Source organism: Vombatus ursinus, unplaced genomic scaffold (assembly GCF_900497805.2).
Source record: "Vombatus ursinus unplaced genomic scaffold, bare-nosed wombat genome assembly UNPS02014174.1, whole genome shotgun sequence".
Classification (NCBI taxonomy): domain Eukaryota; kingdom Metazoa; phylum Chordata; class Mammalia; order Diprotodontia; family Vombatidae; genus Vombatus; species Vombatus ursinus.
The window spans coordinates 64,715-123,707 of record NW_020953952.1 but is presented as its reverse complement, the minus strand read 5'-3'; the positions used below and the strand labels follow the sequence as shown (position 1 = coordinate 123,707).

Below are 58,993 nucleotides of genomic sequence, written 5' to 3'. Positions count from 1 at the left end.
AGGAAGGAAGGAAGGAAGGAAGGAAGGAAGGAAGGAAGGAAGGAAGGTTAAGGAGTGTCTTTCTCTAATGACATTTACCAAGGTAGGGTAGCAAGAACAGTAGGTACAAAACAGACAGAGAGGAGAGAGAGAGAGAGAGAGAGAGAGAGAGACAGAGAGAGAGAGACAGAGAGAGAGAGACAGAGAGAGAGAGACAGAGAGAAAGAGAGAGAGATGGCTATGGTACACTCTCCCAAAGATTTCAGGGGAAAATAGGTTCAAGTTTAAATAATGAATGTGACAAAGGGGAACTCACTGCTTCTGGTTACTGTAATTTCTGTTTTCTTCTCCCATTTGTGAGATGCAAAAGGATGTTCCTTTCATCACAGTGAATCTCTGTCTATTTGTCCTTGACTACTCATGCAGGCACTGTCATCAACGGATCCAGGAAATGCACCTAGAACACTAATGGGACGATAGTGGGTTCAACATCCTAGGAACATTTCAAACCTGCAAAGATCCTCTCCAGCCAAAGATGTGGTAGGAACAGAGAAAGAGACAGAGACCAAAACTGGAGATAAGGCTTTTCCTTTTTTTTTTCCAAAGCAGTTCATTCTCAGGGGATTTTGCCAAACTATACTTATTCCAATGTTTCAAATAACTCTGATTCTCTAGGTTGTTTATTTACAGATGATCCTGCACATGGCAGATTTCCTTGACCTATTCAAATATGATTCTTCTGCAATTTATCTCCAGTCCAAAAGATTTTTTGCCCTTAATCTAAAGACTATGATCTTACTTAGTTGAAGAACCAAGGCTAAAATGTTGTAGAGCAGGGTGGTTTTGGTCTCACTCTTACATTAGTATTTTTATTTACATTTCTTATTGTATGTCACATACACCCTGAAGAATGTAAGCTCATTGAAGGTAGGTACTTTTTTTTTCAATCTGTGTCCCCAGTACCCAACATTCTATCTCTGACTTGCACAAAGTACACAATAAGTGATTGTTGACTTAACTTACAGGTTATCAGTATATAATAAAGGTATTTGAATTTTTATTAGAGTGATGATGATCTTTTATACCAGATGGCATTCCCATACCAAGACAATACTTCATGAAGTGAAGTCTTACTGACATCCATTTCATTGATGGGAAATGAACCTAGAACTCTGCTCAATCTTAGGTAATCACTAACAAGAGTCAACGCAACCAGATTTGGGCTATACTATCTCTTTCCTTCCATCTCCAAGTCTCATATTCCCAGATAATCAGTCAGAAATCATCCACAGATAGAAAAGAGAAGCTCAACCCTTCCAATGTCTGCACAAGTCATGAGAATCCATCTTTCGAGATCCAGAAATTCCATTGAGTGCTAACTATGGGCCTTCTGTTTCAACACTAATCTATTTGCCCCTTCTCTTTCCAACACAATGTTCTTGTCTGCCATTACAATTAAATAGGCCATTAAATAGGGAAGATTTGCTCCCCTTAATAGCTTTTAAAGGTGCTTTGATGAATCTTGCAGAACTTGAAGGAAGAATGAGGCTGACAACAAGGATGAAACACCCAAATGGAGGAATAGAAATCATTGATTTTGATTTCCAAAGTACAAATCATTGATTCTCTCCCCGTCAGATGCACCAGGATGTAGAGACATGTGATTGCAAATCAGTTTCAGGAATACGGTGAGTATATATAACTGTGAGATATTCAAAGCTTGTTTTTATCTCCTCCAGATCTTTACTTTAACTTACCTTCCAAATCCTCCATCCCTAATGTTCTCACACCTTCTAGCTAGCTATCCAGTGGCCCCATATGAAAAAAAATTATATTGGGAAATCTTGATCTGGCCATACCCCATGCTCTGGGAACTTTCCCCTATACATCAAAAATGTTCTCCTCCATCCATAGAGTCCTAGCCTCTGCCAACTAATCTGATTCCATGGTACAGTTGGTAAGCATGAATGGACTCCTGTATTGCCCTTCTCAAGTCATTTTGTATCTTAACTTTGACTTCCTAAGATGTCAGTGATAGTCTATCACTGAGTTAAATGGGTTTTTTTATAGAGATGGACACTGAAGGACGTATTTCAAGACAGAAAAGGCCTTAGGCCATAGCTCAAATCTCACCATATGAACAGATTTGTACTTGCCAATTTGAAAGGGGCAAATCTAGTTGTGAAAACAAAAAGAAAAAATATATACCCAGTCCTGGTCACTGGAATAAAAACTTACCAACAATTGCAAAAATGCTATGATCACAACGGAACCTAAATTTGTAGATACCACAACCTTTATATATCTGTTGTCACATCCCCAGAGGACAACTAGAGTGTAATAAGAGGGGTTCAATTCCTAATGCCTCAGGGATCCATATCCTGGGAAGTCTCTAAAAAGGAAATTATACAAAATGATGTTTTGTAGTTGTTGTCAGAGAGATAGTGAAGCTCAGACTTAAACATCATGGAAGAAAACAGAAAGTTAGCCCTTTGAACATAGAAGACCAAAGCTGGATGTGATCTTAGAAAATAAAATATCAGTCATGGATGGGACCTTAGACAAAATCAGCACTGGAAAGGGCCTCAGAATATAGAATGCATATAGTGAAAATAGTCAACAGAACATAGAAAAACACATGTGGAAGAGATCTTTGAATGCAATGTCAGATTTGGAAGAATCTTCAGAACATAAAATGCAAAAGCTAGAAGGAACCTTAGGACATAGAATACCAAAGCTAGAAGGAAACTTGTAACGTAAATCAGAGAATTTCAAATTAGAAGAGACCTTTGAATATAGAACATCAGACCTGAAAGTGACCTCAGAAATCACTGAGTCCAACGTGTTCAATCTATTCAGGAGAGCAAAGTAACATGTTGGAGGTGTCCTTACTTCTTGATCTTATCTCCATATCAAAATATCCCAGGCTCTATTCTTATATGGATATATTGCCTTACATATGTTGAAGTGTAGAGAATTCAGGTAGTGAAAATCATCCCATAATATCATAGATGCTGATGTATACTGAGTGTCTAAATAGATAAAATTCACAAGATAGTCACTCATTCTTTCGACCCAATATTTGATTTCCCTGATGTTAGCATTAGAAAGGGCAAATGATTTATCCACCCCACAAGTGGCTTTATAAAATTTTATACTCCATAGGCTAGAAAATCAAAATAAATCCCTAATGTCTTGAATTAATATACATACAAAATTACTCAATTTTATTATGAATTTTTGATCCTGAATAAAGCAGGGTATGCATTTGACCAGTCCTAGCATAGTTGAAAAGAAGAAAGAAATCCTGGTATAATACACATAGAAATTGGCCTGGGGGTCAGGAGATTTCGGTTTACTTATTTAATAGCTGTGTAACCTTGGAGTGATAATTTACTTGCTTTATATAAGCTTTCTTTTTTAAATCTATAAAACGAGGATAGAGGCAACCCATTATCAAGTCAATCAATAATTTTTTTTAAACTTGCTATATCTCAGGTTGTACAAACACTGGAGTTATAAAGGCAAAATTGAAACGGTTCCTGTCATCAAGGACAAAATTGAAATGGTTCCTGTCATCAAGGAGTTAACATAATCAAGGAGATTATGATGTGTTGCATATAACTATATACATAATACATACAGAATTAATCCAAGGTCATTATGGGAAGGAGGGCAGCCCCAGCCAAAAGGGTCAATAAAGACCTCCTGCAGAAATGTACTATGTGAGCTAAATTTTTAAAGAAATAAGAGCTTCCAAGCCATGGAAGGAAGGAGGTGGACTATGGTGTTTGTAAAATAGTAAATAAGCCAGTATGATTCCCTCTATAATGTCATATACAAAACTGGTGGTCATCCTGCCAGAGTTTGTAGGCGTTTGTTGATGTGAACTCCCTGCATCTTAGAGCAGTCCATTGCACTTTGGGATAGTTTTATTTACTTAGCCATGCCCTGAGCTATTCTTCTCAGCCACAGTCTAGGTAGGTCACATCTTTGAAGGTACCATTTAAACAGTATAAAAGAATCCATCTTCAAGTCTTTAACTTCCCTCAGGAAAAAAAATGTTACTTTTTTTTGTTTTTGTTTTTATCATGATCAGGGACACTAATGTCCATTTTTACCCCAACATTTAATTCAGCAGTCCCATCTAAGATGGGGAGAACAAAATGGGATAAAACTAATAGACTAGAAGAGAAGTGATTGAAATGAAGTGGGAGAGAATCTAACGGAATTGAATGGAATAGATAGAATGGAATATGTTTCAGGGAAGACCTTTATATTTGACTTTGTAACACTAATGCCCACCATGATCTTGAATGGATGGATGAGAGTATAAAAATTTTGTAGATCATTTACTCCAACATAATTATTTTATAGATGGGGAAACTAATATCCATAAAGGGGCAATAATTTTCCCAACTCCACACATCTAGTTAATGACAGAATTGGGGCCAGAAGTCAGGGGTCAGAGCTAATAGTACAGTACTGTTCTGAGACAATTATTTAATGATGGCCAATCTCCCTCCAATGGAAAAATTAGTCAGACTAAATTTGGAAGAAATTACCAAATGCAGTAACGTCTGACCAGTCAATTCATTAAGCATGGTCTCACATAGAGCCTTATATAGTTACAGCCTAGAGATACTAGAATGAGAATCATTACATTCATATTCAGCCTATTATTTAGTAGAACAAATGTACCAAAAAATAAAAGATTTGTGATTTCATCATCATGGATTTCATTGGGTGTAGGAAATCCCCTCCACTAAAATAGTTTATTTCCATGGCTCAGTAGATGGCATCCTAGGGAGCTGCTTAAGGCTCTTGCAAGTCAGGTGAGTTGTTCAACATCAGTTAGTCAGTAAATGTGATTGGCAGGATTTAAATTCAGTGGTATCTAAGACCAATGGTCTTCACATTACACAGTGGTGTCACAATACAGCTAAATCATAGAGCATTGATCCAAACAAAAGACAGGCAACATAAGAAAGTGGAAAAAGTTTCTGATAGTATTGACCTAGGAGACAAAAGGCCTAGGTCAAGTTCTGGATCTACAACTGTGACCTTTGACAATCACTCAACCCCTTAAGGTTTCAGTTTCCTTATTTGGAGGCAGAGAGGTTTGAGATCTCTGTGATTTCAAAAAGCTCCAACAGTTTGTGATTGTGTCTCATCATTGTCTCTCTATGACCTTTTCAGAGGAATTATTGTACTACTTTTCCTATTTTTTCCAATAAAAATGCAGAATTTGTGGCTTTGTGGGGAAGACCTTTGGGTATAGTAAAAGTTTTCTGCTCTGTGCTTGAAATGCTTCAAATTCATGGAAGGCAGCATGACTTCATAGAAAACTAGATTTTAGTAGGTCCCAGCTCTGCCACTAGCTGGCAGTGTGACCTAGAAAAGAGCACAACTTTTCTGAGCCTCAACTTTATCTGTTAACATGAATAAGTAATTCTTGCACTACCTGCCCCATAAGTTAGTTGTGAGGAAAGTGCTTTGCAAAAGCGTAAGTTGCTATAGAAATGTGGCATGAAAAAAACATCTGTTCTTCACTTTCCTCGTGAATTGTTAAACGAATTATTGATCCAAAATTTGGAGGGAATTTATGCCTTTTCAGGGATTATTGCTGAAACCTAAATAACTACTTCAGTGGGGGAGGGAGAGAATCATGTGACTAATAAACTCAAGGCCAAATATAATTACCACAAATGGCCTCAAAATTGGGATGGTTTTTACTGTTCTTTTGCTTTCTAAGGTTTTATGCACAATTTTGAAAGTTGCACTAGGATTTAGAGGTTCTCATGTAATTATTCATTTTTTCATATTTTAAGCACACGTGAATTTTTGTTTCTGAAATCAGTTCCTTTCTGTCCTTTTTTTCTAATGTAGTAAAAGACCATTGAATTGTATATTAAAAATGCAGTTTTTAGTCCTTACTCTTTGGATTGCTAACTGTGTTACCCTGGATAAGTCATTTCTCTCCTCCCACCCTGAGTTTCTTCAGCTATAAAATGGGGATACACAAATTCATCCTACCTACAATACATGGTTGTGGTAAGGACTAAATGAAATGAAGTATATACTAAATGGATTTGGGATCACATAGATTCAGGAATTAACTCCAGTAACACAGATTGAAATCTATTCATGTCAGCCTGTAAAACATTCATTCATGTCTTCCCCACAAGAAAAATGTATTTTGTGTATGTATACATATGCACATATATATATATACATAGATACACACATACATTTGGGGGAGGATATGAATGTGTATATGTGCACATATATATATAATGTATATGGATAAACACATATAGGTGGGGGAGGACATGGATGAACAGATAGACAGATAGATAGATAGGTAGATAGATAGAGAGATAGGTAGGAAGAAAAGCACTTTGTAAGTCTTCAAGGATGTAGTCTAGGGCCTCATACACAATGAGAACTCCATATGTTAAATTATACAAATAACTGATGTCATTTTTCTATGTGCTATGCTTCTATACTCCTGTGGATAGTACTGTTTGACTACTCAGAAGAATTTGTAAATATATAAAGTACCATGTAAATGTAAGTTGAAATCATTACTATTCCTCCATTAAAGTCTTCCTTGAACATCTCCTCATGGATATGCTTTGTCCCTGTGTTTTCCAGAGCTATGCCAGTAGAGTTCATCCTGTGACAGGCCCTGCCAAGCCAGAAAGGCGTCTATGACAGCTCTGCTAATGGGCTGTACATCTGTCTCTTAAGAAACAGCAAAGCTAAATTCATGAACTTCACTAATCTGTGAATTATATGGACTATGCGAGAGCAGGTAGAGGGGTCAATTTTTTTATCTACTGAATACTTATCTTTGTGGGGTTAAGTCTCAACTTCAGGATAATAATAAAACTCTGGAGGGCATTATCTTTGGGGCATGTGAGGGTCACTGGAGGAATGGCCTTTTTCTTTCTCTGTCCAGAAGGTATGAGTAAGGGTACTTAGGGTAGTGATATATTGAGAAGAAGCATTGAAGAAAAAAAAATAAGACTCCCCAGAAGAGTGAAAGAGACTTTTTTGACTACTTATGGGATTGTGGTAGAAGTCTTTTGTTTTTTCTACCTGATGAAATAAATCTTTTCTCTAAGCTATTTTGTTAACCTGAATGTTTAAATAGCAAGGGTATACTTTTAGAAATACATCCTAATATTTGAGATAAATCACTCCCAAGAATATAGAACTATGACCAGTATGAGACAAAAAGATAATGTAGTACATTTTTATACTATAATTAGATTTTATTGAATGCCCATTTTGTTCAAGCCTCTGGGCTAGATCACTTTCCTTTTCTAAAGGGACTCAGAGGAAAATCAAATTTGGATGCCATAGCAGCAAGGGGTTCTTAGTCTTGGGTCTTTGAATCTGCTTTTTTATTATTACTATTATCATAACTATTATTAATACAAAAATACTATTTCAATATTATTAGTTTCCTTTGTAATATATTTTATTTCATGTATTTAAATACATTATTCTAAGATTGTTAAGGGTGCATAAGTTTCTCTAGTCTGCCAAAGGTGTCCCTAACAAAAAGAAAGTAAAGAGTCCCTGCTTTAGTGGAAACCATGGACAGAGCAAGTTCTGACTTCCCAGGGGAAATCTTCATTGACAACATATCCCAAACGATGTTATTGTGAAGTCCTGAAGACTAAACCCAAGGTTTGTAACTCCAGATATTTCTTTTTGGTCACAGGTTGCCCATAAAAACAAATTATATTTATTTAGTATCTAGAATATAAAAAGGGCACTATCTTGGGCACTGGAAGACCAACCAAGTGTTAAAAGCTAACACCTTACCTCTGTGAAACAATTTAATGGGAAAACAAAAAGCAAAATATGGAACAATAAAATACATCAGAAAGATTCTAAATATGTTGTGTATTTTAGGGACAAAGGTGACTACTGACTGGACAATCAGTGAAGGTTTCTTGGGAGAGGTGCTATTTGGGATGGGCTTTTAAAGGATAGGTATGAATTCAAAAGGCAGAGGGAGTCAGGTCTAGGCATAGAGAAAAGTTTGAATAAAGCCCAGAGGTAGGAGAGTATGTGACTAATTGGGGGCAGGAAGGGTGTAGGGTTTCCTCTATTGGCTGGAGAATAAAATGTCCAGAGGGAAGTAATGGAAGCCCACTGGGTTTGAAGCCTAAGTGACTAAGACTTAATTCTGTTGGACTCAGGAATATGAAAGGCTAAGGCTCTCCCTTGACCTCTTTCTCCTGGTGCGGGTTGCAGCTTCCAAGGCCCAGGAGTTGTTACTGATCCCAGTTCTAACAAGCTGCTCTGGGCACTATTAAGATTGATTGGGTGCTGAGAGACAGACTATTACCAAACTTGAAAGCAATTTCATTCCTCATTCCTAAACAAGTTGCAAAGGACCTAATTAAGTGAGATGGATTGTAAATAGGAAAACTTTCTGGGTGATAAGGAATTTCAGTCAGACTTTGAAAGTCAATTTCTATGGCCTGCCATGGTCAGGGAAGTTCTAATACAGATTGAAGGGCTGGTCTATTTCTTGGCCAAAGGATATGTGGTCCAGGTTGTAAAGTTTGCCTCTCATACCTATCAACACCTAAACACATTCGCTGGCTGCCTTCCTATCCTCCAGGTCTTAATCGTCTGTGAGAGAAATCGCTCCAACTCAGAGTCCCAAAGGTCAGGAGACCCAAATGGTTGATGAGATGCAAAAGAGTGAGAAATTCTATTGAGGAGTTAATGATGCCCACCAGGGTTCAACCTGCCATTCTGATCCCATATATCATTCTTTGCTCATCTGAATCCTGATCTGGAGCCAGGATGGGACAATATTTGTAAAGCTATTTGGGGAAATGCCCATGGTACTGGTCCACTAATTTTAAAGACCCATTTAAAGATACACTTGGTTTTCTCTGTCAATTTTTTTAAAATTAGAATTAGAAAAAAATAACTAAATTTATTTCAGAAAAAAAAACAAGCAGGCAAGAATATCTAAGGAAATAATGGGGGGAGGAATGTAATGGAAGGAGGTTTAGCAGTACCAAATGTTAAACTGTATTTTAAGGCAGTAATAATTAAAACTATCTGGTACTGGCTAAGAAATAGAAAAGCAAATGAATGGAATAGAGTAGACATACACTTTACAGCAAAAAATAAACATAACAACCTTGTATTTGACAAGTGAAAAGACTTAAGATGTTGGAAGAAGAATTCATTATTTGGAAAAAATTGTTGGAAAAATTGGAAAGCGGTATGAAAGAAACTGCATGGGCCAATATCTCACACCGTTTACCAAAATAAGGCCAAAATGGATACATGGCCTAAATTAAAAATTTTTAAGAACATGAAAAAAGTACTTATCAGATATATTCATATATGTGTGTCTGTATACATACCTATTTGTGTCTAATGGTAGTCGTCTCTAAGGCAAGGGAGGGAAGAAAAAAGGGGGAAAAATAAATTTTCATGATAATTTTGTGGTATATTTGAAAAGAATATCAAGTTGTAGATAGTAGATTTGCAGTTTCATGTATAATCATCTTTTTTATTGTACAGCTATGGAAATGCTTGTTTTATTCCATAAATTAAAATTAATTTTTAAAAAGATTTCTTCTAGGGTTAATTAGGACAAAGGGCAAATACCTTTGAACTCATCAACAGTTATTAATAAGCCCTTCTATTTGTGAGGACTTGTACTAGATACTATTTTTAAAAATATATTTTAGTTTATTATTTATCTTTAATATTATTTTCTTTTTAAATTTTGAGTTCAAAACTCTTTCCCTCTCTCTCACTCTCAACCCCACCTGCTGAGAAGACAAACAAAATGATATAAATTATACACCAGAAATCAAGCAAAAACATTTTCATATTAGCCATGTTTAAAAAAAAATAAGAAAAATAAAGAAAGTGAGAATATCATACTTCAATTTGCTCCTAGAGTTCATCAGTTCTCTGGAGGTGGATAGCATTTTTTCCATCATGACTCCTTTGGAATTTTCTTGGATCTTTGTATTGAGCAGAGTAGCTAAGTCTTTCACAGTTGGCCATCATTACAAAATTACTATCATTATGTACAATGATTTGCTGGTTCTTCTGACTTTGTTTTGTATCACTTTGTGAAATCAAACACTTTATCATTTCCCACAGCGTGATAATACTCCACCACAACTTGCCACTGTATCATATGTCTCAGTCATTTCCCAATTGCTGAATGTTCCCTTTATTTTCAATTCTTTTCTACCACAAAAATAACTGTCATAAATATTTTTGTATACATAGGTCCTTTTCCTTTTCCTTTGATCTCTTTGGATACAGGTCTATTAGTGATATTGCTGGGTCAAAGGGTGTGCACAGGTTTTTAGTCTTCTGAGCCTAGTTCAAAATTTTTCCTCCAGAATGGTTGGACTAGTTCACTACAGCACTAACAATTCATTAGTGTACCTATTTTTCCCTAGTCATCTCTAGCATTTGTCATTTCTGAAAGGTGTATGGCTGCACCTCAGAGTAGTTTTAATTTGCATTTCTTTAATCAAAGTAATTTACAGCATTACAATAATTAATAGTAAATTATGGTTTTAATTTGAATTTTAATAGTAATTTACAGCATTTTCATATGAATATGATATTCATATTAACTTTGATTTCTTCTTCAGAAAACTACCTGTTTATACCCTTTGGGCATTTATTAATAAATTTGACTTAGTTCTATACTCAATATACATTTGAGAAATGAGAACTTTAACATAGAAACTTGCAGCAAAAAATTTTATATTGCTTCATTGTCTATGATACCATTTAGCAACATGCTGTTTCCCTGATAATCCTTTTTAGTTAGGTCTATTTTGATTTTGCTTTGTCTGAGATCATGATTACTCCTCCTGCTTTATTTTTAGTTAAACTGAAGCATATTAGATTCTGCTCCAGGCTTTTATTTTAACTCTGTGCCTGTCTTTTTGTTTCAAATGTGTCATTTGTAAATGAATTTAATTTTTAATTTGTTCTCTTCTTTGCTTTCTTGTTTTATGGATGAGGTCATCCCATTCACATTCACAGTTATGATGATTAACTGTATATTTCTCTCTATTCCATTTTCTTTTGATTCTTCTTCCTTTTTTTATTCTACCCCTCCTCAAAGATCTATTTTTTTTCCCTAACCACTGTGTCCCTTAATCTGTCCTCCCTTTTATCATTCCCTTTTTCTTATCTCCATCCCCTCCTATTTCCCTACTGGGCAAGTTACATTGCTATACACAACTGAGTGTGTATACATATATTCTTCACTCTCTGAAATGATTCTAATAAGAATGAGGTTCAAGCATTGCCCACCACCGTCATCTCCATTTCCCCCTCCGCTATAAAAGCTCTTCCTTGTTCCTTTCTTTTTGTGAGAAATTTTTCCCCATTTTACCACTCCCTTCACCCTTTTCCCAGTGTATCCCTCTTTCTCACCCTTTCGTGTCCTTTGTACATCATTTCAACATAATTGACCCCCACCCATGCCTTCTGTCTATGCAAACTCCTTTTAATATGCCTAATAATGATTCTAATAAAGTTCTTCAGAGACACATCTATCATTTTCCCATATAGGAATGTAAATAGTTTAGTATTTTTGAGACCGTTACGGTGTCCTTTCATGTTAACCTTTTTATGCTTCTCTTGATTCTTGCATTTGAATGTCAGATATTTTTATTCAACTCTCTTATTTTTCATCAGGAATGCTTAAAATTCCTTTATTTCATTAAATATCCATTTTTTTCTCCTAAAGGATTATACTAAGTTTTACTGGATAGGTTATTCTTGGTTCTAATCCTAGCTGTTTTGCTTCTGGAACATCATATCCCAATTCCTTTAATATGGAAGCCACTACATCTTGTACAATCTTTTCTGTGTCTCCCAACTCTGGCTTCCTCACAACAACACTGTGAGATAGTTATTATTGTTGTGTTAGAACATGATCTCACCTCATAAGATGTAACTTCCTTATAAACCAGGACTAGTTCCTGTTTTAATTTTATGCCCAGTGCATAGAGCAATGGGAATGTAACAAATAAGCATTTATATAGCAATTGTATGTCAGGCAGTTTTAGAAAAATTATCTCATTCAATCCTCACAAATTTCTGTGAGGTAGGTGTTGTTATTAGCCACATTTTATAGTTGAGGAAACAAAGGCAAGCAGATTTTAAATGATTTGCCCAGGATTACATGCTAGTAAATGTCTGAAGCCAAATTTGAACTCAAGACTTCCTATTTCCTGGTCAGGAAATAGCTGATTTAAACTTAAAACATGAATTTTTACTGTTGTTATTGTTATTATTACATTTAAGTGAATTTATGGGAATATATAACAACTAAGGTCCTTCCTGCTTTGAAATAGTGAAGACCACAATAAATAAAAAGAAGGAAAATCAGCCTCCTTTTATCCTGCCATTAACAAATACTTTCAAAAAGACATGTTAATAAAATATACAGTTTTAAAACTGGAGATATAGAGTGATTTATCTACCCTAAAATTTTTATTTTTTTTTAATTTTTTGAAGAGAGCACTATAATAAAGAATACATACACAACTTTTCTTCCTTTCCTCAATTACAATTTCTGTTTAGGAAACTCGTATTCGATCTCGCAGTTTCGTCAAGGCATCTTTGACATCTTTGTTCCTGAAGCTGTAGATCATTGGGTTCAACATGGGCATCGCCACAGTGCAGAACACAGACACAATCTTATCCCTCTCCAGAGAGTAGCTAGTACTAGGACGGGAATAAATGAAGAGAATGGAGCCATAGTACAGGGTCACAGCTGTCAGGTGGGAGGCACAAGTGGAGAAGGCTTTAAGTCTGCCCTGAGTAGAGCGAATCCTCAAAATGGCAGCAATGATAAAAAGGTAAGAGGCCAGGATGAGCACAGTGGGAGTAATGACATTGGTGGCCATAAGGAAATAGAGCACAGCCTGGTAACTGTCCTTCACATCACATGCCAGCTTCACCAGGGGGGGCAGGTCACAGAAGAAATCATCAATAACATTATCCCCACAGAAAGTCAGGGTGAATGTTTCCTTTGTGATGATAGTGGAGCTAGTGAAGCCTCCAGCATAAGAAGCTGCTACAAGAGAGGAAGATAATCTTGGGGACATAGCCTGTGTGTAGAGCAGTGGCTTGGAGACGGCCATATAGCGGTCATATGCCATGGCGGCCAAAAGGTAACATTCACTATATGCTAGTCCAGCTGAGAAGAAGAACTGAGCTAGACACCCAGCAAAGGAAATACTCTTGTCCTCAGAGATACATGTCAACATGATTTTAGGGGTATAAACAGTAGAATACCAGAGATCCAGAAAAGACAGGTTCCCAATGAAGAAATACATGGCTGTGTAGAGCCGGGAGTCTGTACAAATTAATGCAATCAGAGTGATGTTCCCCACCGCAGTTATGCAATACATTAGAAAGAACACCACAAAGAGAAGCAGCTGCATCACAGGGTCTGTGGTAAAACCCACCAGAATGAACTCAGTTACAGTGTGATTAGCTTTCTCCATGTATACGGGGGAAAAAATTCCTAGGAATTAAAACTTTTTTCAAAGGGAAATGCTTGTTTTAAGATATCATGAGATCCCCGGCAGAGGTCATTTTCAGGAAATTGTGTGGTCACTTATTGGGCACCTTGGCCAGGTTGTATTTAAGGTCTTCCAACTCTTCAGTTTTGTGATTTTACGGCTCCATCTATACGTCTTAGAACAATCATGGTCTGTGCTTTTGAAAAGGAAATTACAAATTGCTTCAGAACCTGAAAGGGAAGATAAGGAAATGAGGAAGGTAGTTGTCAAGACAAAGCAAGCTAAGCAATAAAAGGTAAGTGGAACATTAAAAAGTAAACAAAAGTTGATAGAGTGGATTGATGAGTGGTGGAAATTGGTAAATTAAGAGGATGATTTGTGTGAGGCTGAAGAAGAGGTGGAATGTGGCTATTGAATTTTTGAGAATAAAGAAAGGAAGTGGGGATGTGAAGTTGTTGAGAGGTGATAATTCACTAAATAAGCTTTTGCCAGGTTCTTAGGGCTGACATACAAACATCTACAAATTATTTATTAAAGCTAAAAAGATCAGGATGTTGGAGTGGAAAAATTATACAGAGGAGAAAGAGATGGAAAAGATAGTTAAATCATTAGAGAGAAAATGTTTGAGATTTTTCCGAAAGAGCAAGAGAAAGAATGCTCAGAGGAGGAAGAAACTGCTTTTCCTCCAAACAATGATAGTGCAGAGGGGCAGAAGAAAATAGAAAGAGTCAAGAGTGTTTAGTAGTAGTTGATTCATTCTCACAAATATTGAGTAGCTATTTTTGGTCTGATAAAAGCAGCAGAAAAGTCTGCTTTTATCCAAGACTCATAAAAGAATCTCATAAGACTTATCGACATAGATTAGCTACCTATAATGATTCACATGGGCACAAATAATACTTCATTAGGAAATCTCGGGCAAGAATCTTAGGTCCATCTGGACAAACTATGTTTTCCTCACTCCTTCTTACTAAAACAAAGTTTGGAGAAGAGAATAAACAATTTGAGAAATAAATATATGGCTAAGAAGTTTATCCAGCTTACAACACAGGTGTGATCCTGGACTCCTCTTTCTCTCTCACTATTCCATATCCAATCTGTCCAAGGTCTGTCAATTTTACCCTTATAACATCTCACATACACCCTCTTCTCTCCTTATCATCTCATCCTTGGACTATAACAAAGGCTGCTGGTTGGCCTCCCTGCAACAATCTTTCCAACTCAAATCCATTCTCCAGCACTCAAAAAGATTTTTTAAAGCACAGGTCTGACCATGTCACCTTTCTCTATATACTCAAAAAACTCCAGTGGATCCCTATCACCTTCAGAATACGATCTGAAATCTTCTATTTGGCACTCAAAGCCTTTCATAACCTGGCCCCTATATTTCTAGTCTTCTAATACCTTACTGACCTCCAAGTACTCTGTGACACAGTGATTAGCGGTTCCTCAAACAGCAAACATCCCAAGACTTGGCTAGTCTCTATACCTGAATGTTCCTCTCCTCTTCTCTGCCTCCTGGATTGAGAATGTCTGTTACTTTTTTGTGTCACCAGTGCTTAGCTCAGTGCCTGAAACATAGTAGGTATTTAATAAATGTTTATTGACTAATTGATTTATGAGAATGTAATATGGATGATAGTTTAAAATATAAGGGTGAAAAATTCCTGGCCAACCATGAAGTATACCTAATAAAGTCTGTTAAGAATTGTTTTGCCAAGAATCATGCAAATTCAATGAAAATTGCTTCAAATGTTAAAGGATGGGGGAGGGAGACAACTCTATGTATATCACCCAAGTTAGATACCAAAGAGTTACAACAAAGACAAGGTGCAGTATTAAAATGCATAACCTAAATCATTTATATTGAGTTGTCTAAATTTGGGGCAATAAACAAGAGGAACTAGAGATCATGACAAAAGGCAGCAAATTTAAACACACACACACATACATATATATATATATATATATATATATATATATATACAATCACTTATATATTCTCCCACTGAGACTTGATTGAATGGAACACATGACATGAAAATCAGAGGGAGTAAGAATGATGGAAAGTTTGGGAATAAAATTTAGCTCAGAACAGATCGGAGAGTCCTTGGAGTATATTACAGAACACTTGGACAGAAAGAGGATAATAGTGATAGAGCATTTCAATTGTACAGGCATTTAATGAATGTTTTTCTACATTAAAAACAGAGAAGCTAATGAATTCTTGACTTTCCATAGTGATGATTTCATCTTTCAAAAGAGGAGGAGCCAACAAGGGAAAATTCTGTTCTGAATCTAATTCTCACTAATAGGGAGAAATGATGTTAAGGAAGAAATGAGGTGATCCTTGGGAGGAAGAGAAAACTTCTGAGAGAGAGTATGTAACTGCACCCTAGATTTTAGGAAAGTAGATTTCCAAGGGTTCAGAAGAAAGACTGGTAGGATGAGGCAAAGAAAATGCTTAAAAATGAAATTCTGAAGATGCAAAGGAAAATAATTCAAATTAAAAATCAGTCAGTTAATAAATGAGTATTAACTATGTACTAAGTACCAGGCACTGTGCTAAGTTCTTGGAATATAAAAAGAGGCAAAAGACAGTCCCTGCCCTCAGGAAATTCTCAATTTAATGGAGAAGACACAAGCAAATATTATGAATACGCTCTAAAAAGAATAAATAAACAATAATTAAGAAGTCAGAAAGACTTCCTGTAGAAAATAGAATTTTAATTAGGACTTAAAGGAAGCCAGGAAAGGCAGTTGGCAGAAATGAGGAGAGAGGTTATTCCAACTTTGAGGGCCAGGCAGAGAAAATGAGATTTGCATGAATAGACTGATGTAAGTAAGTACTTAAGTTTATATGTATGTATGCATGTATGTATATACATGTATGTATGTATATTCTCTCTAATCAACCTATATTTTTCAAAGAAATATACAAAGATGGAAGTAGCAGATTAGACATAATAGAGAGTAAAAAGGAATAATTACAGTATTAAGTAAGTTTATATAAAGCTTTAGGTTTTGCAAAACATTTTACGTGTATTATCTCATTTGATGAATACAATATGATGGTATGGTTCTTTTAAAATAATATTAGGAGTATTAAACCTTATAATGGGCTGAAGGGAGGGAGGGAAGTAGGGTATTAAGTTCTAAGGGCTACAATTTTTGAAGTATGTTGATAAGTTGGAGAACATCTGGGAGCAATGTAACCAGAACGGTGAAGAGCCCAGAATCTCTATCATATGAGGGTCAGTTAAAAGAATTTCGGATGTTTACCTTACAGAAAAAAGAATCAGAGTGGGCAGGAAGTGGACATGATGACTATATTCAAGTATTTGAAGGGCTATCCTGGGAAGGAGAAATCAGTTTTGTTCTGTTTGCCCCCCAGAGGGTCAAATCAAGAGCAATGGGTAGAATTTGCAAAGAGGACAATTTAGACTTGTGGTCAGGAAATATATCCCAATAATGATAACTGTCCAAACATAGAAGAGACTGCCTTAAGAATTGCTGGATGGTTCTTTTTGGGATTCTTCAAGCAGTGGTTGTATTTTTAGTGCAGATTCATTTCTTGAATGAGTTGACCTACATCTCCCTATTGTCTTTTTGTCCTCTAAATTCTGTGATTTTGTTGTCAGTTTCATATCAGCATTTCACCTCTTTTATAAGAACATTTGACAACATTATAAGCAAATTCCATACATTTTACAACACCCACATAATGTTCTGAGTACTATCACAACTGTGGGAAATTTTCACACAACTCCAGCCATGTGAAAATAGAGATCATTCAGACAGCAATGCCTGGGATCCCATTGCTTGTATCTATCAGCAGAAATTGTCTCAGAGCTGAAAGCACAGAACTCAGGGAAGGAATACTTTTTCAATTAACATGATTGCCTATGTAAGAAAATGTATTTTTTTATGTCAGGTCTTTTCATGAAGAGGAATTTATTTATAAAATAAACTTTTTAAATGAATAGATCAAGAGATTAAGGATGGTACCAACGTTTGCATAAATTTGGGTTCATATTATTATTTTTACAAGCTAAATATTTCATTTATCCTTGTTTAATTCATTTCTGCTCTTTGACCCTCAGTTTATTCATCTGCAAAATGATAGAGTCAGGCAAGACAATCTTTATGATCTCTTCTGTTCTAACATTCTATGATTCTATAATTTTAGATTTTTGATACACTATTACATCATATAGATCTGTTAAACATTCTCAGTGTTACTAATGTACCTTGTTTTCAAATAGTCGACAATTGAAATTGCATTAATTCTGGATGTTTTTGTTCTTAAATATTCCAAATTAATAGATTTTTTTTCCTTCTAGTAAAGTCCTATTCTAAAGTCTAATCATGATGCACGAATGTCTATAGATTCTCAAAGCCTATGACAGCAAAACAGTGAAGGAAAGAAGGAAGGAAAGAAAGAAGGAATAAAGAGAGTGTCTGTCTAATTTCCTTGACTCTAGTTCTCGCGAGAGACTTTATCCCTAAAGATAATTTTTTGAAAAACATTCTTTTAGCCATCCTTAAGTACTTTTTAAAAATGGTTATTTATCAAGGTAGGCCAGTAAGAACACAAGTGCATGCACACACACACACAAACACACACACACATACACACATACATTCTTCCACAGAGTTCAGGGGAAAATGGGTTAGAGTTTGAATTATGAATGTGACAAAGGGGAACTCACTGCTCCTGGTTATTGGAATCTATTTTTTCTTTTCCAGTTTGTGAGATGCTCAACAATTTCCCATTAATCACGATCTGTGTCCATTTGTCCTTGACTACTCATACAGACACTGGCATTGATTGATCCAGGAAATGCAGCTAGAACACTGATGGGATGAAAGTAGGTCCAAAATCATAGGAACATGTGATACTTGCAAAGATCTCCTCCAGCCAAAGATGTGGTGGGGACAGAGACAAAGACCAAGATCAAAGATAGAGCTAAGACTTTTCCTTTTTTTCCAAAGCAGTTCATTCTTAAGGGATTTTGCCAAATACTATACTTGTTCCAACCTTTCAAATAACTCTGCTTCTTTAGGTTGTTTATTCGCAAATGATCCTGGGCATGGCAGACTCCCTTGACCTATCCAAATATGATTCTTCTGCAATATCTTTCCAGTTCAAAAGATTTTTTTAATCTAAAGACTATGATCTTACCTAGTTGAAGAACCAAGGCTAAAATGCTGTAAAGCAGGGTGGTTTTGATCTCCCTCTTATATTGGTATTTGTATTTACATTTCTTCTTGTATGTTATATACACCCTGAAGAATGTAAGCTCATTGAAGGTAGGGACTTTAAAAAAAAAAATTTGTGTTCCCAGTACCCAGCATTCTATCTTTAACTTGCACCAATTAAACAATAGATGATTGTTGACTTTACTTGTGCATTATCAGCATATAATAAATGTATGTTGCATATTTATTAGAATGATTTTGATCTTTTACACTTGATGGCAATCCTTCATGTAGTAAGGTCTTACTCACATCCATTTCATGACTGGGAAATGAATCCAGAACTCTGCTCAATCTTAGGCAATCACCTACAAGAATCAACACAACAAGATTGAGTTATATTATCTCTTTCCTTCCATCTCCAAGCCTCATATTCCCAGATATTCAGTCAGAAATCCACAGATAGAAAAGAGAAGCTCAACCCTACCCATGTCTGCACAAGTCATGAGAATCCATCTTTCAAACATCCAGAAATCCAATTGAGTGCTAACTAGGGGACTTCTGTTTCAGCACTAACCCATATGCCCCACACTCCCCCTGCCCCTTTTTGTTCCAGTTCAAATTTCTTGTCTGTCATGACAATTAAATAGGGAAGATTTGCTCCCCATAGAAGCTCTTAATGGTACTTTGATGAATCATGCAGTGCTTGAAGGAAAAATAAGGCTGAAAACAAGGATGAAATGTCCAAGTGGAGGAAAAGGAATAGTCATTGATTTTAATTTCCAAAGTAAAAATCATTACTTCTCTCTCCATCAGATGCACCAGAAATGTTATTCTAAGTCAGTTTCAGGAATACAGTGAATATATATGCCTGTGAGCTATTCAAAGCTTGTTTTTATCTCCTCCAGACCTTTACTGTGGCTTACCCCCCAAATCCTTAATCCCTAATGTTCTCATACTTCTAGGTAGCTATCCAGTGCCCTCTTATGAAAAAAAAATGTAATCTTAAGCTAGCTATTAATCCCATGCCCTGGGAACTTTCCACTATACATCAAAAATCTCTTCCTCCATCCCTAGAGTCCTTAGCCTCTGCCACTTAATCTGATTCCATCATACATGGTAAGGTTAGTGATCATGAATGGACTCCTGTGTTGCCCCACTCAAATGATAATTAGTATCTTCCCTTTGACTTTCTAAGGTGTCAGTGATGGACTAATCAGTGAGTTAAATGGGATTTTAGAGAGAGACAGGTCAGTGGAGGACATATTTCAAGACAGAAAAGGCCTTATGTCATAGCTCAAATCTCACCATATGAACAGATTTGTACTTTGCCAATTTGAAGAGTCAAATCTAGTTGTAAAAACAAGAAGGAAAAAAATACATATACATACACATAAATATATACATATATATACACACACATACAAACATATATGTGTGTATACACACACACACACACACACACACATATACACATGTCCAGTCCTGGTCACTGGAATAAAAACTTACCAACAACTGCAGGAATGCTATTACCACAATGGAACCTCAATGGAACCTAAATCTACAGATACCAAAATCTTTATATATCTGTTATCACATCCCCAGAGGATGACTAGAGTATAATCAGAGGGTTTAGATTCCTAATGCCTCAGGGATCCATAACTTGGAAAGTCTCTGAAACGGCAGTTATACAAAATGACATATTGTCTGATTATAAATAGTTATCAGAGACATAGTGAAGCTCAGGCTTAAAAATCATGGAAGAAAATAAAAAGTTAGTCCTTTGAACATAGAAGGTCAGAACTTGATGTGATCTTAGAAAAGAGAATATTAATCATGGATGGGACCTTACACAAAATCAGCACTGGACAGGGCCTTGGAACATAGAGTAGCAATAGTGGAAATACTCAACAGAACATAGAAAGTCAGAGCCTTTGAAAGGAATATCAGATTTGGAAGGATCTTCAGAATATAAAATTGAAAAACTAGAAGGAATCTTAAGACATACAATACCTAAGCCAGAAAAGAGTTTGGAATATAAGTCATAGAATTTCAAGTAAGAAGAAAGTTTGAATCTAGAATATCAGACCTGAAAGTGACCTCAGAAATCAGTGAGTCCAACATGCTCGTTCTATTCAGAATGGCAAAGAAACATGTTGGAGGTATCTTTACTCCCTGATCTTATCTCCATATCAAAACCTACCAGCCTCTATTCTTATATGGATATATTTTATTTTACATGTTGAACTGTAGAGAATTCACATAGTGAAAATCAGCCCATGATATCACAAATGCTGATTTATACTGTGTCTAAATAGAGCAAACTCACAAGATAGTCACTCATTCCTTTTGACTCTAATATTTGATTTCCCTGAATCTAGCATTAGAAATGATAAATGATCTATCCACCCCATAAGTGGCTTTATAAATTTATAAATTTCTACACTACGTAGACTAGATAATCAAAATAAATACCTGATTCTTGAACTAATATACATCCAAAATCACTCAATTTTTATTAATATTCTTCAATCTTGAATAAAGCAGGGTATGCATTTGATCAGTCCTAGCATAGTTGAAAAGAAGAAAGATATCCTGGTATAATACAAATAGGGATTGGCCTGGGGGGGGCAGAAGATTTGGGTTGATCAACTTAATAGCTGTAGAGTGAAAATTTACTTACTTTACATAAGCTTTCCTTTCCTCATCTATAAAATGAGAATTGAGGCAACCCATTATCAAGTCAATCAATAAATGTTTTTTTTAAAGAACTTGCTTTCTCAGGCTGTACAAACACTGGGGTTGGAAAGACAAAATTGAAACAGTTCCTTAACTCAAGGAGTTAATGTAATCAAGGATATTAAGATGTGTTACATATAACTATATAAATAATGCATACAAAATCAATCCAAGGTCATTATGAAAAGGAGGGTACCAGCAGCCAAAAGAATCAGTTAAAGACTTTTTGCAGAAATGCACCATTTAAGCTATGTTTTTAAGGAAAAAGAGGTTACAAGATATAGACATAGGGAGGTAGACTATGATGTATGCAAAATGGTAAATAAGTCAGTATGACTGGATTGCAGAGTGATGGAAAGGGAGTAATGAAGAAAAAAGAAGAGAATGACAGGAAGGATTATGCTTGTGAAAAATCTCTAAATGGAAAACAATGGTGTTTGTATGTGAATTCCTGAAGGAATAGGAACCCAATTTAATTTTTCAAACAGGGATGTGACAAGATCAGACCCTCACTTTAGAGAAAGGGTGATTTGTGGAAGGTGTATTGCAATGGGAGAAGGTTTGAGAGAGGGAGACCAAGTAGGAGATTTTTTGAAATTGTCAAGTTCAGAGATTATGAGGGGCTGAACTAGAGTGATAAGTCTGTGATTAGAGAACAGGGGCCATACACAAGAGATGTTTTAGAGGGAGATTAGACAGTATTTGACACCTAACTAGATATATAGGGTGAACATAGAGTCAAGGATGAATTCGGGGCTTCTTTTAATGGCAATAGTCAAGTTTAGATGAGAGGTGGGTTTGGGCAAGAAAAATAATAAGTTCTGTTTTATATTATTTCAGTTTGAGATTGCTTCAGAGAATCCAGTTTGAAACATCTAATAGGAAGTTACTAACAGATAAATGGAGCTCAGATATGTAGATCTCTATGTCTTCTGCATAGAGAAGATAATTGAACACAATGCAAATTATCATAACCACAAGTTTGAGCAAATAAAAAGGAAAGAGAAAATGTCATAGTACAGAGCCTTAGGGTACACCCACAACGATGTGATGTGATATAGTATGATGATCTCAGAATCAAAAAAAAAAACCTAAGTTCAAGTTTTTTTTTGTTTTGTTTTTATGAAATTTACTTATGACTGTGAGTAGGCCAGTCCTCCAGGAAAAAAAAAAAACTTTAAGACTTCATCATAAACTTTTAAATAAGAATAGTAATGAAGCCAAACACACTACTGCACTCAAATAGCAGAGTAGACAATTGAGACTTTAACATTAATATTTATTTCCCATTTTAAAAGAGAGAGCACACATCATTTGGGAAATGTCTAAACATTCTGCATCAACTCAAAAGAATATCAATGAGCTAAAAGCATCGTACATATGAAGAATACAAAGAATGGAAAATTTTGTATGAACTGATGCAAAAAAGGGAGTGACACAATGAAACTGTTTTGTCCAATGACTACAACAATGCAAATAGATAAAACAAAATAAACAGACTTGAATGTTCTATTATTAAAATGACCACACTTAACTACTTCCTGCAATAAAAAGACATGAAAAAAAATAAATCTCGTTTTCTTCTTTGAAAGTGGTGTAGTTCTATAGGTGTTGAAGACTCGATTGATGTGAAAGCTAGTTTATCTGAATTTTTTTTGTTTGTTTGCTTTGTTTTGATTTATGTTTTTGGATTTTTTGTTACAAGCGTGGTTTCTCTAGATGGGAGAAAGAGAGGAATATATTTGGCAACAAAGATTGTATTAAAAAATAAAAAGTATCCATCAAAATAGAATTTTTAAAAGAGAGAGGTCATGGTTTAACCCAAATACCACTTGGTCATATATAAGTAACACTTAGTGTGAACGAATTGATCATGTACTCATAAAGAAGGCTCTTGATAGGAAATATAAAAGGGGTACATAAAAGGAAGCAGAGAACACCAAGGAAAAGCTCCATGGGCTTGCCAGATTCTTGTTTTCCATTCTATCTCCCACTACTCCATTCCTCACACATAACAATCTAAGTCCTGGCTCTGCATCTTTGAACTGGCTGGCTTCCATGCCTGGAAATGCTCTCTTCTCTCTTCTACCTCCTATCTTCCCTGGTTTCCTTCAAAACTCCAATCAAATCCTATCTTGTAGCAGGCCTTTCTCAGTATCCCCTGGTCTACTACCTTTCACTGAAATTACCTTTAGTTTACTCTGTATACCTTGCATGTATATAATTATATATTCCTTATATCCATGATTAGAATGTGAGCCCCTGTAGGCAGGGATTATTTTCCCTTTCTTCATATCCCTAACGCATAGCACATCTTCTGCCACATAGAAAGTTCTTCATTATTAGTGACTGATTACCACACATATTCATTTCAATTCAAAAAACAATTATTAACCACCGGTGGCATGTGGTCTGATGTTAGGTTAGTGGGAGATATAAAATTTAATTAATCTATGGTTCTTGCTCTCATGAAGCTCACAATCATTGAGGGAGATAAGACGCTAATACATTTAGTTTTAATACACAGAGTTTCTCATGACAAGTTCAGTAGGAAGATGCAAAACTAGAAATGTAAAATCAAATGCCATGGGAGATAGTGCCTGAAGAAATTCTTTTAGCAACAGGATGAATAATAATTCAGATGCTGGTGATTATAGCTCTATATCTCAAGAACTACTGGTACCTACAGTTCAGTGGAATATAAGAGTTAGCATGACTTGGCATAAGAGCAGTTAATTCAGTCAATCAATTTTTTTTTCCTACTCATTGTACTACTCTGGTCCTAAGACTAATGTTTGGTATTGAGAGAGACAGAGAGACAGACAGAAAGATGGAGACAGAGAAAGAGAAGGAGAGAGGGATGGTTCTCCCCTAGCCAGCGTGGTAGAGTGGAATTAGCATTAAGTTTCAATTTAGGAGACCTGGGGCTTTACAAAGAGCTTATTGGGGGGACAAGTCAAGGCATTTTAATTTCTCTATGCCTTAGTTTTAGTCTGTAAAATGAGGAGGTCAGACTCTAAGGTTCATCCCATTCCTGATATCTTTTTTTTGCCTTTATTTATATCAACTTAAAAAAAGATAGAGATAGAGATGCATAGGTATAGTTTATAGATATAGATGATATAAATATAGATAATATAGATATTCTTGGACATTTCTTTCTATGCAAATATAATATTTAAATCTATATTTTTCTATATAGCTATATATAAATATAGATATATGGGTATATATTCTAAAGGTGATTTTGCCTTGGTGTACCGGAAAGAGTACTGGACTTGGAGTCAGGGAATCTGTCCAATTGTCCCCTCTCAGAACCTCAGTTTCCTAAATTGGAGGTAATAATGCAGGGACCACCTACTTCAAAAGGTTGTGGTTAGGAAAGTACTTAGTATTATCATAATGTGAATTATGGTTAAGTGACTGAAAATTGTATTCCTATTTAGCATATGAAAAAATTCAAGCTCAGAAGAGTTATAAAAATAGTAACTAGATAGGACAATCTATAGAGTTCAAATGTGGCTTCAGATGTGTTACCAGCTGGGGAGATAATTTAATATCTATTTGTCTCAGTTTCTTCAGACATAAAAGGAGAATAATAATAGCACTTGCCTCACAGAGTTGTTATGAGGATCAAAGGAGATAACAATAGTAAAAAAATGATTAAGGGGCAGGTAGGTGGTACAGTGGATAGAGCACTGGCCCTGGATTCAGGAGGACCTGAGTTCATATCCAGCCTTAGATACATAACACTTACTAGCTCTGTGACCTTTAAGCCCATTGCCTAACCAAAAAAAAAAAAAAAATTAGCACAACATCAGGCACATAGTAGACGTTATATAAATGCTTATTTCCTTCTTTTTCCTACCCCATCAATTTTCTCACCTGAAAAATGGGGTTAATAACATCTACCTCCCAGGGTTATTGTGAGGGTAAAAATGTCAAGCATTTTGCAAACTTTAAAGTCCTAAATAAATGCTACTATTATTAGAAGTTCAATTCAAAAGTCAGTGATCAGCATTTAATAAAAATGAAGGCAGTAGTTGTGATTAAGGGAATGATGAAAAAATGATGTTTACTGGCTCTGCTTTTTTCCAATAAGCATGTCAAGTTCAGCTATTCAAATGTAATCAAGTAGTTTAACTACTTACCCTTTTGCCCTGGTATCTCAACCCACTGGCACATTGGAACTAAAGACTTATGGTTAACATGGACTGGAGTGTGTAAAGATGACCTCTTACAAAAGAAGCTCTTGGAAAAAAAGAATCTGGGACTACATAAACATGGTGGGTAATACTATATAGAGGTGATTAAAAGAAACATCAGGAAGGCAAGTCAGTAACCAGAGAAGCAGAAAATTGCACAATTGGAGGATACTCCAGAAGTCAGCTAATCCAAATCCTCCCTAAAACATGGATTCCCTCTATAATGTCATAAACAAAACCGATGGTCATCCTGCCAGAGTTTGTAGCCCTTTATTGATGGGAACTCCCTGCATCTTAGAGCAATCCACAGTACTTTGGGAAAGTTCTATTTACTTAGCCATGCCCTGAGCTTCTTCTCAACCACAGTCTAGGTAGGTCACATCTTTAAAGGTATCATTTAAACAGTATGTAAGAATCCATCTGCAAGTCTTTAACTTCCCTCAGGGAAAAAAATGTCACAAATTTGTTTTGTTTTGTTTTTTGTTATCATGATCAGGGACATCAATGTCCATTTTTACCCCAACATTTAATTCAGCAGTCTCATGTAAGACGATGACAACAAAATGGGATAAAACTAATAGACTGGAAGAGAGGTGATTGAAATGAAGTGGAAGAGAATCTAATGGAATTGAATGGAATAGAAAGAATGTAATATACTTCAGAGAAGACCTTTATATTTGACTTTGTAACACTAATGCCCACCATGATCTTGGATGGATGGATGAAAGTATAAAAATTTTGTAGATCATTTATTCCAATGTAATTATTTTATAGATGGGGAAACTAATATCCATAAAGGGGCAATAATTTTCCCAACTCCACACATCTAGTTAATGCCAGAGCTGGGACTAGAAGTCAGGGGTCAGAGCTAATAGTACAGTACTGTTCTGAGACAATTATTTAATGATGGCCAATCTCCCTCCAATGCAAAAATTCGTAGGACCAAATTTGGAAGAAATTACCAAATGCAGTAACATCTGACCAGTCAATTCATTAAGCATGGTCTCACATAGAGCCTTATATATTTACAGCCTAGAGATGCTGTAATAAGAATCATTATATTCATATTCAGCCTATTATGTAGTAGAAAAATATACCAAAAAATAAAAGATTTGTGTTTTCATCATCATGGATTCTCTTGGGTGTAGGAAATCCCCTCCACTAAAAGAGCTTACTTCCATGGCTCAGTAGATGGCATCCTAGGGAGCTGCTTAAGGCTCTTGTAAGTCAGGCAACTTGTCCAACATCACTTAGTCAGTAAATGTGATTGGCAGGATTTAAATTCAGTGGAATCCAAGACCAATGGTCTTCCCATTACACAATGGTGTCACAATGCAGCTAAATCACAGAGCATTGATCCAAACAAAAGACAGGCAACATAAGAAAGTGGAAAAAGTTTCTGGTAGTATTGACCTAGGAGACAAAAGGCTTAGGTCAAGTTCTGGGTCTACATCTGTGACCTTTGACAATCACTGAACCCCTTCAGGTTTCAATTTCCTTATCTGGAAGAGGATAGGTTTGAGATCTCTGTGATTTCAAAAAGCTCCAATAGTTTATGATTGTGACTCATCATTGGCTCTCTATGACCTTTCCAGAGGAATTATTGTACTATTTTTCCTATTTTTTCCAATAAAAATGCAGAATTTGTGGCCTTGTGGGGAAGACCTTTGGGTATAGTAAAAGTTTTCCGCTCTGTGCTTGAAATGTTTCAGATTCATGGAAGGCAGCATGACTTCATAGAAAACTAGATTTTAGTAGGTCCCAGCTCTGCCACTAGGTGGCAGTGTGACCTAGAGAACAGCACAACTTTTCTGAGCCTCAACTTCATCTGTTAACACGAATAAGTAATTATTGCACTATCTGCCCCATAAGTTAGTTGTGAGGAAAGTGCTTTGCAAAAGCATAAGTTGCTATGGAAATGCGTCATGAAAAAAACACATCTGTTCTTCACTTTCCCCATATGAATTGTTAAAGGAAATGTTGATCCAAAATTTGAGGGGAATTTATGCCTTTTCAGGGATTATTGCTGAAGCATAAATAACTACTCCAGTGGGAGGGTGGGGAATCATGTGACTAATAAACGCGAGGCCAAATATAATTCCCACAAATGGCCTCAAAATTGGGATGATTTTTACTGTTCTTTTGCCTTCTAGGGTTCTATGAGCAATTTTGAAAGTTGCACTAGGATTTAGAGGTTCTCGTGTAATTATTCATTTTTTTCATATTTTAAGCACATGTGAATTTTTGTTTCTGAAATCAGTTCCTTTCTGTCCTTTTTTTCCAATGTAGTAAAAGACCATTGAATTGTATATTAAAAATGCAGTTTTTAGTCCTTATTCTTTGGATTGCTCACTGTGTTACCCTGGATAAGTCATTTCTCTCCTCCCAGCCCGAATTTCTATAAAATGGGGATACACAAATTCATCCTACCTACAATACATGGTTGTGGTAAGGACTAAATGAAATGAAGTATGTACTAAATGGATTTGGGATCACATAGATTCAGGAATTAACTCCAATAACATACATTGAAAGCTATTCATGTCAGCCTGTAAAACATTTTCATGTCTTCCCCACAAGAAAAATATATTTTTGTGTATGTATACATATGCACATATACATACATAGATACACACATACATTTGGGGGTGGATATGAATGTGTATATGTACACATATATAATGTATATGGATAAATACATATAGATGGGGGAGGACATGGATGAATAGATAGACAGATAGATAGATAGACAGATAGATAGATAGATAGATAGATAGATAGATAGATAGATAGGTAGATAGATAGATAGGAAGAAAAGCACTTTGTAGTGCTACAAGGATGTAGTCTAGGGCCTCACACACAATGAGAAGTCAATATGTTAAATTATAGAAATAGCTGATGTCATTTTTTCCTATGAGCTATACATCTATATTCCTGGAGATTGTACAGTTCAAACACTAAGAAGAATTTGCAAGTATATAAAGTACCCATGGAAATGTGAGTTGAGATCATTACTATTCCTCAAAATCTTTCTTGAACATCTCCTCATGAATTGGCTTCGTCCCTGTGTTGTCAAAGGCTATGGCAGTAGAGTTCAACCTGAAAGAGACTCTGTCAAGCTAGAAAGGCATCTATGATGGCTCTGCTAATGCGCTATGAATTTGTCTCTCAAGAGCCAGCAAAGCTAAATTCATCAACTTCACTAATACTGTGAATTATATGGACTTTGTGAGAGCAGGTAGAGGGGTCAGTTTTTTTCTATCTACTGAATACTTTTCTTTGTGGGGCTAAGTCTCAACTTCAGGATAAAAATAAAATTCTGGAGGACATTATCTTTGGGACATGTGAGGGTCATTGAAAGAGTGGTCTATTTCTTTCTCTGTCCAGAAGGTATGAGCAAGGACATTTAGGGTAGTGATATATCTTGAAGAAGTATTTAAGAAAACAAGAGAAGACCCCCAGAAGAGTGAAAGAGACTTTTTTGACTACTTATGGGATTGTGGTAGAAGTCTTTTGCTTTTTCTACCTGGTGAAATAAATCTTTTCTCTAAGTAATTTTGTTAACCTGAATGTTTATATGACAAGTGTACACTTTTAGAAATACATCCTAATATTTGAGGTAAATCACTCCCAAGAACATAGAACTATGACTCATAGGAGAAAAAAAAGTAATATACTATGTTTATATAGTATAATTACTTTTTATTGAGTGTCCATTTTGTTCAAGCCTCTGGGCTAGGTCACTTTCCTTTTCTAAAGGGACTTAGAGGAGAATCAAATTTGGATGCCACAGCAGCAAGGGGTTCTTAGCCTTGGGTCTTTGAATGTGCTTTTATGTTATTACTATTATCGTAACTATTTTCATACAATAATAATATTTCAATAGTATTAGTTTCCTTTGTAATATATTTTATCTTATGTATTTAAAAACATTATTCTGATATTGTTAAGGATGCATAAGTTTCTCTAGACTACCAAAGGTGTCCCTAACAAAAAGAAGATAGAGTCCCTGCTTTATTGGAAACCATGGACAGAGCAAGTTCTGACTTCCCAAGGGAAATCTTCAGTGACAACATACCCCAAAGGATGTTATTGTGAAGTCCTGAAGAGTAAACCCAAGGTTTGTAACTCCAGATATTTCTTTTTGGTCACAGGTTGCCCATAAAAACAAATTATATTTATTTAGTATCTAGAATATAAAAAGGGCACTATCTTGGGCACTGGAAGACCAACCAAGTGTTAAAAGCTAACACCTTACCTCTGTGAAACAATTTAATGGGAAAACAAAAAGCAAAATATGGAACAATAAAATACATCAGAAAGATTCTAAATATGTTGTGTATTTTAGGGACAAAGGTGACTACTGACTGGATAAACAGTGAAGGTTTCTTGGGAGAGGTGCTATTTGGGATGGGCTTTTAAAAGATAGGTATGAATTCAAAAGGCAGAGGGAGTCAGGTCTAGGCATAGAGAAAAGTTTGAATAAAGCCCAGAGGTAGGAGAGTATGTGACTAATTGGGGGCAGGAAGGGTGTAGGGTTTCCTCTATTGGCTGGAGAATAAAATGTCCAGAGGGAAGTAATGGAAGCCCACTGGGTTTGAAGCCTAAGTGACTAAGACTTAATTCTGTTGGACTCAGAAATATGAAAGGCTAAGGCTCTCCCTTGACCTCTTTCTCCTGGTGCGGGTTGCAGCTTCCAAGGCCCAGGAGTTGTTATTGATCCCAGTTCTAACAAGCTGCTCTGGGCACTATTAAGATTGATTGGGTGCTGAGAGACAGACTATTACCAAACTTGAAAGCAATTTCATTCCTCATTCCTAAACAAGTTGCAAAGGACCTAATTAAGTGAGATGGATTGTAAATAGGAAAACTTTCTGGGTGATAAGGAGTTTCAGTCAGACTTTGAAAGTCAATTTCTATGGCCTGCCATGGTCAGGGCTTCTATCACTGTGTCTCTTAATCTATTCTCCCTTTTATCATTCCCTCCCTCTTATCCATTCCTCTCCTATTTCTCTGTTGGATAAGTTACCTTTCTATACACAATTTAGTGTATGTGTGTGTGTGTGTGTGTGTGTGTGTGTGTGTATACATATATTTTTCCATCTTTAAACCAATTCTGATAAGAGTGAGGTTCAAGCATTGCCCACAACCATCATCTCCATTTCCCCTCCCACAAGTAAAAGCTTGGCTCACTACTCCACTAAGAGTTCATTAGTGTATCTATTTTTCCCTTGTACCTTCTAGCATTTATCGTTTCTGATAGGTGTGAAGCAGCATCTCAGAGTTGTTTTAATTTGCATTTCTCCAATCAATAGTAATTTAGAGCATTTTTATATGATTATAGATAGCTTTTATTTCTTCTTCCAAAAACTGACTGATTATATCCTGTGAGAATTCATCCATTGGAGAATAGCTCTAATTTTTTTTATAAATTTGATGAAATATTTGAGAAATGAGGCCTTTAACAGCGAAAGTTGTTATAAAAATTCATTATGTTGCTTTATTGTCTATGGTACCTTTTAGCAAAATGTCATTTCCCTGATTATCCCTTTCAGTTAAGTAAATGTTTGCTTTTACTTTGTCTGAGATCATAATTACTCTTCCTGCCTTATTTTCCGTTAAACTGAAGCATATTGACTCTGCTTCAGACCTTTATTTTAATTCTTTGTTTGCCTTTCTGTTTCAAATGTGTCATTTGTAAATAAATTCTAGTTTCTAATCCATTCTACTATCTGCTTTCTGTTTTATGGGTGAGTTCATCCCATTCACATTCACTGTTATGATTAACTGTGTGGTTTCCTCCAGTACATTTTCTTTTGTTTCTTCTCTCTCTCTTTTTATCCTGTCCCTCCTCAAAAGTCTATTTTGCTTCTATCACTGTGTCTCTTAATCTATTCTCCCTTTTATCATTCCCCTCCCTCTTATCCCATTCCTCTCTTATTTCCCTATTGGATAAGTTATCTTTCTATATACAATTTAGTGTGTGTGTGTGTGTGTGTGTGTGTGTGTGTACATATATTCTTCCATCTTTAAACCAATTCTGATAAGAGTGAGGTTCAAGCATTGCCCACAACCATCATCTCCATTTCCCCTCCCACAGTAAAAGTTATTCCTTATGTACCTCTTTTTTTCTGAGAAAATTTTCTACATTTCAGCACTCCTTTCACTCTTCTCCCAGCGCATCCCTCCTTCTCACCCCTTCATTTTCTTTGGAGATCATTCCAGCCTAATTAACTCCCATCCATGCCTTCTATCTATGTAACCTCCTTTAACAGCCCTAATAATGATAAATTCATCGGAGTCACATGTATTATTTTCCCATATAGAAATGGAAACATTTTAGTTTTATTGAGGACCTAATTTAGCTTTAATGAGGACTCTTTCATGTTTACCTTTTAATGCTTCTCTTGAGTCTTGTGTTTGAATTTTTTATTCAGCTCTGGTCTTTTTATTCTGCTCAAATTTTCTGTTCAGCTCTGTTCTCTTCAACAGGAATGCTTGAAATTACTCAATTTCATTACAGGTCCAACTCCCCACCCCCCAAAGTATTATACTTAGTTTTGCTGAATAGGTTATTCTTGGTTATAATCCTAAATCCTTATTCCAAGTCCTCCATTTTTTTAAATATATAACCCACTAAATCTTGTGCAATCCTTATTATGACTCCTGACTGTGGCTTTCTCACAACAACCCTGTAAGATAGAGACTATTATTGTGTTATAATGTAACCTCACCTCATAAGGTGCCAAGTTCCTTATAAACCAGGACTAGCTCCTTTTTGTTATTATATACTTCATACATAGAACAATGGGAAGGAAAGGCAATAAGTCTTTTTATAGTGCCTTCTCTCTCTCCAGTTAAATGAGTTTCCCCAGCTCCTACAACTGATCCCCATATTCTCATAGGACATGAATTTGTGGTCATGAGATCATAGATTTAGACCTGGAAGGGACTTCAGAGACCTTGGAGTCCAATGCCTTTTTATTTTATATATGAGGGGTCTGATTCACAGAAAGATTAAAGGATTTTACTGCACCATTGTGGTTGCTTTTGTCTGGCCATTCTCTAAATCATCTGTATTACTTCCTCTCTGCATAGCTTCTTTATAATTAAATGCCTAAATGCCTATCTCGAAGTTAACTTTAATTTCTTACATAGATTCACCAAAATTTAGTCATGAGACTCCAAATTAAAACTTTTGGAAGAGTTTTACCATGATTTTTAAAAAACAGACAGATGCCCAGCAGATGAGAAGCTCTTTTTTCAGGCCTCCCCTTCCCAGCTATACCAAGGGTCCATGGGTGAGTTCTGTAGCTTTGCCCAGAGCCCTTGGTTAGTGTCTTTCAAGATCTAAACTCCAATCAGTTCTTCCTCATGTAGTTGAATGGATCTGTCAATGATCAGGAAGATCAGTGACAAGTTCTAATGGAATAATACCTTGTCCTTCTGATTCCTACACAAGGATCCATTGAAAAAGAAGATAGGTAAAGATTTAAGGCAATATTGAAATTGGTCTCTTGCCTTTAAATCCAGTATGATTTCCCTTGTGAATAGATCATATCAGTCTGTGGAGCTCCCTGCTCCATGTTATTGAAGCTGTCGTGGTCTATATTACTCTAAAAAGTGTGGAATCTCTTATAAACTATGAAAATGATGTAATTGTTGGGTTTGATTTTTTTTTCTAGATGATAAGTCACAAATATGATGAGAGGGTTGTTGCTGCTGGGTTTGATTTTTTTGGTTTTCTTCTTACCTTTCCTTTCATCCTTTTTGCTTTGTACAGAGAATAAGGATATATCTATTTAGAAAATTTATCAAGAGGCAGTGAGGTGTATTGAAGAGAGAGCTGAACTTAGAGGTGAAATATGAACTCCCATACCTGTGTAACTGTGGCCAAATCATTTAACCTCTCTAAGCCTCAGTCTTTTCATCTATAAAATGGGTCTAATGATATTTGCACTAGCACTACAGAGTTGTGTAAGGTGTGTTGGAAATATCAAGATGCCACAGAAATGGGATTTATCATTATAGAAGCATAGGATTTACAGCTAAAAAGGATACTAGAGACCATGTAGTCCAACCATCCATTCACTTCACAGATGAGGAAACTAAGGCCCAGAGAGAAAAATCATTTTGCTCAAGGAAATAAATAGTAAATTACAGAACTAGGTTTTGAAATGGGTCCTCCAACTCTTTCCCATTATGCACTGTGGACTCTTGCTATCAAGTAGAAAGGTGAATGGAAACCTGAAAGTCCACTGGTAATCCAGGATACTTTCTAATTGACTGACAGTAAACCTGAGATGATAAATTGGACAAATGAGGTAGACCCAAAGCACCAAGGTAGCCAATCTCAACCGAATCAAGGAAAATTCTGAAGCAGAAGTTACAAACTGTGGGTTGGCCAAAATGTAGGAATCCAGGTCCAGACATCATGGGGCAAATCTAGAACTTGGAAATTTTAGTAAGAGAATGGCTAAGCAAGATCAGGTGACTTACTATCAAGTCAGAACTAGACAACTGTCTACAATTCAGAGTTCTCCTCCATCCTCATGATTCTTTCTAAATGCACATGCTCGTTTCCCTCTAGAAAATAGGGTTTTTTGAATACTAGTATGTGTGGCAGAAGGAAAAAAAGAGAAAAGAATGACTCTGACACTAAGGAGCTATGAAGCAAAAATAAAGATATTTATTCTTCAACAATAGCTCTTAGTTTCTTTCTTCAGATATTAGGGAGAAATCAAAAGAATCCACAGTAAATGGAAAGATTAAATCAGTAAGAATCCCCACAGGCCAAGAAAAACACATTTGATTCTGAATCCTGGCATTTGGACTGCAGTCATGTTTTTATCCATTTGATGAGCTCATAAGGGACAGGTTTTAAGGGTACCATAGCTAATGAGTGTTTGAATGGGAATCTGAAATACAGACCTTCCTTTTAAAGTATAGCCTAGGTCATTTCAACCTAGTCCAAAACCCCACCAGGATCCCCAGCACTGGGACAAAGACATTCTCCTCCATATACAGAAAAGAAGGGAACCCCTCCAAACCAATTGAACTATTCCAGTGGGCAAATGTGAGAAAAAATTTCCCTTATTAAAGGGATAAATAGACGGTCAAGAGTCTTGGTAGCTAATGACATATACTAATAACAAGTACAAATTTATCAAACCACAGTAAAGCAAGCTACCTAGCAAAATAGGATAAGGTTGTGCATTTCTTAGTCATATTTTATTATTTTCTCAATTACATGTAAACAAAAATATTTAATATTAGTTTTTTTTTAATTTTGAGTTTTAAATTCTCTCCCTTCCTTCCTCTTCTCCCCTTCTTTGAGAAGGCAAGCAATTTTATACAGATTAGAAATGTGAAGTGATGCAAAACATTTCCCATATTAGCCATGTTGCAAAAGAAAATGCAGACCAAAAAGAAAAATAGAAATGCATTTTTAAAACATTTCCAGAGAAACAAAAAATGAAGTGGAGACTGCAAGCTACAGAAAGGTGCCAAGTGCCCAGAACAATAAGAATTGTGCAAGGAAATTTTAAGAGCGTGCCCAACTTTACAAGGATATATCCCATTACTTATTCTAGGGAAGAATTTAATTGCTGATACAAAACTTGATTTTAGAAATGGTCCTCTGGATGGCGTCTTTAACTTCTTTGTTCCTCAAGCTGTAAATGAGGGGGTTCAACATGGGTATCACTGCTGTGTAGAATACAGACACCACCTTATTGAGGTCCAGGGAGAAGCTAGCGCTGGGCCGCACGTAGATGAAGAAGAGGGTCCCATAAAAGATGCTGACGGCAGTTAGGTGGGAGGAACAGGTAGAAAAGGCTTTGCGCCTTCCCTCAGCAGAACGGATTCTGAGGATGGCTATGAGGATGTAGATGTAGGACACAACGATTATCAGCCCACTGAACACCAGCACTGATCCAGCCATGACAAAAAGGACAATCTTGTTGACTGAGATGTCAGCACAGATGAGAGTAAAGAGAGGTGAGATGTCACAAAAGAAATGATTGATGACATTTGGGCCACAGAAGGGGAGATGGAAAGCAGCAGTGGTATGAGTCATGGTGCTTGTGAAACCTGCAGCATAGGGACCAGACACAAGCTGGATGCAGAGTCTCTGGGACATGGCCACAGAGTAAAGCAGGGGGTTACAGATAGCCACATAGCGATCGTAGGCCATCAATGCCAAGAGGAAGCATTCGGTGGCCACAAAAAATCCAAAGAACCATTGCTGCAAGGCACAGCCCAGGAAAGAGATGGTCTTTCTCTCCTCAAAGAAGTCTCTCAGCATCTTGGGGGCTACCACAGAAGAGAAACTGATGTCCACAAACGATAAGTGGCTAAGGAAAAAATACATGGGGGTGTGAAGGCGGGCATCAGTTCGGATAAGGAAGATCATTCCCAGGTTTCCTGTCAGATTGAAGAGATAAAAGGACAGAAACAGCACAAAAAGGATGACTTGCAGCTTAGGATGACACTTCAAACCCACAAAAATGAACTCCATGACCCTGGTGTAGTTTCCATTGGCCATTTATTCCTGGTGGTCTCTGCTGAGAAAAAGACAAAAAGACAATATATTTGGAATTGATGCCTTCCAGCATGAATGTCCATAGCTGTACACTGACCCAGACCTAATCCACCAGCCAGTGAGAGAAAGACAACCAAATTTACTAGGATCCCAGATACACTTCTATTGGCAATACATTTCATTCATTTGCTGATATTATTAATTATTATTATTAAGAAAAAGAGATATGTCAAATGGCATAATGGATAGACAGCTGGTGTTAAAGTCAGGAAGACATGAGTTCAAGTGCTGAGTCTGACATATATTGGCTGTGTGACCCTAGGAAAGTCACTTAACTTGAGCAAGCACTTAATGGTGCTTTAAGCATGTCTCTAAGACTCTGAGTCAGAACCTTCTCTGAATTGGTAGGAGGAGTTTCCTCATCTGTGAGTTCCCCATTCCATTAAAATCACTAGTCCTTTCCTTATCATTATCCTAACCATCATAGTACTATAATAACCTTCCATTTTTATTTGATTTTGCATATTTCAAATTGCTTTCATCTTCATTATCTCACCCGACCTTCCTAAAAATTGTATGAGACAAAATGGGTACTATTACCCCCATTTTATAGATAATGAGGCTGAGGTTCAGTGTGTTTAAATGGTCTGCTGAAAGATACAATCATGGTAAATAAAAAGGTCAAAAAAAAATCTCAGGTCTTTTGATTCCTAAATGAACAATTCACTCTTTACACAAATTTCTTTTCAATTCAGCCATGGACACATTCAATGAAGGTTTCTTTTTGTTTTGTTTTCCCCAAACTAATACTATCATTAGTGCTTTCTTTAATAAAAATACATCAGAATTTATACACATTCAAATTTTCACATTCAATCATTCAAAATAGATACAAAACAGTTACAATGTAATTGGGAGGAAAGGGTGCTAGCATATAAGGGGGCTCAGGATGGGTTTCTTAAAGGAAGTGTACTTGAACTGATCCTTTATGAGGAAGCTAAAGAGATGAGAAGAGAGTTTCCTCCATGCATGAGGCACAGCCTGTGTGGGCAAAGACATCTGGATGGGCAACAGAAGGTATTGTATTGGAAAGAGCTAGTAGTTAGGCAGTCAACAAGGATTTATTAAGTACTTGCTGTATTCCCAAGCCTGAGCTAAATGCTGGGGAGGTTGCCCTGATGGAGATATAGGGCATTTGAATGAAATAATATGCAAGGATTATGGAAAGACCTGTTGGAGATAAATCATGATGGATTGTAAAGCTAACCAAGTCTGAATTTTACCCTAGAGAGCCACTACAGTTTCTTGAGCAGGGAGTGACATGGCCACCATATACATATACATATATATGTGTGTGTGTGTGTGTGTGTGTATATATATATGCACACACACACACACACACACACATACATATTTTGGTGAGGCAATTGGGGTTAAGTGACTTGGCCAGGGTCACACAGCTAGTAAGTGTTATTGTCTGAGGCTAGATTTGAACTCAGGTCCTCCTGATTCCAGGGCCAGTGCTCTATCCATTGTGCCACCTAGCTGCCCCTATGGCCCCTGTATTTCAAGGAGCCAAGTTCAACCAATCTTTTTCAATACTGAGTATGAGAATTTGGATACAAGGTCATCCCTAACCTAAAAAGTGATAATAGTTTTAAAAAGCTAGAAACAGAGATCCAATTCCTTCCTAAGTTATTCTTTCTTCAATCTTGGACTGGTAATTCAATATGTACACACACATACACATATACATAAACACACACAAACATAGACACATAATCCACTAATATAAAAACAATTCAACTCAACAAACACATTAAATGCCTACTCTGTGCAAGGCTCCTATACCAAGCTCTAGTACAATACAAATACAAAAAAGGAATTTCTCCCTACAAAAAGCTTACATTTGTAATTCTCACATTTGATCGGGGGGAGAGGGGAAAGCTTTTATTAAATGCTTACGTGTCATGCACTGTGCTAAGCACTGCACGAATTTCATCACGTTTGATCCTCATAAAAATGCTGAAAGGTAGGTCCTATTATCATCCTCATTTTACATTTGAGGAAACTGAGATGGGGTTAAATAATTTGCCCAGGGTCAAACAGCTACTAAATGTCTGAGGTTAGATTTGAAGTTGGGTCTTTCTGACTCCAGACACAGTACTTTATCCCCTCTGCCATCCAGCTAGTGTGAGACTATGGTATATGAACAGGCAAATAAATACCAAAAAATACATAAATTAATATGAAATAATTATGAGGGTGAAAGATTTTAACAACTACAGTATGTATATATGTATGTATGTGTATATACATATATGCAAACATATATGTGTATATATACACATATATACACACATGCATATACATATACATATACGTGTACATATACATATACATATATCACACATACCTTTCCCATCAAATTGGAGTGATAGCTGTCCCTGATATACCACATTCTATATTTTACCTCTGTGGCTTTGCACAGATTAGTAATCTTGGTCTGCAATACATTCCTTGTTTACATCCACTGGAATTCTACATTTCTTTGTGGAATTCTTAGCTTATTTCAAAGCAAAGCTCAAGTGACAAGTACCGTGCATACACTTTTTTGATATCCCTAGCTGTTATCATTTAAAGCCTTAATTAATCTAATCCTTCTGATATACATATACATATATATGAGGTGTGTATATGTATTTGTGTATGTGTATGTATATGTGTATATACACATATACATACACACATTTTATATATGTGTGTGTGTGTGTGTGTGTATAAAAGAAGATTGGAAAGATTTTTATATTATTCAAGGCTTTAAATGCCATACTGAGGATTTAAAATTTTATTCTTGAGACGATTTTGTATGAAGAGTAATGTGTGCTTTAAGGATATCAAAGCGGCAGCCATGGGGAGGATGGGTTGGAGAAGGAAGAAATTCAGAGCAAAGAGACAAATTAAAATATTAAAACAATCAATTTCATGTCCTTATTCTACTTCATAAAGCTAGAAAAAGGAAACAAAACATAGATATACACATTTTAAAAGTTAAACAAAACTGTTTAACTGGGGAAATTAAACAAAACAATGGTCATTGTATAGTTTATACCCCTACCCTACCCATACTACCAGAGTCCAGTCCACTTACCTCTCAGAAAGAAAATTAAAGTAGAACTTAATTTGTATTCAGTTGATTGAAATTCAGTACACTGGTTTTCCTCTAGGTGACCACCAGTCTCCCAAGGTACTCTCATGACAATTCACATTAACCAAACTCCTAATAAGGATGCCAATATTTCTACAATGAAACCTACATCTAAGGATGTCCTATGGAGGAACCAAGTATTTCCTCCCTGCTCTAAAAGGGCTGACTATCTTGGAGGAAATTCTCACATTTTCCCCTTTTCTATATGGAAAACCCAATAGGGAAGGAAATCACTGAATTCCATGAGGCTCTTTAGTGAGAGCTAATGTTCACTGTTTACAATAGAAACATGCCTTTAATAAAAACCATATCCAAACTCTTTCAAGCAAAGGAGTATTTTTAATATTTAAAAAAAATTTAATGAAGTATTTACTTCTAAATACCCAACTTGAGGAAACTGAATGCCTTTTTGTGATCCTTCTTACACAGGTTGGAATGAGAAATTGTGGATGAACTTTTTACCCCCGAAGGGAAAACCCATGGCTATGAGATCAAAGATCCATTGACATTAAATTCTGAAGTAAAGGCAGATAAAACTTCTTCATTGGCTGAAAGGAAGGGAGAAGATACTATTTTTGTTATTTAAAGTAAATAATTTTACTATTTTCTCAAGTAACATGTCTTTCAACTGTTCTCACCTCACACACCTGTCGTCCCATTCTAAATTCTCTCTGCTCTGCTATGTTTCCCACAGCTTCAGGAGGACCTTTTTCATTCTGAACAGTTTTAGCCCATAGAGGACCAGAAAGGAAGTGGAACAGTAGTTGAATTGGTTGAAGTCAACTTGTTTGCCAATGGAAACCCCAAGCTCTAGATAGTAGTCATCATCAAAATCCCTGATGAATGATTATAATCTATAAGATAACCAAACCATAGTCCCTTACTTTTCATTTGAATGTCCTACTTGGGGGAGGTAGAGGGCAGAACTGCTCTGCAAATTGCTTCTTTTTCTAATGAAAGCTGAGGTTTGTTTTTTTTTTTTTTAATGGTGGTAGGGGGTAGAGTGGATTAGAAATGACTCAACTTACATTTTCTGAGAGCCTCTTTGTTTTATTCGTAGAGGTTTTAAAAAAACACAAGATCACAATCAGAATGCAATATCCAATGTTTTGTTTCTCAGTATTCTTTGTCTCACCCTCACACTTCCTCCTTTACTTCTCTTCTGCACCACTGTGGCTCACAGAGGTGGCAATATTTCCCAGTAGTTTTTGGTTTTATTCTCATTCACTTTCACTGTGGAATCTTCCTGCCTCCTTGAAGGTAAAATGATTTCTTTCCAAAAATTTACCTGGTTGGGTCTGCTTACATGATATTTCTCTCTTTTTTTTTCTAGGGGAGCTAATATCCCTCAAGTGTCTCCTTCCTTGGGACTTATAGTGTTAACAAAGGGGAAAATAATTTAAAAGTCTTAACTATATTCACACCTTAAACAAGTCCACAGAGATTCAATTTCTTAAATGTTTTCTTCTGAGACATCTTTCTCTTTCCTTATTGGTTTCCTTTGAATAAGACAACAGTCTTCAAAACCCATGTTAATCTAAGCAATGACTCTTGTGACTCCTCAAAAAGTATCATTAAGTATCCGTAACACCTTGGCTGAACATGCATGAGCTACCATGCCACTGAGGATGGGTTGAAGAAACTGGGGATGTCCAACATGGAGAAGAAAATAAAAAGAAAAGGAAAATACTTGTGAGCTGAAAAAAAGAGCAGTACAAGATAGAATGATAGATGACTTCATTAAATTCATTCTGTTGGGCTCCAGAAGGTAGAACTAGAAGAACTTGAAAGAAGCTACAAAGGAAGGGTAGGCCCAACATAAAGGGGAGGAAACAACAACAAATTCTGAATAATTGAAAATGACCCCACCTTGAATGACAGGTTATGAGTTCCTTTTCCTTGAAGTTCTTCAAGTGCAGGTTGGTTCAGTCATTCAAACACATGATAAGTAAGCACCTACTATGTGTCAAACACCATGATAAGCCATAGGGACACAAAGACAAAAGCGAATTAATCTTTGTTCATAAGAACTTACATCCTAACAATGGAGACCACACGTATGTGTATGATATTTAGAGGCAGGAAATGGAGGCTCATGTGGAAGGAGCAGTCAGAATGGCAAGAATATAGAGTGCATATTAGAGAGGATGAAAAGGAAGAAAAAGATTATCTTGTGATGAGTTTTAAATGCTTGATGGAGTTTCATTTGATACTAGAAGTAATAGGAATTTCCTCATGTTTGTCATGTTGGAAAGTGACATGGTCAGATTGGTACTTTAGGAAAACCAGTTTGGTAATTGTATAGGGGGTAGGTTGCAATGGGAAGGGATTTGAGACAGGGAGACTAATTAAGAGGCTAAGTCAATAGTCTAGGCAAAAGTTGTTGAGAGTCTGAACTGGGCTGATGTATTAGTAGAGATAAGGAGTAAGATGTAAGAGATGCTGTGGGATAGAAAGAACAAAATTTGGAAGCTCATTGGATGCATATTGTGAACTTAAAAGACTGGAAGAATAGCATCACCCTCAAAAGGAGTAGGGAAGTTTGCAAGAAAGTTGACCTGGGAAAAAGAGGGCAAGGAGGAAAGAATGAGTTCTATTTTGGACATGTTGATTTTAGAGATTCCTACAAGACATGGGGCAGCTGGTTGGTACAGTGCATACAGCACTAGGCCTGGAGTCAGGAAGATCCAAGTTCAAATGCAGCCTCAGACATGTACTATGTGACCCTGGGCAAATCACTTCACCCCTATTTGCCTCAGTTCCTCATCTGTAAAATGGGGTCACACTGGAGAAGGAAATGGCAAAGTATACCAGTATTTTTGCCAAGAAAACCCCCATGGACAATTCCATGGGGTCATGCAGAGTTTGACGTAACTGAATAACTGAACAATAGACATACAGGTTGAAATGTCAATAAGTAGTTTGTAATGAAAATTCTCTCAAGAAAGAGAATAGTTCTAAAAACCTGCATCTGTGAGTCATCTGCTTAGAAATGACAACTAAACCCGTATCAACTAATGAGGTCACCAAGTGAAAGACTACTGAGGAAAAAGAGAAAGCTTTGGTGTCTATTCCCAGTTAGAGAGCTTGACATGGATGATAATGAAGCAAGAGTCTAAAAAAGAGCAGGAAGGAAAAAAGAGAATCACGAGACATCAGTGTTATCAAAGCCCAAAGAGGGAATATTTAGAAGCAGATCTTAAGAGTAGCAAATGTAGCATAAAGGACAAACAGCATGAGGATTAAGAAAAAGACACCAGATTAGGCAAGAAAAAAAATCACTGGTAACTCTAGAGAGAGCAGTTCCAGTTGAGTGATGAGGTCAGACGTGACGTTATAGACATGAGAAGAGAAAAAGTCGAAGCACCAAGTGAATTTTGAAGGAGTCTGGCCATGAATAAAGAAGAGATATATTATAACAACTAACTGAAGTGGTAAGCTATGGTGAGGGGAGTGTTTTGTGTGTTTTCTTAAGGATGAGGAAGATGCAAGTGTGTCTAGCTGGCAGCAGGAATGGAACCAGTGAAAAACAGAGACAGAGACAGAGAGACAGCAACAGAGAGACAGAGAGACAGAGATTGAAACTAGTCATTTTCAGAGATATTAGAGAGATGTTTCTCAGTTAGATAATGATTAGACGAGGTGAACTTTGAGGTCTCTTTTGTCTCTGAGGCTTCATAATTCTATAGCATAGCAAAGATAATAGTATCCGGGGTGGGGAACCTGTGGCTTCGAGGCCACATGTGGCCTCGAAGCCACAGGTTCCCCACCGCCGTATAGACTTTGAGCTGAAAAGGACTTTATAGATTTCATAACTCAACTTCTCACTTCATAAATAAGGAAACTGTGGCTCAGTGACATAGGCAAGGAGAAGCAAAGCCAAGATTCAAATTAAGGTCCTCTGGCTCCCAATTCAGTGTGCTTTCTACTATACTGTGGCTAATATGTGAAAATGTTGAAAAGCTTCTTAACTATTTCAATTCAACAAATATTTATTTAATATTTAAGATGTGTTAGATGCAGAGGGAGATAGGAGGTAAATAAGATAACTATCTCCAAAAATTAATACATTATTGTATCACCTGCCTACCTCCAACTTGGCTACCTAGAAAAGGCCACTTCAGGTTAGAGGTACTCTGTGGGTCAGGGCCCACTCAAAACCACTGGTCAGGAGCCTCTACCATTAGTTTGTTTCTACCAGTCAACCAGAGGACTCATTATTAAAAAGAAAAGACATTTAATCAAACAGCAAATGAATTGCTAATGAAATATCTCCCCTTTCTCCATGCACACATTGGGTTGTTCTACCACCAGTGGGAGAAAGCACATATATAAAAGACCAAGGAATAACCATGAAGGATTCATTGAAGGAATACATGAGACCAGGAAAAGTACATATTTCATGAACCCCATGGGTCCAGGGCACTGGCATGGAGAACACACATGGAAGGACACATGTACAGAGTGTCAAGAGTAACTTATGCCTTCGACAGCACAGAGCTACTATTCGTATCCTCTGAGGATGTCAATACACACCTCTTTGCTTCTCTGCACTAAGACTTGCCCTCTTTGCTAGAAATGTCCTTCAGTCTTATGTTCTCTGAGTTACTTTACCATTTGCTGGGCCTCAGTTTTTCAAGAGCTCTCTGCTGCCATCTACAGAGGAGTGGCGTCCAGAGATTCTCATTTAGAAGTTCTTTCAATTTTCCTCCTACTTATCTAATTGTTGTTCCTCTGTGTCCCTTTCTGGACCATTCAGCTTCTAACTATGGATAGATATATTGAGGCAACTATGTGGCACAGTAGATAGAAAGCCTAACTTGGAGTCAGGAAGATCTGAGTTCAAATCCTGCCTTAGACACTTCCTAGCTGTGTGACCTTGAGCAAGTCACTTAACCTTGTTTGCCTCTGTTTCCACATCTGTAAAATGAGCTGGAGAAGGAAATGGCAAACCACTCCAGTGTCTTTGCCAAGAAAATCCCAAATGAAGTCATAAAGACTTAGATATGACTGAAAAATAACAACACATTTGTACAATATGTCTCCTCCATACTAAATTCTAAACTCCTCTTCGGTAATGACTGTTCAACTTTTGTCTTTACATCTCCAACACCTAGCCCAGCCTCTGGCATATAGTGAAAGCTTAATAGATGTTTGTGGACTGACTAACTGATTGATTAATTGAGTAAAAGCTACATCGGTATTATTTTATACCTTGACTAAAACCCACAATACCTAGCCAGGCAAACAAACAAACAAAAAGCCAGCAGAACAACTCATGCTAAGTTTAAGTCTATTATTTTGCCTGCCTTGCTAAGTGCTAAACTAAAGTCCTTTGTGTCTGCCAGCAGATGAGTGGCTAGGCAATTCCTTGTAACTCCAGTTAAATCCCTGATTGTGAGCCCCTATCTCAAAAACTATTCAAGTGAACTCTATCCCTACCAGTACAGTCCAGGTTATCAAGGTTCGCCTTACTGCCAAGCTCTTCCCTGATCAACATTGAAATGGGAGGCAGAGAAGTCATGGATAGAGTCCTGACCAGGGAGTCAAGAAACCTAGTGTTTAAATCTGTTGTTATTGTTGTTCAGTCTTTTCAGTCATGTCAGACCCTTCATGACCCCGTTTGGAGTTTTCTTGGCAAAGATACTGGTATGGTTTGCCATTTCCTTCTCTAGTTCATTTTACAGATGAGGAAACTGAGGTAAAGAGGGTTAGGTGACTTCCCCAGGATCACACAGCTAGTCAATGTCTGAGGGTGGATTTGAACTCAGAAAGTCTAACTTCTGGCACAGTGTTCTATCCACTGCACAACCTAGCTGAAGAAGAAAGAGTCAAAAAAGACTCCAAGGTTTGAAGCTAAAGTGACTGGGAGGATGATGTTATCCTTAGCAAAAATAGAGAAGTTGGGAGTAGGGGCAGGTATGGAAGGAAGCAGGATTCTTGCTTTTGGATATTTTGTGGTGCCAGTGGGCCCCAGGGAAATCTTGAGAAGCAATTAAAAATATTGGATGGTAATTTGGGCAGGGTGTAGGGGAAAGTTAAACAGGAGATATGGATTTGAATGTCCATACAGGTGATAGTTGGAGGCATAGAAGTGGAATAGATTGCCAACTGAGAGAAGAGAATTGAGGACAAAGCCATAGGAAATGCTTCCTTTTAAGGGGTGAAGCCAGTGAGGAAGACAAAAGTGACTAGAATTAACCCTAAGGTGTAGTGCTAGGGGATCCAGGCAAGATGAACTCAGAAGCCTGGGGATCTAGGGTGTTTTTAGTTAGGTCGATTGACTTATCTATAATACTGGAGGCTTCTGTTTCTCTTCCTATACCCTTGGGATTTTGTTAAGGAAATTTAAGTCCCCTAAGGGAACCCAGAAATAAACCATTTTCAAAGATATGTTTTTCTTAGTAGTCACTTTAGGTAACCAGTTGTGCTATCCATAGAAACTCCTGGCTTCTCTCAGGGTCACAACAGTATCCTAGATCCTAAGATAGGAATTGGTCCATTGCCCAATGATTCTAACTCACAGATATCTAAGGATACAAAAGAATTATGAAGTCCCATATTTTTCCAGGTTTTCCCAGTAGGAAGAAGGCCATTGTACCACATTTGGGGAGCCCAGTAGCAAGGAGGCATCGTGAAAAACATCTTTGGATAGCCAAGAACAGAAGTAGTTATTACTGGTGTTTTTATATGGTGTGTGGGTGTGTGTGTGTATCCACAGACACATATATCTGTGTAAATAATATGTGTATATGCACACATGTATGTGTGCATGTCTGTGTCTATACTTATGTATATATGCAGAAAGAAAAGTTTCCAATAAAACAAACTCCGTTGAAGGAAAAGACAGCATATGCTGAAGGCGTGATTAGATAGAGTAGATAAGCAGACTGATAGAATAATGTGTTCCTGTGAAATTATTCTCCATGGAAGAGAAGCATACGGACCATGTGAAAGCAGTAATGAAGTTCAGTGTCCTAGAATTCTAGAAACATGTACGATTTAATGATCTTGTGCAACCTGGTGAGGAATTTATCCCATTTCCTTTCCTGCAGAAGAATTTAATTTTTGATACAAAACTTCCTTTTAGCAATTGTCCTATGGAAGGCATCTTTGACCTCCTTGTTCCTCAGGCTATAGATGAGGGGGTTCAACATGGGGATCACTGCAGTATAAAATACAGAGACAACTTTGTTAAGATCCAGAGAGAAAATCGCACCAGGTCTCACATAGATGAAAAAGAGGGTCCCATACAAGATGGCAACAGCAGTAAGGTGGGAAGAACAGGTAGAGAAGGCTTTCCTTCTCCCTTCTACAGACCGGATCCTGAGGATGGCCATGAGGATATAGACATAGGAGACAAGAATGGTCAGACCACTGAATACTCCAACAGCTCCAGCCACAATGAAAACTAACAACTTGTTAAAGCTGGTATCAGCACATACAAGGGACAGCAGGGGAGATATGTCACAGAAGAAGTGATTGATGACATCAGGACCACAGAAGGGAAGACAGAAAGTAGCTGTCGTGTGTGTCATGGTGTTCATGAATCCAACAGTGTAGGGCCCAATCACCAGCTGGATGCAGAGTCTCTGGGACATGGCCACAGAGTAAAGCAGGGGGTTACAGATCGCCACATAACGGTCGTAGGCCATGGAGGCCAACAGAAAGCACTCGGTGGCCACAAAAAACCCAAAGAACCATTGCTGCAAGGCACAGCCCAGGAAAGAGATGGTCTTTCTCTCCTCAAAGAAGTCTCTCAGCATCTTGGGGGCTACCACAGAAGAGAAACTGATGTCCACAAACGATAAGTGGCTAAGGAAAAAATACATGGGGCTGTGAAGGCGGGCATCAATCCGAATTAAGATGATCATTCCCAGGTTGCCCATCATGGTGAGGAGATAGAAGAACAGAAAGAGCATGAACAGGATGACCTTCAGCTGGGGATAATACTCCAAGCCCAGGAAAACGAACTCAGTAACCCTGGTGTAGTTTTCACTGACCATTTTCTTGGGTTGGTCTCTGCTGCGAGAAGAACAAGTAAAGATGACTGACAATGTGTGTACAGTGCTCTAAAGTTTACAATGCATTTTACCTTACTAATCTTGCTTGGTATACTATTATTATTCCCATTTTGCAGATGAGGAAACTGTGGCTCAGATGGTTTAAGTAACTTGCTTGTGGTCAAGTCACAAGTAGGATTTGAACTTGGGTCTTTCTGATACCAAGTCATGCCCAACCCTAATTCTGCCCTAAAGGCAGGGTCTATTCAGCCAACAGCCCAGTGAGGCACATGACAGGGCACGGTGGAGAGATCATTGGCTCTGGAGCTAGAAGATCTAGTTCAAATCCTGCCTCTAAAGTTTATTACCTTGAACACAATCACTTTAGCTCCTGAGGCTTCAGTTTGCTCATCTCTCAAATGAAGGATTAGATGGCCTCTCAGCTCTAGATTTCCCCGATCCTTCTCATATAATTCTTCAAGCTCAAAATGTAGTATCAGAAGATCTAGAATTGTAAGAGACACTAGTGATCATCATGTCCCAGACCTTATTTTATAGATGAGAAACCTGAGCCCAGAAGGGAAATGACTCACCCAAGGCCACCCAGGTAGTGAGAAGCAAAGCTGTTATTTGAATCCTTATTTCCAATCTCCAGATTCAGTGGTCTGTCTACCACACAATTCTGCCTCTCTACTCTTGCCTAACCATTTAATACTCTTTTAGATTTTACTCCCTGGGAATGGAGAGCCAACTAACAATAGAATTGAGATCAATTGACAATAAATAAATATTCATTAAGTGCCTACAATATGGCAGGCAGTGTAGTAAGCACTTTAGATATAAAAAGTGGCAAAAGATAGCCCCTGCCCTCAATCAGCTTGCAATCTAATGACTATAAGCATCAAGGAGTAGAGGAGGAAGGATTAGGAATACCACCACCATGAAAGCAGCACTGGGGAATTCTATCTAAGAAATTAAATTACTGTGATATGCTTCTTCTGGTGAAGTTCAAAGCCATAACTAACATTTCTTGAAGAAAAAGAAAACTTCAAAAACTATGCCCTGGGGGGCAGAGGAAGTTGCCCATTTGGTAGATGCTTATTTTAATGAATTATTCTTGCTAACTAGGTGCTAAATTCCATTGTTTCTAAGGTCAAAAAGCATCCTCTAAATTTCAGTGGCCTGAGAATAACCCTGATCGCTCTACCTCAGGTAGACGCCAAGGATTCCCAAGTATTCAAAATCTATAAGAAGAAGATCATTGTCACAATAATTACAGTGATGTATGATGTTAACTGTAATGATTATCAATAATAATTATAATAATAAGAATAAGTAATTAATTATAATAATTATATAAACATCAAATATCATAATTATAATAATTATTATTCTGTAGCACTTTCAGGTTTGCAAAGCCCCTTAAGCATGTTAACTCCTTTGATCCTCACCATAACCATGAAAGGAAAGTACTCTTATTATCTTTGTTTTACAAATGAGAAAACTGTGTGAGATGTTAAGTGACTTACCCGGGGTTACAAGCTCTTCTCAGGATGCGGAATTTGAACTGATATCTTCATGACTCCAAATGGAACACTCATTGTTCTCAGCCACAAAGCTGTCTGCTACTCTTGGGGTTACATGATCTGGGTTTAGTTCCTGGCTCTTACACCTCAAGCAAGCAAGCATTTATTGAGCACCTACTATGTGCCATGCACTCTGCTAGGCACTTGGGGGAAAGTGACAAAAATGGAAGAGTCCCTACCCACACGGAGCTTACATTCTATTTGAGGAAATAGCATATATTATACTTATAAGTAAATAAGTATACTTATAAGTATATAAGTAAATACTTATAAGTAAATACTTATATACTTATAAGTAAATAAGAGACACATCCAGAGTAAATACAAGGTGATTTCAAATGGGGAGGTACTAACAACCAGAATAAGGAAGTGGTGATTAGGAGTGGCCTTGTGGAGGAGGAAAGCTCTTGCTAATTGTTTGAGTAAATAACTTCATCTCTCTAGCTTCAAGTTCATCTGGAAAATGGGAATAGTATACATAAGGTGCCTACCTCACAGAGCTGATGTGAGAACAGTGCTATAATAGGTTGAGCTGGTCATATAATTTTCTGATCATTTCTGACCATTTTTCTCATATGACCCAAGTGGCAGCAGGGTTTCATGAATAGAGGGCTGGCCTGAGAGTCAAGATGAACTGGATTCACATGCCGCCTCTGACAGACAGTGATGTATCACCCTACCGCAGTCACTTAACCTCTTAATGACTCTTCAAGATTATGAGTTGCAGGAAAAAAAATGCTGATTTAAATCAGTGAAGGGACACACTAACTTCATGCACTAAGATTTCCCTATAATAGATGAAATCACAGATTTGTTCCTCCTTAAAATGATCAAACAAGTGGTCATCCCCTTTCCTGCTGCATGAATCGGTCAGGTTTTGTAAAGCATCCTAAACTTTTAAATCCAAAAACCTACATTAGCATGTCCTCAGTTATCATCCCACATCCCAGTCTTGTTCTAATCTGTAATTAAAATGACTGTAGACAGCAGCCATGTAGCATACACTGAAGAGCAGCAATAAGTTTTAATTCCATGAAAATAATTCTCATTTATCCAATATGAATTTGCTCACTGTAATGAATGTGAATTATTAATCTTCTTTCTTTAGATCACAAAATATGAATTAATTCTAATATCTTTCTGTGGGGAAACGAGCACAAGATCAGGGCCAGTGAAAATGTTTGGAAGCCCCAAAGATCATGAGAAAGTACCAACAAGGGTAGAATGGACCACATTTCCATACATGCACACTCATATTCCTATGCACTGAATTTTTCACAAGGAAAGAAGAAGCCTGATGACTGTAGTGTTAAAAACAAAACAAAAAAAGCATCATTAATACCATAAAATGAATAAATAAATTAATAAGAAAACTACACAGAGATAAATTAGTCAAATATTTAATCACAATGCAATATTTACTTCTCTTGACAAGACCAGTCACTTGTTTATCTAATTTAATTCCAATTTTACTTTTAAAAATTATTAAATGCCTACTATGTGTAAACCACGGTGCTAAACTCTGGAATGTAAAAAAAAAAAAGACATAGACCGGGGTGGGGAACCTGCAGCCACCCCTGAATAGACCCTGCCTTTAGGGCAGAATTAGGGTCATGCATGACTTGGTATCAGAAAGACCCAAGTTCAAATCCTACTTGTGACTTGACCACATGCAAGTTACTTAAACCATCTGAGCCACAATTTCCTCATCTGCAAAATTGGAATAATAATAGGAATACCATCCTCACAGGTTTTTTTTTTGTGAAGCGTAATGTATGTAAAGCCCTTTGCAAACCTGAAAACATTTATCCTTGTTAGTTATTGATATTGCTATGGTTCTTTCATAGAAGTCATCAATTCCCCAATAACATCCTTCTTCAAAACCTCATGATATAGACATGAGTCTTTGGTTCTCCAAGGCTGGAATAGTAGAAACCAAAACCAAGCAGGTTCCACCAAGCTGGAGAGGCCTCAGGTGGAACCTGGATGATTGACTGTTTGTCCCCCAGGGACCAGTTGAGCTACCTGGAGAGAGGCCCATCACATGGACCATGGATCACATGATGAGTAAGTATTGACCACAGAAATTCTCAAATAAAATCTCTGAAGTTTTAGAGAGCTAGAGATCTATGCAGGTGGAAAGAGTACCCATTCTGCAAAAGCCACAGTTCTCTGAAGTATTAAAGAATTCAAAGATCTGAGGTGGAACATATCTCAAAGCCATCTTATCCACCGTGCAAAAGCCACCTTCATGAAATAAAGTTGTCGACCAGTTTTTATTTGAAGACTTCGAATGAGCGGGAAGCCTACTATTTCCTAAAGCTTCCCTTTATACTTTTGGACAGCTTGAATTTTTGAGAAAAGTTTCCTCATATAAAGCCTAAAGTTACCTTTCTTTCATCTTCCCCACAAACGTTCTTAGTCTGCCCTCTAGGGCAAAACAAAGTTCTTATCCCTCTTCAACATAATAGTCATCAAATATTTGCTGATATTTATCTCATCCTCTCCTAAATCTTCTCTTCTCCAAGCTAAACATCCCCAGATCCTTCAACCAATAGTCATAGAGCATGACCTGGTCATCTTGTCCTTAGGTGCACTCCAGCTTATTCCAAAATATGATCACCACAACTAAATAAAGTACTCTAGATTTGGTTTGACCAAGGCAGAGAACAGAGGGGCTATCATCCCCTAAAATGGCTCCTTAGGGTACCCTAAAACATGATCAGTCAACATTTTTGTGCCGATACCTATAAACCAAAGTCAGAGTTCTACCCAATTTCGAATATTAATCAGCCAAAATGAATGAATGAAATATAGAAAGAATAAATGAAATGTAGACAGAACCTCTTATCCATTGACTACTGCTGTATTTTTAGTACCTATGCCTTCTTTGGACTTAATTATCCATTTACGCAGAGGGACACAGATACATCATATATATATTTATACACACTCTTTTTGTCCCTAATTTTAATTTATAAAGCTCGAAATAAACTAGTCAAAAACATCCCCCCAGTCCTTTCTCAGAAACAAAATAGAACTGGCAATTAATGAATAGCATTCGGGCAGTGGGTTATAGTGGCTGGATTTCTGGACTTGGAGTCAAGAAGACCTGAGTTTAAATCCTTCTTCACTAACCTGTGATATGATAATGGTCAAGTCATTTAAAATCTTTGAACCTTGGTTTCTTTATCTCCAAAAGGTAATAATACCTGTAAGACCTACATCACAAAGTTATTTTGAAAAACTGATGAATTTGGGGTTAAAGGACCTGTGTTTAAATCAGGGGTGGGGAACCTGCAGCCTCAAGGCCACATGTGGCCCTCTAGGTCCTCAAGTGCAGTCCTTTGACAAAGTACTGTGAAGTTTGAGTCAAAGTGCCACACATGATGACCTAGAAAGCCACATGTGGCCTCGAGGTTGCAGGTTCCATACCCCTGGTCTTTAAATCATATCTTTGCTACTTCCTACCTGTCCAGACTTGGGCAATTCACTTGACATATTTTGGTCTCAGTGTCTTTATCTGTAAAATGATGGGGCTGGACTAGGTGGTCTCTAAGTTTCCTTCCAGCTATCATCTAAGACTCTGAGACTCTGCCCCCTTCATAATCTTCTTGGGCCTCAGCTACCTTATCTGTAAAATGAGTGGGTTGGACCAGATGATCTTCCAACTCTAAATCAATACAAAGTTCTTTGCACATTTAAAGTAAATGTCAGTGTTTATTAATAGCTAACATTCATATAGCACATTACAGTTTACAATATTTTTTTACCTATGCTGTATCATTGGATTTTCACAACAACCCTGTGATATAGATGATATTATTGCTCCCATTTTACAAGTAAGGAAACTGAGGCTGAAAGAAGCAAAAAGATTTACCCAAGATTACCTAGTGGGTTCCCAAGGAAGGATTTAACTCACATTTTCCTAAGTCTACCCACTTTACTACCTGCGTGTGTGTGCAGTGGGGGCAGGAAGGGAGCGAGGCATATTATAGTTTGGCAGGGAGGCAGAAATACCTACTTTGCTATCTAGAATCCTCAATACGGGGAGAGAATATTGTTGCAATTTTCATGGGGTATCTTGAACTCTACATATATGTGTATACATATTTCCTGGGTTCTTTCAACTTTATGTATAAATGTGTGAATCTTTGCGAAGCTCAGCTCCCTGCACCATAAACCAACTATCACCATCTTCATCATCTTCATCATTTTCATCGCTAGCATTTCTTTTGTACTTTAAAGTTTGCAAAGCACTTTGCAAATATCTCTATTATTATCTCCATTTTACAGATAGGGGAACTGAGGCAGTCAGAAGTTAAGTGACTTACCCAGGGACACACAGCTAGTAAGTATCTGAGGCTGATTTTAATTCAGGTTTTCCTGACTGCAAGTTTAGCATTCTAGCTAGCTAGTTAGGCAGCTAGGAGGAGCAGTGGACAGAGAACTGTGTCTGGAGTCTGGAAGATCTGAGTTTAAATTTTGTTTAATGAAGTATGTGACCCTGGGCAAGTCATTTAACCTCTCTTAACTTCAGGCTTCTCAGCTTCAAAGTGGGAATGATCATAATAACTACTTCCTAAGGTTGTTGCAAAGATCAAATGAGGTAACAGTACCTGGCACGTAGTAGGTGCTTAATAAATGCTTACTCACTCACTTCCTTACTACATGATGGGCCTTCATTCAAGAGATCAAGGTCGCAGTTCAAATTGGGATCTTCAATACCCATCTCTATGAACTGGGATTCCCTTTGTCTTTATTCTGAAAGGGTTGAGCCCATTGAGTGAGAGAAAAGAAATGAGCCCACAGTTAAACTTGTATTTTTGATAATGTTCATTGTAAACTCAATGTTATAATCCATACTCGTTAGAGTAGAGAGTTTTAAGACAATCAGATCATCCCTGCACAGGGTCCGTTTTTCTTCATTTGGATGCCTTATTTGGGAGGGATTACCTTGCCAATTACCACTTTCTTCTCTCTTTTTCACAAGTAAATAGTTTGTTGTGTATGGCTTTAAATTGTGAGCCTTAGAAACTTCTCAATTTATCTAGTTATTTAAAAGCGCAAAAGAAGAATTTACCACAGAATGGTTAATCTGAAAAGTCAGCTAATATGTAATGCAAAACTAGGTTAAAACATCATTAAATTTAGTCAGTCAGTCAGTCAATTGGTATTTATTAATCTCCTATAATATTCCAGGAACTGAGCTAAGTGCTGGAGGAAAAAAAAAAAGTAAAAGACAGCCAACGAAGAAATTCCAAAATTAAGATAAACATTTCAATTAGTATCATTGTGGGAAAGAAATTTATCAGTAATCAGGAAACTGGGGTTCTAGTTCTGTCTCTATAATGTGACCCTGGAGAAGTCATTCCATCACCCTGAGATCCTGGTTCAATATCTATAGAATGAGAGGAGTTGACTGTTTGACGGCTCAAATCATTTCTACTTTTCAAATTCAACAATCTAATGTTTCTAAAACTCCAAACTTCCGCTCCTCCACCCCTCAATATCTTTGACTCTCTTAAAGGGTAAAAAGAGAAGGGATATTAAAAATTACTAGACTTACATTTTGGGGTCCTTTTTTTCTCTTTGAAATTAAAAAAGAAGGATCCCAGTCAGAAATGGAATCACCAGTTTTCTGCTTCTCAGCATTCTGGGTCTCAACACTCATCCCCCACCCCCCAGCCCTCTCTGCACACAAGTGAGGTGGCATTATTTCCCAGCAGCCTTTTTGTTTTTATTCTTAATCAATTCCAGAATGAAATTTCCCTGTGAAGAAGGATCCCATTCTTCGCAAGAATTGTTGCATCACGGGTTTCTTGGGGAGATCCCTCAAGTTATTCCTTTCTTGGGGGTTATTCTGAGACAAAAATCAATTAAAGTACTCATGCTATCTTCATGCCCTCAACAAGTCTACAGAGATTCAATTTAAGGTGAATGCTAAGTATTTTCTCTCAGCTGCATAGACTCTTGCCTTTTCTTATTGGATCCTTTGTAGAATGATCAAAACCATGGAAATCCCAATAAAAGCTCTCTAGATCACTGGAGATCCCCTATAATAGCCTTTCTTGGGTTCATAAAAATCCCTGGCAGGATAGTATTATTATCACCATATTTCAAGGAGGATTGTGACTTAGGTCAATCCTGTGTGGAGGATGCCTCAGATAAGAGTTTCTGCTACACTGGGTTATCTTTTTTCATAAAAAAGCAAGTGATGAAAATAGTTTCTAGAAAATATTGCCAGGCTTCTAGAGTTCCTTATCTGCATTATCCTAGAATAGACAAGGTTGATCATGCCTTCTTCCACTGGAGTAAATCCATTAGACTGGTATAATGGATGGAAGGCTGAACTTGAAAGCCTTGGGTTCAAATTAATGGAATCCTTGTATTCAGAACTGGAAGGGACCTTAGAAATCATCTTGTCCAAACTTCTCATTTTGCAGATGGGGAAACTGAGGCCTCTAGAGAGGAAATGATTTATCCAAAATCACACATAGCAAGTAGCTTAGCTGAGATTTGAACTCAGGTCTTTTGTTTCCAAATCCAATACATTTTTAGTCTTCAATGACACCGACTTTCATAAACAGTATTTCATAGCTTGGTAATCAAGGGCTCTCAAAGCCTCAGCTTTTTCATATATAAAATGAGGATACATCACTTACTGCACAGTGTTACTGTAAGGAAAGAATATTGCAAACCTTAAAATGCTATGCAAATGGGAGTCATTGCTATGATAAATGATTTCCTATGAGGATTTGTTTCTTAATAATTATAATTTCTTACATTTTTACAATTTTGAATTCATTCTAGACCTCTTAAAATAGACTATTTCATTGGACCTTAGAACATCATATAAAGTTTACAGGATATTATTTTCCAAATGAGGAAATATAGGTTTTTGTTCTATTGTTCAGTTATTTTTCAGTCATATTTGACTCTTCACGACCCCATGAAGATCCCCTATATGGAGTGGTGTGCCATTTTCTTCTCCAGCTCATTTTACAGTCAAGGAAGCTGAGTCAAACGGAGTAAAGTGACTTGCCCAGGCTCACACAGCTAGTAAGTAGCTAAGACTGGATTTGAACCCACAAAGATGAGTCTTCCTGCCTCCAGGCCTGGCCCTTTATCAACTGTGCCACCTAGCTGCCCCAAATGTAGGCTAAGGAGGTAATAATAAAATTGTTGTTGTTAATAATAATAAATAGCATTTCTATAATTCTTAAAAGGTTTTAAAACACTTTCTTTATGGTAACTCATTTGATAATATGACTTATCCTAGATGATACACTCAATTATTCAGAGAGATGTTTTGTTATTAGAAATCTTTTGGGGGGAATTAAAATTCAGGTGACAATATGTAATCAATTTATCATTGATGCTTTATACATCACTGAGAGAGGAAAGAGAGAGAGACAGAGAGACAGAGACAGACAGAGACAGAGACAGAGAGACAGAGAGCTGTTAACTCCAAATTATCCATTTTTTCAAGAGAAAAATCCACACACCAAAAAAAACCAAAAAACCTTGGAAAAATATTTTTCCTCTGAAATTTTCTGCACACTAAAATCAGTTGGCTTATTCCTTATCTTTCTTAAAGTCACTAAACTCTGTCTTAAAAATGGTAAAAATCTGTATGTATGTATATCTGTTTGTATGGTATGTATATATAGCAAGTTGCTCTGACGTTCTTGAAGGAATACTGCCACCCTGTGACAAAACAAAGTATTGCAGTTATTTTACTATCCCATTCTGATAGAATATTTACCAGTATTTACTATATATTCAATACCATTCTCACATTCATGATTGGTAGGTTTGTCTACTATTAACCCACTGACAGAAGTCTTTGGTAAGTTTACATAAGTGAGATTTTTTTTTTGTTTTTTGTTTGTTTGTTTGTTTTTTATCCCAGAATTGTAAAGGGAGTATAATTAATCCAGACGTCTTTCTGTAGTGGATGGAATAAATTACACCTGATTTTAGGAAAAAAAACTTTCAGACAATGAGAATTTCCCCAAAGTGGCCTAGACTGTCCCCCCTGCTGAGGATAGTGGATTCCCCTTCTGTGGACTTCTTCAAGCAAAAGGTAGGTGGCCACTTATGATGGCCTCTGGGATCACATCTCATTCTAAAGTTCTATTCTGTTATTATGGGATTAGATGATCTCATAAGTCCCTGGTTGCTTGGTTATTGTCCTTTGTTTTTGAAGAGAACCCAAATTACATCACTGTGTTGGAATCAAATCGCAATGTGGCCTACTGTGGCAGATCAGACCAATATGAGCTTGGAATGCTCTATCACAGGTCAGGCACAAGTAGTCCAGGTTAATATTTGGAGTGGATTCTCTAAATTTCTTTTGAGCTACTTCAATTCTGCTTTGCTCATAGAGCACAGAACTTTCTCTGATGAGGGCACACCATGTTGGTCTGTCTTGTGCCAATATCTCCTATATCACACAATCAATTCCAAAGTTCTTAAGAGAGACCTTGAAAGTATCCTTGTATCACTTCTTCTGACTGCCATGTGAGTGCTTGCCCTGTGTGAATTCTCCATAAAACAGTCTTTTAGGCAAGTATACATTTGACATTCGAACAACGTGGCTACCCATCATAGTTGGGTTCTCTGTCGTAGAGTTTGACTGCTTGGCAATTTAGTTCGAGAAAGGACCTCAGTGTCTGGTGCCTTATCCTGCCAGGTGATCTTCAGAATCATCCTAAAACAATTCAAATGTAAGTGATTCAGTTTCCTGGCGTGGTACTGGTATACCATCCAGGTTTCAAAGGAATACAACAATGAGGTCAGCACAATGGCTCTGTAGACTTTGAGTTTGGTATGGATTGTTTTTCTGTTGTTTGTGCTGATTTTGGCCTAACAATTAACACCAAGAAAATACAGGTATTCCATCAGCCAGCACCATACCACCCATATGTGGAATCATTGGTTACAGCAAATGGAGAAGTTTTGAATGCTGTGGATAAGTTCACTTACCTTGATAGTATAGTTTCTAGGTATGTAAATATCGATAATAAGGTTGATGCATGCATTGCCAGAGATAGCTCAGTGTTTGGGAGACTCCAAAGGAAAGTAGGGGAGAGAAGAGGTCTTAGATTGATTATCAGAAGTCCCTGACAATTCTAAGAGTCTATAAATGACCTTATCAAATAATAGCATAGCAAATATCAAGTCTAATTTGTATCTGAACAAGTATTCCCTCTATTATAAATCTGAAGATTGATCCTCAAGCTTTTACTTAAAAACCTCTAATGGGGAGAAACCCATTCTTTCCGGATGCAGTTGACTTCACTTTGGGATATCCCTAATTGTTAGGAAGTTTTCCTAAATCTGTTATTCTCCAACTTCCCATTCACTGCTCCTATGTCTGACCTCCAGGGCCATTCAGATCAAGGGTAACCCATATTCTGCAAGATATCCTTTAAGACAGGAACCATATCTGACCATTTTCTTCTTAGGTTAAACATCCTAATTTCCTTCCACCAAGCCTCACTTGGTATGATCTCAAGGCCTTATACTGTTATCCTTTGGTGTGTATTACACGTTTTTTTTTTTGTATGTTATCTACCTCATTAGACTGTGAACTACTTGAAAGTAAGGACTGTTTCTGCCTTTGTATCCTCTTTGCTTAACATAGTGCCCAGCACATAGTAGGAACTTAATAAATGCTTATTCATTTAACTTCTTATTTTCATACATATTAAGAATACTGGCATCACTTTGCTATTTCTATTGCCTTCATGAGGGATAACTTATTGGATGGAGAGGGGAGGGGGGAGAAAGGATACTGGTAGATTTGTCTTGATATGTTTAACAGACTTTGGATAATTCAACTAAATGTTTCAACTAAAGTTTCAAGTACACCTAAAAATTCCCATTATCTATTTCTCAAGCTCCTAATACTTCAGAGGCATTTATCTTTGCAAGTTTGGAGTCACACCCAGCATT

General features: G+C 37.0%; 3 protein-coding genes across 3 annotated transcripts; all 3 read right to left on the bottom strand.

The window, feature by feature from the left end:
* Positions 1-12,596: 12,596 nt before the first annotated feature.
* Positions 12,597-13,529, bottom strand: LOC114041512 (olfactory receptor 1013-like). Its single transcript, XM_027859973.1, has one exon. The coding sequence runs from the start codon at positions 13,527-13,529 to the stop codon at positions 12,597-12,599; it is 933 nt and encodes a 310-aa protein (XP_027715774.1).
* A 21,762-nt stretch (positions 13,530-35,291) lies between these two features.
* LOC114041482 (olfactory receptor 1009-like) lies at positions 35,292-36,236 on the bottom strand. The gene has a single exon (XM_027859942.1). The coding sequence runs from the start codon at positions 36,234-36,236 to the stop codon at positions 35,292-35,294; it is 945 nt and encodes a 314-aa protein (XP_027715743.1).
* A 10,266-nt stretch (positions 36,237-46,502) lies between these two features.
* On the bottom strand, positions 46,503-47,447 carry LOC114041505 (olfactory receptor 1009-like). The gene has a single exon (XM_027859964.1). The coding sequence runs from the start codon at positions 47,445-47,447 to the stop codon at positions 46,503-46,505; it is 945 nt and encodes a 314-aa protein (XP_027715765.1).
* Between the last annotated feature and the right edge of the window lie 11,546 nt (positions 47,448-58,993).

What these genes read in the sequence shown, in the direction of transcription:
- LOC114041512 (XM_027859973.1), bottom strand. Translation starts at nt 13,529, where the DNA reads ATGGAGAAAGCTAATCACACTGTAACTGAGTTCATTCTGGTGGGTTTT.
- LOC114041482 (XM_027859942.1), bottom strand. Translation starts at nt 36,236, where the DNA reads ATGGCCAATGGAAACTACACCAGGGTCATGGAGTTCATTTTTGTGGGT.
- LOC114041505 (XM_027859964.1), bottom strand. Translation starts at nt 47,447, where the DNA reads ATGGTCAGTGAAAACTACACCAGGGTTACTGAGTTCGTTTTCCTGGGC.